We start from the raw sequence: 72,089 nt of genomic DNA, 5'->3' as shown, positions 1-72,089 counted from the left end.
TTATCTGGTCAATTTAGGAAAAGAGAAAGTTCCAAAGGGAATTTCTGCCCCAAACAGAAGCAGAATTAGTGTTTGGACATTTCTCACCTATATACATTGGGACAACTGAAAAAAAAATGTTTTCTGGAGATACAGCCAAGGGTGAGGCTGTGTATCTTGGCTAAGTCAGATAAATGTGGGTAGGCAGAAGTCATGCACTTCCATAAGACCATGAAAGAAGAACTCTGAAGGCACATCAAAATCACTGCATCTGTATTACCTGGCACCAGTTCACAAGGCTGCATTCCTCGGGGCATGGTGACCTTAAAGTTCCCTGCATTACCTGTTGGAACTCCAGTGGAGGCACGTGTGGAGCTCAAAGGAGGTACCAAGTGTTGGTATCTTATACCTGGGATCTCCACTATGGTGCAGTGAGCGCAGGCTGTTCAACTTAGAATTTAAAAGGTACTTCCCAAGGACTCAGCAGGACAAAACCACCACAGAGATGCCTTGAGCAGCACCCAACATATGTACACCCAGTGTATATAGAGAGGGTGTGAATTAGGAGATGGCACAGTAGGATGCTATTGTTTGAATGTGAGTGAATTTCTAAAGTTTATACGGAGAAATCTTCATGCCTGAGGCTTCATTTTACATAGGCCCTGGAAAGTGCATAGGAAGGTATTAATCTCAATGCTATGACACAATGTCTGACAAAATTACCTTAAGTAGAGGCTAAAGAGATGGCTTACCTTATAAGAGCACTCCTTTTTCCCCCCAGAGGACCCAAGTTCAGTTCTCAGCACCTATATGTTGGCTCAGAACCATCTTCAACTCTAGTTCCAGGAGATCCAATATATTCTGAATTCCACAGGCACCACGCACTCATATGATGTACATACATACATGTAAGAAAATACTTATAGACATTAAAAAGTAACAAAACAAGTATTTTTAAAAGTAACTTTAAAAACTGAGCAGAGTCCGTGATATAGTAGTGTTCTAGCTAGTTTTATATAAATTTGGCATAGGATAAAATCATCAGAGAGCTGGGAGCTTCCATTAAGAAAATGCCTCCGAATGGTTGAATCTTTCTCAGAAGGGAAAACAAAGTAGATACAGGAGGTTGATGAAAGGAGAGAACTGGGAAGAGGATGTGGAAGGGTTGGGACCTGGGGGCCGGGGGTAGGGTGGGATCATACCTAAGGAGAGCAAGGAAGAGAGAAAGGAGATCAGTGGTGGAAGGGGAGCAATCTCTAGAACTTGTCAGTGACCTGGGATGGGGCAGGCCCCAGAGGGCTATGGGGACAACTCTAGCTAAGACTCCTAGCAGTGGCAGATATGGAGCCCGAAGTACCCACTTCTTATAGGGAGACAGTACACCCAGTGGAGGGATAAGGACAAGAACCACCCACAAAGCCTTCAATCACAAATGTTTCCTGCCTACACGAAGATATGCAGGGACAAAAATAGAGAAGAAACTGAGGGAATCGCTAACCAATAACTTTCCCAAATTGAGACCCATCTCATGGGCAAGAACCAATCCCTGACACTATTAATGCTACTCTGTTATGCTTGCAGATGGGAACCTGGCATAACTGTCCTCTGAGAAGCTCTACCCAGCAGCTGACAGAAATAGATTTAGCAACTCACAGATTAACCTTAGACAGAGCTCATGAAGATTGGGAGAAAGATTGAAGGAAATGAAGAGGAAAGGAACTTCACAAAAAGACCAACAGACTCAACGAACCTGTACCCTTGGGGGCTCTCAGAGACGGAATCACCAACCAAAGAGCAAGTACTGGCTCGATCAAGTCCACTTGCACATTTGTAGCAGATGAGCAGCTTGATCTACACAGGGTCCTCAACAACTGGAAAGGGAGCGCTCCCTGAATCTCTGGCCTGCCTGTCTATGGATCCTCCTCTAAATGGACAACATTATCTGGTCTCAGTGGAAAAGAATGCAACTAGTCCCATAGTGACTAAACGTATGGAGGAGGGGAGGACCCAGAAACGGGACTTCTCCTTCCCAAAAGAGAAGGGGAAGGTGGAGTGTGAAAGGACTTGTGTAAGGGGATACTGGGAGCAGAGGGTGTTCCAATATTGTGATATAAAGTGAAAAAGTAAATGAAGAAGTGAAAAATAGAAAAAAGCCTCCATAGGAATGTAGGCAGCCATGTATAGTAATTCTTTAATTAGTGATTGATAGGGGAAGGCACAGCCCACTGTTAGTGATGCTATCCCTAGGCTGGTGGACCTGGGTTCTACAAGAAAGTAGCCTGGGGAAGCCATGGGTAGCAAGCCATTAAACAACACCCCTCCATGACATCTTCATCAGCTCCTGCCTCCAGGTTCTTGCCGTCTTTTGAGGTTTTGTCCCTTTGATTACCTTTGATGGAGAGCAGTGATATGGAAGAGTAAATCAAATAAACCTTTACCCTCCCAAATTTACTTTGGCTCTGGTGTTCTCTCGCAGCAATCATAATTAACACAAGTACCAATGGTGGGTAGGAAATGGTGACAGGAATGTGAGGAGCTGGTCACACTGCATCTTCAGTCAAGAAGCAGAGTGAAGTCTGGGCTGCCACTCAGCTTGTTTTCTCCTCCTTGTTCAGTCCAAGAACACAGGCCCTTGAATGATACTGGTCATAGGTAAAATGCATACCATGCAATCACTCAAGGACATGTGTTTCCATGGTGATTCTCAGTCCAGTAATGCTGACAACACGTACCTATTTGTTCATAAGGGTTCAATGGTCATTAATGGGAGCATTTTTGTTCTCTTCATGTAGACCACAGCAGGAAGACATTTATCTATAAAAACAGCCCTCTTGAATGACCAAATCTTATGGTCTTGCATGGCGTACTCCTTATCTTTCTATAGCTTGTAAATTACCCAATCCAAGGTATTTTGTTATAGCAATCTTAAGAATACTCAGACATCTGTGTATTTAGCTGATAAGGAAAATGATAAGACAACAGAAAACACAGTTGGATGTGATTAGAAAAGCAAATGTTTGTGTAATTCCTTCTGATGCGCATATTGGCTATGAGGAATGATTTTCCAGATACTTTCTGTCAAGACAAGTGTCCTTTCCCTGTGTTCTGGAAATGCTCCATCCAAGGTTTGCAGCTAGTACTGGTGAGATGGCTCAGTGGTAACAATATGTAGCATATTACCACTTTTATTACCTTTAATTTTTTTTCTATTAGAACTGCCGTTTGAACAAATAGGCTTTGAAAGGCTAGAGAGTACATCCAGGCGAGAATGACAGGTTTGAGGGCTCGTTTCCAGCTAGAGACTACTTATACAGCACGGGTTGCTATTCTGTCCAGAGAACCTTGGTGAAAGAGTCAAGGAGGTTTTGTTTGTTTGCTTGTTTCTGTTTTTGTTTTTTGTTTTATTTTGTTTTGCTTTCGCAGTCTTAAACATTTTTATGTATAATTGGCCTAAGTTCTCAGCTAATGCCTGATGGGTAAAAATGAATTGCTGGTTCCTTTATGAAAATGGTGGAGCCTCTGAAAGAAAAGAAATGTTGTGAAGCTCTAGGGTCAGATAGATATTGCCTGAGATAGGGGTTCCTGGAGAACCGAACACTGCAGCTAACTTGGTAACCACCATCAACTAGGAATAACTCCAAATACCTCTGGAAACAAGTCAAGGAGGAAATATAGTGAGTGATGCTTTCCAACAGGATTTCGTTTGAATCAAGGGAGGAGAAGGAATTGTCATTCTAAAATGTGTGCTCCTGCTTCACCAGCCTGTGCCTTCTGCGTAGTAACTGCTCAGTCAATATTGGGGGCTTTCCTGATTAACCTAATTCCTTGGGTTTAAAGATCACTGCTTTAATGTAGCATACTGTCAGTCTATGGGAATCTAGTTGCTGAAGGCAAGAACCTTGCCCTCTATTATACAAAAAGCCATTGTTAGATATGCCTGTGAACTTCTGACTTCCAGCTCCTTGGCTGAATCCACTAATCCAGAATTGTTTCCTTTCTACTATTTCACAAAAGAACTCATATGCAGTAAGTGGCTGATGTGGATGGCAGCATGAATTAAGCAGAGTGTCCACTGGAAGCGTCACGTGGCTCGCCCTTGAGAACGGAGAACCAGATGCGGGATCACGGGATCACTCCAGGGCAGCCCGCACTAACACTTGGCCATTCATGCATGCTGTCACTGGTCCCACAACCTGTACATTTTCATTGCTCTTCTGCAGGCAGCATAAACAGGCTTCTGTTTCACTGGTCAGTTCCCAGGAAAAAATAGCATATTGTTCATAATGCAATGTTTGTTCCAGTAAATGTTTAGAGTCCTTCTCTTTCTCCCACCCTGTTGCTTTCTTGCGTGCCAGTGACTCACAGTAAGAATGTCTTACTATCAAGTCATCCTGTGAATCTTGGTTGAACACCAAGATTTAAGTGCAATGAAAATAAAATAGTTAAGTCTTTTGGATTGTATAACCCAATCATTTTACAACAAAATAAGAAAAATCTTAGGAATATAATTTAATCCTTTGTTAGAGAAATAGGAAATGCATTTTACATTTTAACAGCTTTAAATCAATATTTCTGGTTTTGCAAAATCTTCAAGTCTTATAAATTAATGTTGAATTATAATACATTCTTTTCATCTTTATTGAAAGATTCAGGATGGAGGGGTTCAAGAGGGACCCAGAGATAGATTGACACTTATATTCATTTTTTACTACATTCATTTTGAATTGCAAAATTCAATATATGCTAGAATATTTAGCACTTTCAAGAACTGCAGTTGTTAAGATCAATTTCATTCTCTTATCAGTATGACATTTGATTATTTCTCTGGAGATTGACTTATTGGTTACTCATTATGGCTAACCTTCCATAAGAGGCATACAAGTTCAAGGTCCATGCTGTTGAACTCAAAAGGGTATATCTGTCATTCTTACTTCTAAAACTAGGTAGAAAATTCCCATTTCTTCCCAATCTTTGTTCACAATCAACTGCATGCTGTGTTGTATTCTTACCCAGTAGTTTTGAGAAGGGTCCTTTTATATAACACACACACACACACACACACACACACACACACAGAGTAATATATATATATATACATATATATATTAATTTAAAACAACAGTAAAATACAAAAGGCAAACACTAAAATAAAGTTGTTTTCACTTTTTCTATAGTTTGTGATAAGAGTTTTAGTTACTCTGTAGTCATTAATAATATTCATAGAACATGTTTAAAATAAACTGGATACATGGTCATTAAACCAACCTGTAGATATATGAGACTACTTTGAATTCTCTTTGCAATTCCTTGTACCTTAGTAGTCTAAGTCTGAGGTTGATTCTGAATCATTAACGATATGTTTCCCTAAAAGGTATTAATTTGGAAAACTTCTTGTAAGCTGGGAGATGGTTTGGTGGGTTAAAAGCTCACTAAATGTATGATAAGTGTATGGAGTTCAAATCTTCAGATGACACATGATAATGGGCATGGCTGCATGTGTCTGCAATCCCAGTGCTCCTAAAATGAGAGTCACAGACAGGAGAATTCCCAGAAGCTTGTGGACTGGTTAGCCTGATGTGTGCAACAGCCACCACCCACAGGGCAAAAAAATTGATTCTGTCAGAGTGGAAAGTGAATGTCGACACCCAAGGTTTCCTTCTTATCTACACAAATTCCATGGCGTCTGCTTGCCTGCCCTTTCACACACATCAACACACACACACACACACACACACACACACACACACACACACACACACGGAAAGAAAACTCATTTGATTCAAAATACAGAATGATGGTGGCCATGGCTGGAAACAAAGGGACCATGAAGAGTTTCTTATAGTGACCTAGGCCATCAGTGACTGAAAAAAGGAAGTGACCAATTGCTTGGCAATAAAGGAATTCATTTTTATTTAGAAGTCACAATACACACAAAAAATATTTATTATAGACCTAAAACTTCAAAAAGAAACTGTAACAATAAAGGGCTCCAGAAAAGAAAACATTGTGAATCCTCATTTAAGATCATGTGATGCCAGTGTAGGCAATGAAAAAAAAAGTCAGACAGAGACAGGTACGAGTGGCAGAACATTTCTCTGAAGAGTGATGAAAATTAATGAAAATTAATTACAGTAATGGGCACATAGTTTTGTAAATAAACTAAAATCATTGATTACCGTATTTTTTTTTTTTTTTTTGCTGTTGTTTGTTTTGTTTTGTTTTGGCTTGGGTATTTGATTTTTCTTTTTTTTCTTTTTTTTTATTATTAACTTGAGTATTTCTTATTTACATTTTGAGTGTTATTCCCTTTCCTGGTTTCCGGGCAAACATCCCCCTAATCCCTCCCCATCCCCTTCTTTATAAGTGTTCCCCTCCCCATCCTCCCCCCATTGCCTCCCTCCCCCCAACAATCTAGTTCACTGGGTGATTACCGTAGTTTTATTTAGTTATTTCACTTATTTCTGTATTTATTAGAAACAGAGCGATGCTTTGTAACCAGACTGACCTTCAACTCACTATTTAGTACAGACTGGTCTGGAACGGGTGATTCCTTTGCCTCAACTAACCAAGTGCTGGGGTTCCAGGTGCCCTCCCCATGCTTGACTATGAATTGAACACTTTAAATTGGTAAGTTAAAATAGTCTTCTGTGGACCAGCAGTGTCAACCTTCTGTATTACCAGCAATGTAACCCAGACCCACAAGATCTCTCAGACATTGAATCCCCAACTAGGCAGCATATACAAGCTGGTTCAAGGCCTCTCAACACCTATATAGCAGAGGACTGCCTGGTCTGTTCTCAGTGGGTCTTAGTACCTTGAGAGACTTGAGGCCCCAAGGAGTGGGGAGGCATGGGGTGGGGCATCCTCTTGGAGACTGAGGAAAGGGTAGAGAACCTTTTGGCTTGGCTTACTTCTAGACACTTGGCAGGAATTTGGCCAGGACAAAAGAAGTAAGCTCCAGGCAGGAATCTGACTTTGGACCAGGACTCAGGAAATAGGCCCAGATTAAGAATGTTTACATTTGAGTTAATGCAAAGCTCAGAGCAGGCTCAGTGGAGGCATGTGTGGCAGTTCTTTTGTCTTGGTCATCCTGAGAAAGGTGTTTATAGGATTTTGTTTATTGCCTTGCTTGTTCCTTGATCCAGGACTGGTATTTTTTTGCATGTACTTAAAGTGTTTTAAAAGCAGACCAGAAAATAATAAACCCACTTCAGCCTCAGATCTGGCTGGGATCATGCTATAGTATTGTCTAACAGTCTTTTTCTTTTTAATCCTCACTCCTGCTGTGGAGAACCTGTTGACTGACTGAACTGCCTTGGTCAGGAGAGGAGGAATGGACTGAGGAACTGTGGGAGGGTAGACCAGGAGGTGGGCAATGACTGGACTGTAATAAATAAACAAACAAACAAATAAGACAAAATAACTTCTGTTTTAAAAACAGTTTTAGAGGCAAATTGATAAGTCTTGATGCTTATTTCAATAACAATAAGGAGAGAGAAGAAGAGAGAGAAGAAAACTCACTAGTTGGTAGATCTATGAGGAAGAACACAGAAAAGGGAACAATTTCACTGAGGATGACAGGCTCAGTCTGAGATATGGGAAATTGGAGTAGAGGCACAGGAATGCACGGGGCTGGGAGTTGTGGTATGAGAGTAATTACAGTTCCCTGGGCAGGTATGGCATGACAATAGTATTTGGATTTTCTGCAGAGAAAGGAGAATTGGCCTAAGGCAATGGTTTCTGCAGCCTTCACATTACCCGAACCAATTTGACATTCCTATACCCCACCCCCAGAAAAAAACAGGTGCAATGATTAGTTTTAATTGTCAACTGATACAATCTGGAATCCTTTTGGAAGGGTATCTTGATGACAATTGTCTAGGTAAAGTTGAAGAGTGGGCCATTTATCTTGATTAATGAGATCTCACTTTGGGTGGTGTCATTCCCTAGGTAAGGGACCCTGGGTTGTATAAGAGAGAAATTGGGCTGCACACTAATACATGTGCCTTAAGTCATTGCTCTCTGCTCTTTAATGTGGATGTAATGTGACTAGTTGTTGCAAGTTCCTGCTTTCTTAACATCCCTGTGATGATGAACGGAGACTTGTGAAAGAGAAAAAAAAAGTCCTTTTGCCTTTATACTGCTGGGCATTTTTTTCCCTGAGATTCATTTTCTGTTGTGTTATTAATACAATACCCTTCAACAACAAAAAAAGATTACTAATAGACATAAAGACACTAAAGACTTTATAATAGGAAACAAAAGCTTGATTTTTTTCTTTCCTTAATAGTAACTGTTACTTAGAAATAAAAAGTTTAACACAAGCGATTGTAGAAATCGCTCAAAGTCTAAGAGCGCTTGCTACTCTTTCAAATGACCTTAGTCTGGTTCCCACTATACATACTGGGCTGTTACAACTGCCTATAAGAGTGTCAGGGTATGTAATAACCTTTTCATACTCAATGGACACCTGTACACACCTGGTATGTGCTCACAGAAACATGCATATACACATAGATAAAACACACAGCTGGGCATGGTGATCTTGCCCTCAGAATACACAGGTAGGCTGATCTCTGTGGATTCCAGGCAATCCTAGTCTACACAACAAGTTTCAGGCGAGACAGAGCTACACAGCAAGAACCAATAACTAAATATCTTAAAAAAATAAAATTTAACATATATATCACTACGATTTAAAATCTAATTTTATTAAAATCCTAAACAAATTAGTCCTCATATATGTAAACATGTATGCTTGTAAATTACATATTTTTGTCACACAGAAATGGGATTTTTTTCAATGCAAGATGGCCTCTTAGTTGTCTATATTTTTAAGAAATAGTCTGCCAGACCTGCTGGTGCCCAGGTGGTCGAGGCAGGGGATTTGTAAAAAATCAGAGGCATTGTGGAATACAGTATGAGTTTGAGGATCGTCTTAGAAACTGAGTAAGACTCTGCTTTAAAAAAAATTAAAGAGAAACGAAAGTAAAAGTAATACTGTAACAGAGCTCAGTAACAGTACCCTTGCCTAGCTAGCACACATGGGAGACACCCTGGATTCAGTAATTCGTAAAATATGAGTAGCCTATTTCCTACAAACAGCAGGGTGTATTATCTTAAGACCTTCCATCCTCGATAATTGGATTGTTTTTATTACTGTAGTTTATTGTTGAGACTGACTTAGCTGATGTTTATAACTGGCCACTTAGAATGCCCTATTCTTCAACATGACCTCTGTGGAAGGGCTCCCTTGGCAGCCAAGTGCTGTTTCAAAGTAATGTACCGACAAGATAAGAATAATCAACTTAAATATTTATTTGAACTCTCCTCAAAATAATTCCTTATGAGACTCAAAGCTGAAAAACAAAATGTCCTGAACAAGTGCAGACACACTTTGCTTTCACAACTGAACTGATCAGAGGGCATAGTGCATGGGTCATGACCGCTGTGTCCAGGGCATAGCAGACTGTGTATCTGCAGCTTTGATGTGGATTTATGCTTCCAGATGAAGTTTTATCTTTGCTACCAGATATTTATAGACACATATGTGAATACAAGTACATCTATGTCATATATATGTAAGTCAAGAATATCTATAAAATCTACATCTGCACTTCATTGCTTAACATAATAACCACAACTATTTATCACTTAGAATGAAGAGTTGATTGTGGCTTTTGTTTGATAATTGCCAGTAGAGAAGATATTGAAACTGTTGTAAAAATATGTTAGTAGTTAAATTGCTTGTCTAACACATATGTCTAACACATGCGCCATCCCCAGCACAACAGAAACTAGGCGTGGTGGCAGATGCTTGAATTCTGAGCATTCACTTGAGAAGTGGAGGCAGGATAATCATAAACTCAAGATTATCTTTGATTATATATTGGGATTGAGGCCAGTATAAGCAACATTAGACAGTGTCTCTTTCTTCCATATACCAGATAATTTAGTTTAGAATCCACAGTTTTTGCATATAGTATTACAGGAATTCTTCATGTAGAAATTAGCTATTATAAATCACATGACAGATTACCATTCAAACTATTTGGAGAAAAAATTCACGAAATGACTATGTAGATATTTATATTTAATTTATATTTAAATTCCATCAGCCTTTTCAGTGGACTCATTAGCATGCCTGGCAAGTGGGAACAGAGTGTAGACTGCTGTAGTCTCACTGGTGTTGGAAAGGAAACGGTAAATGGGGCACCAGATGCCCTTACAATGTGCAACTATTAGAGTCAGCCTTTGCTTTCACATAGGAACTACCTGCTCTGCCATGCATTTTCTGCTCTGTGATGCATGTACTTCCTGGTCCTTGCATTCTCATTCACCACGAGAAGCTCGGTAGACAGCAGTTCCAAGTAACTATCTAACCTTCCAGTGAAGCTGTTCCTTCTGCTTCTGGTTTTCTCTATTGTTTGTGCTGGAAGGCGCATATTTTTACTTCCCACATTCTTCCTTTCCTTGTTTTTCATAGAATGATTTAAAATATACTCCTTTTCTGACCTTTCATGCTGGCTGTTCTTCACAAAAACTGTTGTTTATGACCAATATCAAGAAATAAGTAGCTAGGGCTGGAGAGATGGCTCAATGGTTAAGAGCACTGACTGCTTTTCCAGAGGTCCTGAGTTCAAATCCCAGTAACCACATGGTGGTTCACAACCATCTGTAATGAGATCTGATGCCCTCTTCTGGTGTGTCTGAAGACAGTTACAGTGTATTTATATATAATAAATACATCTTTAAAAATAAAAAGGAAAGAAAGAGATAAGTAGCTAAATACATTCTAGTCAAAGGTAGGGTCTGGGGGAAAGGAATATCCAGGATTTTACAGGATCATTGCTATTTTTTGACACTGAGATTCTTTGTACATGATACCAATCTGTAACTATGTTTCAACACTAAAAATTTTGGGCATTTTTGTAGCTTAACAGATTGTAGAACTAAGGGAAATCCTCACATGAATTTCTGTAAATTTTACAAAATGAATTACAAAAATATAAATGGTATCTCCACCACTTGCAAAGCTCTGCTGTATGCTTTGTGGGATAAGGAAGGGCCTAGGTGGCTATGTCAAGTTCAAAGAAGTACAGTGGAGAGCAAATGATTGTCGAGATATATATATATATTTCCCTAAGTTGAAACATTCTCTCTCTGGAGCAAGAACGAGGGAGGCTTGGAAGACTCACGAAGCTCATGAAAATTACAAGACCTGGAAAATGAATGAACTTAAATAGATTAGAAAGTTTCAAGGTTCACAAGTCTTCCCCTAAGCTTATATAATCAGGAACAACAACTCCAAGAGAGGGAAGGCAAGGAACACTGGTTTCCAGGCAACCATTATATAGGGCAGGAGCCTTGAACATAGGTCTCCAGGCAATTGTTACAACAGCTAGGGTAAGAGAACCCCAGCAATTCTTTAGGGGACAGATTATAAAACAACAGTGCTACATCTGGCCTGTGAGAGACAGAGGCTTGTGGTAAAACTTAAGTTTAACACATCTCGTGAGAATGTCCTAGCATAGATGTGTGAGCCTCCTTGTTGAAAATAATTTGTTATGGAGCAAGAGAAAACTTAAAAGTCCTGACAGCAGAACATTGAAGAAATTGTGGACTGCTATACAGATCTTCCTATCCTTTTCATATATGAAAAGGTCATTTATAGTATTTTTAAAATAGAGAATTAACATACCTTTGAAATAGTTTTAGTCTGAAAAATATTTTTCCTCAAACAAAAATTATCAACTTATTGTGTATTATTTATTTTAAATCAACTAAGGGACTAAAGAAATAATGGATTTTGTAATCTTTTGTATTAAAGCATAATAAAAATATTATTCCTTTGTAATAGTCTTATTTTCTTATCGGAATATGTATCTGGAATATCTAGTGTGCCCATTACTTTATATCTGAGATTACAAAATATCTGACAAGAAGCAACTCAAAGGAGGAAGGTCTTATTTCAGTTTAGAGTTCAAGGGTACATTCCATCATGTACGGGGGGAAGTATGACAGCAGGAGTCTGAGGTGGCCAATATGTTACATCCACGTCAGGAGGCAGAGAATGGAACATGCAGGTACTTAGCTCTCCCCCTCTTTTTCAGAACACCAATTAAGGTAATGGCACTACCCACATGCAGGATGGCTAACCATGTATAGAAACTCCCTCACGGACATGGCAGAAATGTGTCTCTTCTGCAATTCCAGATCTTGTCCTTTTGACAGTATTATTCATCATATCCAGTGGTTACCTTAAATGCAAACCAGGCCAGAGACACAACAAATTATCAATTCCTATCTTGAGGGGTAATATGAAAAATAGTAGCATACAAACACTTGAGTATTATCAAATTTAAAAATTTCAAATCGTCTTTGCTTATCCAGCTAGCTGACCTTCACACTTTTTCATATGCTACTTTAAAAATGACTAATAAATAAAATCGGGGTTGTGGAGATGGAACTCAGTACTAGAAAACCCGCCTAGCGTTGTTCAATCTCTCATGCAGAAAGGAAATGAAAGGGGGAAGGGAAGTAAAGGAAGGGTGAGAGGATGGGAGAGGGAGGGACTAGGACATTATCCTTTAGTATTCCCTGCTTAGGTAAGATCTCTTCATTTGGCAAAGTACTTCTCCTAATTTTCCAGGAGTTTCTTGGGACCTGTGGTAGTTAATATTGAATGTCAGTTTGCAGACTCTATGACTACTAACAAGACAAACATCTGCAATCTGTGGGATTATCTAGACAAGATTAGCCTCTAAGCCAGCTGTGGGCACTATCTTAATTCAGTTAGACCTTGAGCAATAAAGTAAGGAATTACCTTGATTAGATAGGCCCCTGGGTGTATCTGTGAGGAATTAACTTAGATTAGTCTCTGGACATATGTGCAGACATTATAAAGATTAAGCTACTTGGCCTATGTGTGGAGCTTATCTAGATATAGTCTCTGAGTATAGATACATGTGAGGATAGATCTAGATAGTTTAGCCTGGAGGCATGTGTTGGGATGACCTAGATTGTATTAGCTTCGGAACACACCTGCAGGGATTATTTTGGTTAGGTTAATTTAAGACCTAAAATGTGGGCAGCACCTTCCAACAAAATTCCAGGTATAAGGAGACCTGAGAGCAAGTCATTATTACCTCTTGTCAGTGAGTTCTGCTACAGGTGCTGGGGCTGCCACCTGTTTCTGATGTCAGAACCAGCGTCTTCAGGTTTCCAACCTTGACTAACGAACAGTGGCTTTTCAGGAATCCTTCAGGCCTTTGGCAGCAGATCGAGAATGCTGGGAAATTCTTCTTCACGGACTGAGCAGCCGTCAGGTTGGCAGCACCTTCATTGCAAGACAACCTTTGATTGGACTACCTATGCCCTGTGATGCAGACTGATCTAACAAACTTCCTTTCTATTAGACAGGTTTAGTATACTGATTCTGTTCCTCTAGAGAATGATACAAGGCCTGTAACTTGTGAACAATTCACATTTATTGTCATTTTTCTAAGAGATATTTCTTTATAGTAAATCATTTTTGAGGGGTTGGGGAGATGGCTCAGTAAGTAAAGTGCTTACTATACAAGCACAGGGAATTGATCCCCTGAACCTGTGACAATATGTGCCTATGAACCCAGCTCTGGGGCAAAGCAAATGGAGTTGGATTCTGGGGACTCACTAGCTAGCCATTCTAGCAGAAATAGTGAGCTGGGGCTTCAAGAGAGATCCTTCAAGAGAGATAGGGGAAGATATCCTCCCCTCCTCCAAGAGTAATCAGCCTGCCTCCTCTTGATAATGTGTTGATCCTTCTGGATCAGGGCCCCTGCTTTTCCTTCCTGACTCTGGACAGAAGTCAAAAGAAGCCTTCTTCTATCTGATGCCTTAAAGTTCCACAGGAATGTTACTCTGTCCTTCCTGAGGAAGGCCTTCCTCCCTACAAAGTGTGCCCCTTAGATACTCAGAGCCAAGAGTTTGGAAACGGGAAGCATGAATTTTCCTTGCAGGAGGCTGGAGTAATGAGAAGGCAGCAACTCGGGTGTGTATTTCTTGGTTTCTGGGGTGTGATTTATCTCTTGTGTAAATGCAGAGACAGTGCACATTGTATAACATGTGGTGACTTTTAGTGAGCATTATGTCTGCGGGATGGTACTCTGTCATTTGAGATTGCAGCTAGATCCTTCATTCTATTTGTAAGAGGCTACCAAGCAATGCCATTGCATCTGTGACTTTTGGATAAGTCAGTGTAATGTAAGACTCATGGAACTCCACTGTAAGGTAGGTTACCTGTCAGCACACCAAGTCTTTTGACAGCAATCTTAGGTCTGGTTTAGCTCCTACCTTCTAAGTAGGAAAGGGAAATCTATGCTTAGAATACATATTGACTGTGGCCAAAATGAATCACTGTTCCTTCCTACGTGAAAGGGACACATATTTAACTGGCCATTCTCAAATGACAGTGCCTTTAGGGGAGCCTGGCGTTCATTACTGCAACTGAAAGGCTGGCTAATGATCATTTTTGACCAATGCATCAGGTCACTTTTGTTGAATGGATGTTGTGCTGCTATCCAGACAATGTCTCTGCTACCATGGCAATTCTGTTTATGTGTTAGTTGTACCACATAGAGAAGGCTGATAAGAATAGATGTTTGAGGTATCTGCCAAGGCAATACCAACATTTCCGCCATTATGTCTCACGATCATTGCTTTTTTTCTAGTTTTCCACAATCCATTCTACCAGTATTTTGGTAATGCTCCTTGGTTTCTCTCAGAGTGATAAAATACCATATCACAGGAATGCACACCACACTCAAAAACGTTTGCATCTCCTGCGTTATGTTCCATATCTACAATAAAGCAAATTCGAGCACCAAGGCAGTGTGAGTAGGGAAGTCTAATGTGAGGCACACTCATCTAGTAAATCACTCACCTGATTTGAGGGTTATGTATGGCTTAGAAATAGGCTGTGAGGGCTGTGCTTTAGCAAGAAGCCTGTGGCAGCTCTTCAGATCTAATAGGGTCATAGGAATAGAGTAGTTTGAGAGTCTAAGCTGCAAATACTCAAATGCCCCAGCTTCAAGTCTCAGAGCCTCTCTTTGGATGCTTACATCAGCATATGGGAGTTGGTCAGGCTGAAGCTTTCTTACTCATTCATTTCAGTTCTTAGCTAGATTTTCTGTTCCATATGCCTTCTACCTATAGGGAATAATAGCCAGGAAATCCTCTGACTTTCCCATTTTCCGTGAATAAGGAATTAATAGTCCGATGTCTAACATTCTCTTTTCTAACAAATTATTGGTCTTGAGCAATAGTTACCAGAACCCTGAGAGTCCTTATATTTATTATTTCCTTCTCCATGTATACATTTAAGTGTCAGTGCCTCTCTTTCCATTAGCATTCCTTCTCAGTGAAGGTTTACATTACCGTAAGTTGAAAGACCTTGCCGCTACTGCCCAGCACCAGTTATCCATGCATCACCTATCGTGGACAGTGCCATTTTTATTGCGAGGCAGCTGGGCACCACATGGTGTTTTGGATTCTGCTTCCTAGGACCAATCCTGGAATTGACAAGAAGAATGAGAGAAGTAATTGCTGTGTGGGTGCTGTAATGCCACCTGCTTTACGTGTGACCAGGGCATGTGCTACTCGAACTCTCTAGACCATTACCTGTTGGCAGCTCAAATACTATGTCTCGGCAAGTTCAGAAAGAGCCATTTTATCTAGAGTTGTGGGATGTTTTCAGAGACACCCTGCATTGAATGACTTTTCCATGCAGAAATGGTGAAGGCGTGGACATATGTCAAAGTTGTACTGGCTCCCAATGAGTATAGATCGTGCTTTTGTTGTAATTATGTCTCCAGTCAATGTTTTTTCTGTCAGTTCCCGCTAAGTGTTATTTAGAAGAGTACCACCATATGAAACAGCTATACCACTTCTACATGTATGTCCAGAATATCCTCTGCTCCACCATCACAGAGATAGGCATAACCATACATACTCACTGATGCACTATTGACAATAGCCAGGAACTAGAGCCATCCTACATTTCCATCAATGGAGGGATGGGTAATCAAAATGTGGCAAATATATGCTGTAGGATTTTATAAAATTATAGAAATAAAATTCATACAAAAGAATGAAATCCTGACATTTTTAGGAAAATGAATGGAGCTGGAGAGCATATTAAGTGAAGGAAGCCAGAGACAGAAAGACAAATATTGTGTGCTTTCTATGTGGATCCTACAGTTTAATTTTATATATTTGCATGAATGTATGTATGTATGTATATATGTATATATATATATATATGTATGTATGTGAGGTATGTATCATGGAAACAGGAAGGGGTCATTGAAGGAGGAAAGAGAACTTTAGGCAGATGAGATAGATGAAAGTAAAGAACTTAGAGGTAATAAAATACATGACTTAAAAGCAGAAGGGAAGCTACTGGAGGAGGAGAAGACCAGCATGAGGAGAGCACAGGAGGGGATATAGGTTCCACAAAAGCAGCCTGTATGAAATATTATAAGGAAACTCATTGCTGTGTATGCTAACAAGACAAAACTAACTAACTAAATACATAAATACATAAAAAGAAAAACATTTGTAGGCAAGTCTACTCCCTAGTGCTACTTAGCTCAGACACACGTATTAAAGTGGATAGAAAGTTCCCTGGCAAAAATTTATGCAAACCAACAGATTGGGAAAAGATCTTTACCAATCCTACAACAGATAGAGGCCTTATATCCAAAATATACAAAGAACTCAAGAAGTTAGACCGCAGGGAAACAAATAACCCTATTAAAAAATGGGGTTCAGAGCTAAACAAAGAATTCACAGCTGAGGAATGCCGAATGGCTGAGAAACACCTAAAGAAATGTTCAACATCTTTAGTCATAAGGGAAATGCAAATCAAAACAACCCTGAGATTTCACCTCACACCAGTGCGATTGGCTAAGATCAAAAACTCAGGTGACAGCAGATGCTGGCGAGGATGTGGAGAAAGAGGAACACTCCTCCATTGTTGGTGGGATTGCAGACTGGTAAAACCATTCTGGAAATCAGTCTGGAGGTTCCTCAGAAAATTGGACATTGAACTGCCTGAGGATCCAGCTATACCTCTCTTGGGCATATACCCAAAAGATGCCTCAACATATAAAAGAGACACGTGCTCCACTATGTTCATCGCAGCCTTATTTATAATAGCCAGAAAATGGAAAGAACCCAGATGCCCTTCAACAGAGGAATGGATACAGAAAATGTGGTACATCTACACAATGGAATATTACTCAGCTATCAAAAACAACGAGTTTATGAAATTCGTAGGCAAATGGTTGGAACTGGAAAATATCATCCTGAGTGAGCTAACCCAATCACAGAAAGACATACATGGTATGCACTCATTGATAAGTGGCTATTAGCCCAAATGCTTGAATTACCCTAGATCCCTAGAACAAACGAAACTCAAGACGGATGATCAAAATGTGAATGCTTCACTCCTTCTTTAAATGAGGAAAAAGAATACCCTTGGCAGGGAAGGGAGAGGCAAAGATTAAAACAGAGACTGAAGGAACACCCATTCAGAGCCTGCCCCACATGTGGCCCATACATATACAGCCACCCAATTAGACAAGATGGATGAAGCAAAGAAGTGCAGACCGACAGGAGCCGGATGTAGATCGCTCCTGAGAGACACAGCCAGAATACAGCAAATACAGAGGCGAATGCCAGCAGCAAACCACTGAACTGAGAATAGGTCCCCTATTGAAGGAATCAGAGAAAGAACTGGAAGAGCTTGAAGGGGCTCGAGACCCCAAAAGTACAACAATGCCAAGCAACCAGAGCTTCCAGAGACTAAGCCACTACCTAAAGACTATACATGGACTGACCCTGGACTCTGACCCCATAGGTAGCAATGAATATCCTAGTAAGAGCACCAGTGGAAGGGGAAGCCCTGGGTCCTGCTAAGACTGAACCCCCAGTGAACTAGTCTATGGGGGGAGGGCGGTAATGGGGGGAGGGTTGGGAGGGGAACACCCATAAGGAAGGGGAGGGAGGAGGGGGATGTTTGCCCGGAAACCGGGAAAGGGAATAACACTCGAAATGTATATAAGAAATACTCAAGTTAATAAAAAAAAATTTATGCAAAACGAATTAGATTTAAGCAAAAGATAGATTGGCCCTCAGTGCGGCTATATGTGTTTGGGAGTCTTAGGGAAGCTTAGACTTTGGAAGCCACATTTCCCTTAAGCATTTCTTTAAGATGCAGTGTGGGGGTTGGGTTGATACTTTATCTGTCTGAACAGTTCTTTATTAAAATATCAAAATTAATATAAACTATCATTATAGACACAGCCGAGCATCAAGTTTCTCTGTTGTTCTTGTTAAAATCTCATTACTTGGCTCTGACTTGATTTATGAGCCATGCGTGATGATTATTGTGTGAACTTGACTTGGCCATAATACTAAGATGCTTGGTCAAACGCTAGTCTAGAGACTGAAAATAAACTATTTTTAAAATGGGACTCGTGAGATTAAAACATTCTGTTGTTGGTAAAAATGCTTGTGTTTTAATCATGAGGACCTGGGTTTGATCCCCAGGAACCACATAAAAAATGAATATAGTAGTTTCTGTGTGCCTCTAGAGCACATGGAGGGGACAGAAAGAAGGATACCCTTTCGGGGCCAGAAAGAAGGATCTCTGTGCCTTTCTAAACAACCTGATGGAGTAGCCCAGACCTGAAAGAACTTCTCAAAACAAAACAAGACAAATGGCTCCCGAGAAACAACACCTGATATTGTCCTATGGCCTACACACACACACACACACACACACACACACACACACACACACACACACACCCTTGGTCCACCTTCACAGGAAAACAGAAGCAATATTTTAAATGTCTGTATTTAATGTTGTATGAGCTCACATACCTAAATATTAGGCCAACATGTAAGAAACAAATTTCCCTAAAGACCGGAAAAAGTGAATTTTTCCTCAAGATATATTTTGAAAGAGAATGTTGAATCTTTTCTAAAAGACTCTGAGTATAATATTTATATTCAATCAGTATCAAAATTAGATTGATCAAAAAATGTAAAACTAGAAACAAATCTAGTGATAATTCTTTTTATTTACATTTTCTGTCATTCATGGGCTAAAATATTAGATAAGAACAGAAATTTTATCAGTGATTAAAGCTATGTATTGAATATATTGGCTATTGGAACAAATGTAGCCCTAATTCTGCAATGGTTGATTTTTAATAACAGATTGTACATGACCAAAATCATAATTTATAAATTAGAATATAAAGCTGAAAAACTTCAAATCTGTAGCTTAGGAAGCAAATGAGTGGGAAATGCAGAATTAGGAATATGTTAAGAGATTCTAACACACTATCAAACTGAGGAGAAAAGCAGGCAAATGGGCCAGGAGGGTCTGTGAGGAGAGATTCTGTCACCCGGACATAGGAATAGCAGGTGTGAGAAGCAAAGAAACCCAACCAGTGCAGGTACAGACAAGAACTGAGCTAGGCAAGGTTAGGAAACTTGATGAACAAAGGAAAATGAACTAATTACATAGAGGTGAGGGCAGGGCGGGTCAGCTTCAACTGATCAACAATGTCAAGCCAAACCCTGCTTGCTTTTTAAATTTATTTTCTTTCTTCTTTTTCCTTCCCTCCCTCCCTCCCTCTCTCCCTCCCTCCTCCTGCCCTCCCCCCTCCCTCTTCCTCCTCTCTTCCTTCCCTCCCTTGTTCTCCCTCCCTTCCTTTTATCTGTCTTCCTCTTTCATCTTTCCCTTCTCCCCTTTCTCTATTATCCCTTCTCCTTTCTCTTTCTTTCCTTCCTGTCAGACAGGATTTCAGTCTGTGTTCAGGGTGGCCCAAAACTCACTAAGAAGCTAAGGCTAGCAATTCTCTTTGACTCAGTCTCTCAAATGATAGGACTTCAGGCATCTGACCAGTGAACACTTCTTCTATCTTCTGTTTTATTTTCATCTGTGTGTGTGTGTTTGGTGTGTGTGTGTGTGTGTGTGTGTGTGTGTGTGTGTGTGTGTGTGTGTGTGTGTTTGTGTTTGGTTTGTGTGTGTTTGGTGTGTGTCTGTCTCTGGTTCCTGGCACGTGAGGGAGAGTGCCCACGGAGGCAGCTGGAATTCCAGGCAGTTATGAGCTAAGTCCTCTGAAAGAGCAGCAAGTGCTGTTAGATGTTGGGAAATCTTTCCGTTTTCCCGACATCTGATGTCTTAAGAGAAACAGTAGATATCAAACACCATGTTTCTTTTAGAAAAAAATAATCTACCAGGTACCCTTCTACTGCAAATGTAGTTAAAATACCAAGAGATGTTAAAAAAATGATTCCAGGTAAAGAGAAAGAAGAACATCAAGAATGAAAGAATAAATTAAGGGTGGCTGCATAGGCCTGAGCCTGATGCCCAGCTCCTTGGAAAAGGAAACAGAGATGGAGGGAAGGGAAGAAACTGGCTTGTATTGTTGCAGTGCAGAAAGTATAAAAATGCACAATAACAGAACACAATTTCAGATAATTTTTAACAAATACAGCTAAACTGTATCAGTGTTTTTGACTGTGGATAAACGTAGGTTCATAGACAGTCTAGTAATTATCAATTCTTTGATGTCCAAATAAGCTCTGAAGGTACTAAAATAGAAAGGAGGCTTGTATCCACCAAGCTATAGAGGAAACATTAAACAGAAATAAAAAGTCTTAAGTCTAAAAAAAAAAGTAATTCAAGAGAGCAAAAGGATGTAGTTGAGTGGAAGGTCAAAGAGAGGCTTGAAATGCAAAGTAGAAGTCAGGAAGGACTGGAAAGCTGGTGTGCCTCCTGTGGCATGGCCTGACAATGTAACTATAAAGTGGGATTTGAGGAACAAACATTGATGTGTATTAAAAGGGGGCATTTCTATTGATTAAAAATGACCAGCCACATGATATAGCATTCATATTGGAATGACCCTAATAACATAAATCTAACGTACATAAATCAGAATATTTTAAAAGTAAAAATGGGGCAAATCCACAAAATCAGATCCTTTAATTCACTTCTCTTGGAAATTGATAAAACTCATAGACCTTAAGTCTCACTGAAGATGTGGAAATCTCATTTCATGAACCCCCAAAGAGGGGCTGGTGAGAGGACAGGTAAAGGCACTTGCCATAAACCCTGACCACCTGTGTTCAGTACCTAGCATCCACACAGTTGAAGGAGAAACCAAATCCCACAGGGTTTCTTCCCCCAGTGTCCTAAAGCCATTGTCTGGTGCTTTTGCATTATGTCTGCAAATCACAACTCTGGGCAGCATCGAGGAAGTCTTCTGTCCTGCTTTTGAACCTGAAATCCTCCCACAGATCTCCAATCAACATCTTGAGCATTATCTCAGTTCCTCTGCCATTTGCTAACAATGGCTGACACATCTGTCATCATCTCAATGTGTGTTTTCAGGTTTCCCCAACTGTCCCTTTCTGCCCTTTCCTTCAAGATGCAAACTGCACTGCACTGCATAGGGAAACATTAAGCAGAAATAAAAACCTTAAATCTAAAAAAAAGTAAGTCGAGAGGCTGAGTGGGCAGGCCGTATGTCATCGTGCCAAGTAAGCACCTTGACTTCTTTTCTGCCTTGTACTTTCCCACCATAAACTGTCTTTTATGGTTCTATGGCAAGACCATTTCTCATTTAAAAATACACATTTTTGGGCACAGGATAGAGCAGAGCGAGTAGAGTGCTTGCCTAGCATGCTTAAAGGAATAACCAGATTCCATTTCCAGACTTCATAAACCAGGCACAGTGGCTCCCGCTTGAAATCTCAGCAGGAAAATTAGGAGTTGAAGGTCATCACTGTATAAATAAAACCACATCTCAAAAATTAAATAAGTGAATGAATAAACAAACAAACAGTTCTCTGTATTAAGTCTTCGGTTTATGTTGGACAACATGATATACAGTTGAATGTGTGTGTGTGTGTGTGTGTGTGTGTGTGTTTTCTCTGCAAACTTCTGCTTTCAACAAATGATTTAAATTGATGATTCTTTGTAGTATAGAGATAAAAACCATACATTTGTTTGTATAAAACCTGGGTGGTCCTTTTAGACTCCTGCTTGAATTTTGGGGAAGATTCAAATATGCAATCCAAACAGTGATTTTCTAGAGTGAAGGGAAAGGGAAATACTTAAAGACTGAAAGGGATGGAGGGAAGGAGAGAGAGAAGGAGAGGGAAAGGGAGAGGGAGAGGGAGAGAGAGAGGAAGAAGAGAAGAGAAGAGAAGAGAAGAGAAGAGAAGAGAAGAGAAGAGAAGAGAAGAGAAGAGAAGAGAAGAGAAGAGGATACTATACTTTTGCTTCAATGCCTTCTAAAAGAGAAAAGTCTGTTTTAAAGAAAACATTTCTATGATTATGATTTGGGGAGCCTCTTTGCTTTAACATTTCCATTTGAGAAAGTCAATGTGCTCAGACTTAGGTTAAGAAAGATGGGGTCCTCTGAGGTCATACAAAGTGAGATGTTTCTACTTAGAAAAGCTGGGCTTCACTGACAGGCTTATTCCTCAGCTGTGGAACCAAGAGAAGAAGTACAGGCAAGCTGGCTCATTCCCAGCAGAGTCTTTGTCATGAATTCTGGTTTTTGTATTCCTTAGAGATGTCTCCCTTGTTGATGGTGGCTTTTAGTATATGTCTCAACACAGAAAAACTACTATAGTCACTGATAAGCAAAAGCATCCACATTAAAGGAAAGAGAAAGGTAGCATCAAACTGCTTTTGCCAGATATCTGTCTGCAGGAGAGTACCCACCTCTAATACCCACATAAAAGCAGGTATTTCTGTATTAGGAAAACCCATGGCTTCTGCTTCCTAGCATCATGTACCAAATGTACTCTTTTCCTTTTCCTGAGTCTTTCTTACTTTCTTGCTTCTCCCATTTTCCCTTCTTGCCCCAACTGCATATAGGTCTGCAGAACTGAATCCAGGCCCTTGGTGTCTTTCAGAGTTTTCATGCAAATCTGACCTGCTCTAGGAGCTTTGGGAGCAGAGCTTAGAATCATGTCCTTGTTCTCTCCTTTGCTGAAATCACAAGGCCAGTCTCCCTCCCAGTGGGTTGCCCTTCTCCAGGTAGACAACCACATAGGCTGGACACAGAGGCCAGTAACTTAACACCAGCATGGGTTCAGCAAAACTTTGCAGCAAAGGCCACCCCTTGAACAGAGTAAGAAACTTGTGTTTGCAGCTCCCTGTCTGTTTTCTTCTGAAATTGACAGTCAGCATTGCCATCTGCAACATCTATAAGAACTGTAAACTCAAAGTATAAAAATATGGACCTCCCAAATAATCTCATGTTTTTTATATTTACATTTTATATCATTTTATATCTTTACATTTATATATTAACTTTTATTAGGTCATGTTCACAGTTACCTCAGGAAACATGTGATCCTAAGCCACACGGGAGACACCTAGTACACCCAAGCTCTATTCCAGCCGCTCCAGACATTACTGCTGCTATGGGCCATCTAGTCATCATTCCACTGCTCTGTTCCTTGGTGCTGCACCCTAAAATAGCAGTGCTGCCAGGCTCCAGAACTTTCTCTGTATCCATCTGTCCACCCCTAAATCTTTAGTGCATTCTGGGTCCTCCTCATCAAGAGTTCTGGTAACCACAGTGTTTTATATATGTAGCCTTGTTTGTATGTACATAATGAACTCAGGACGTGAGCCACATCTACACTCATAGCTCAAGTGGGTTTCATTCACACCTCATGTACAGAGCCCGGGAGGAATTGTGTAGAATGTGTCTTATAATTCTGTGCACAAGGTAAAGGTTATATTCACCTAACCATCAGAGTAGTCTCCAAGAGAAGGGCCTATTGCTTGTCATCATAGTTCTTCTTGTCTCTGAATGTATAGGCCACCACAAAACAGCCATTAAATCAGAATTGTTCCCATATGAGTACTGAACAGAGAAAAAGAGCGCACCCCACCAGAACAGTGAGAATTATGGCAAGGGTACATAAGCAATCCATTCTATCAGTAAGAACAAACAGCAAAAGCACGGCGGCTCCCCTCTCCACCTCAGATGCTGTAATTTGATTGACAGGTTGCTACACATAACATAGCATTTTATTTAGATTTGCTTGTATGTTTTGAGAAGAAACATCAGAAGTAATCGAGGGATCAGAATGTGATTCCTCCAGGGAGGAGGAGGCATCTGCTGGGTGGCTTTTGAAAATATTTCCCCCTAGAGTTGTTTTTGTCTTAGCATTGCTTTTGGATTCCATAAACTGATTTGAAATCTCAGACAATCCATATGTCTCTAGTCTTCACATGTTTTCAACACATTGTGATTGAAATTTTTCCCACAGTGTCGACAATGTCATCCTAATGGTCTCTGTTAACATGATTGCTTTATCCAGAACTATCCCAGCCCATGGAGTATACCTGTTTCCATTTGTAGAAGTGATTCTTCCCTTAATAAACTCTGTTTCTACCACTTCCACTTGCCTCTGGAACAATTCCTTGTTCTAGGACACAAGAACCTGGAAATTCAGTGGGGTACCCTCCGACCCAGCTCTACATCCGTAACACTAGTCTAAATATTTGTGAAAGGAGTCCTCATTCAGCCCTGAATTCCTGTGAGAACCACGTAATACATATGAGCAGGAGCTTCTGGTACAGACCTGGGAGCAGGAGCTGCTGGTGTGGATGTTTTTGAATCTACTTAGAATAATGTTCTTAGCATTTCCTGCTTTTGTGTTGGCATAGCAATGGGCTCATAAGAAATTCACTTATTGGAAATTACTAGCGCTCATCCTTTGTCTATTACAATGGATTTATAGTGATGTGTGGCTGTGTTATTAGCATCATCCAGCCTGCTTACTTTGCCCAGGACCGTTAGGTCATGTACACTGTTGGATTGGCTGTAGACAGCATCTTTCAGAGGCAATAGCACTGAAACAATGGTCTCCCAGCATTGTAGACCTTTTCTGGCAGGAAATTTTCACCAGCAGTGACTGACAAACTTCTGATTGGTTTTCTCTGAGGCTTTATCTGCAGCAGATGTTTTACCTCCAACTCTTTAACAGTGTGACAAGGACTGGAAAGATGGCTTAGTCAATAAAGTGCTCGTTGTGCAAATATGACTGCCTCAGTTTGGATCCACGCACCTATATACAGTAGCCAGGCATGATGGTGCACGCCTGCAATCCTGTACTAGGGAGCTAGAAACAGGAGAATCCTTGAAAAGTGGGGAGAAAGTCTTGCTGAACTGGTGAGCTCCAGGTTCAGTGAGGGATTCTATCTCAAAAAATAGAGTAGAGAATGATTGAGGAAAATACCCAAGATTCACCTCTGGCTACATACACATATACACTCACATATATATATATATACATACACAAATACATACATACAAATTTAATGTCATAATTTAAAAATAAATTCTGTAATCACATTATAGTAGAACATTCACATTCCCTATCAGATTTTGGTTTATCACACTAGACTTTGTTTAATTTCATGATCCATATGCTGAACTCATTGTGTATAACACAAGCCAGACCTCCACTTCTGGTTTCATTAAGGATTTTTCTGTCATTGTTTTCTTTTCCACACTTTCAACACATAATGTTATCCTTACATCTTTTCGAGTGGTCATTCAACTCTATAGTCTTGTATAAGATGAATTTTACACTAAACTACCCTATATTTTTGTTAACAATTTTATCTTCTATGCATGAATATAAATATTTCTTACTCACTGATCCTCCCAGATTTACCTAAACTCCCCACCAATTTGTTCGTAACATTATAACACATAATAGAATAAAAAAGGAATGGGGAAAGGGAGAGGGGGAGGAAGGGAGGGATGTAAGGCCTGATCTACGTGGGTTCTGCTTTTCCTTGTTTCATTAAACTAGCCCATGGACTATTTTTTTACTTTTTCTCAGTGTGCTCCTGTGCAGAGGATTCCCGTATTACAGGAGAAGGCACATAACAGCTATGGGGGGGCTGGCAAAGTCCCTCTTACCTGTGCCCTGTTACATGAGGTTGGATGTGAAGTATTGCATGAATAACAGCTTGTTCCTCTGGTCCGCCAATGAGTATCTGAGGCTCATTAGACCTCTGTTCTTATTTAACCAAAAGTCTCTCCATGGGCAATACAAAACTGGTAATTTACTACTTGGGAATAAATTGCAGTATTGAATTTGAGTTTTTGTGCTCTGTGTGTGTGTGTGTGTGTGTGTGTGTGTGTGTGTGTGTGTATGAATAAACTTAGCTAATAGGGTATTTCCCATTGCCCTTTAAACTGATTGCTTTTCAATGTTGTCAATTACTGAAAGTTTCCAGTGTTTCCTACCTTGCTGTGAATTTGGGTCATTTATTTTCTATTTCCTAAACTTTCTTATTGTAGAAAACATTAGCTCTGGGGGCTGAAAAGTGATGGCTCCTCCTCCTCCTGCTCCTCCTGCTGCTGCTGCTGCTGCTGCTCCTCCTCCTCCTCCTCCTTCTCTTCTTCATCCTCTTCCTTCTTCTGGACAGGATCTCTTGTGTCTCAAGCTGATCTCAGAACATAGGTGAGAAGAACCCTGAACTTTTAATCCTCCTTTTTTCATATTTCAAATGCTAGGATTATAGATGTGGGCCACCATACCATGTTTATACAATGCTGGGGATCCAACCCAAGGCTCTCTATACATGCTAGGAAGCCCTCTACCAACGGAACCATATCCGTAGCCTTGGGAGGGTGACTCCCAATGAATTACATAGGTAATACCTGCTGTTATAGTTTTAATTTGAATGTCCTCCTCTCCGGGCCATATTAAGATGATAAGGTCCCAGCTCCAGTAATGTTACAAAGGTCCAGAACCCTTAGTACGTCAGATCTGCCTCATGGAAAGATGTCATTGGGAATGCCATTAAGTCATGTCAGCCACAGGTTCTGGGCTGACCTCTCTGCTTCCTGGTCCATGACTTTTGAAAAATAGCCACTGTTTGCTTCTGCTGCCCTTGAGTTGAGCCTTTCTAACCCTACTTTTCTACCATTGTGGACTGAGTCCTTTAAACTGTGAACCCTCCCTCTGCCTTTATTTTTCTATACAGTGACAGGTAGGTAGCAAACACCTATGCTTAGCTAAGGATGCACCCTGTGATCTCACTATCTTCTAGCTTATTCTCTTAATAGAACCTTGGGGCTGGCTCCCTAGCTAACAGAGAAAGCTCATAGATCTGCAGTCATTAAAAGAGATTAAGTATCATTCCTTGTCTCCATTCAGAGGGATTTTCTGGCTCCAGGCCCCATTGCAGCTTCCAAAGCAGCTTTTGAGTGGTAACAACAGCCAATGAACAAGTTTTAATGTTTAAATGGTCATCACCTTTCCCAGTGTGATGGAGATTAGCTTGAGTTTTAACAGAGAGAATTGATGTGTGTGTGCGCGCGCGCGCGCGTGCGCGCGTGTGTGTGTGTGTGTGTGTGTGTGCGTGTGTGTTAGGGAGGGAGGGGGGAGAGAGAGAGAGAGAGAGAGAATTTCATCATTCCCTAGAGATCAAAACATTGCTTTACAGTAAAATGGAAGAGCATTTAAGGAAGAATTCTTCAGCCATAATGGCCCACAAGTATTTAAACCAGAAAACTGCTTAATGATGGAGGACATAGCATAAAAAAGAAAGTACCTTCATTATTATTAAAAAGGTAAATGGACTACACAGAGTTAGTAGAAAGAAACTTTCTTTTCTAGAACAGGAAAGAGGCAATCAAGCTTTTGTTCTAGAGAAGAACAAAGGGACCTGGCTTTCAGTTGTAATTCTCTAGAGCTCAGCAAAGGGATGGGGCTGCAGCCACTTTCTGATGGTCACTTTTACCACTGCACGTCTACCAAGTGACTCAAAGTTACATTTTATGACTTAAACCTAAATTTCAAATATTGGAAAACCAATACATTTTATTTCATAATGGCCCAGATTCAATTTTATGTATTATTCGTGGTCAACCTAAACCTGATTTTCAAGCATGTGCCTCAGGGGCTTAGAGACTGCGTGGAATAAGCATGGGCATTCTTTTTTTTTATTTTTTTCAGTTTTGTTATATATATACAGGTGGACACGGTGTTCTGCCCTTTCAATGTGGTTTGTGTACCCAGTGAAACTCAATTGAAAAAAATTATTTTTTGCTTTGTAAGTTGTTGTCAGTTGGAGATAGCTTCTTTTTTGGAATGGGACCTTCCACCTATTTTCCTCTCATAATCACAGAACCCCATCTGGTTTAGCCTGTTCAATCCTTGTGCTGTTACAGATGCTTCCTTGGTGTCCTGCTACCCTCTGGCTCTTACAATCTTTCCACCTCCTTTTCTGCTTAGCTCCCTGAGTACTGGGGGGGAGGGTTCTAATGAAGACATCTCATTCAGGACTGACTGTTCCACGGTCATTGCACATTATTCAGCTGTGGACCTCAGTCTACTGCAGGAGAAAGCATCTCTGATGGTGGCTGAGCAAGATACCGATTCATGGGTATAGTAGAATTTCATTAGGTGTCATTTGCAGCTACGTTCCTTTAGAAGAATAATAGTATTTGATTTTCTCCTAGGTCCATGGCCTATCTGGTCTTTGGTTCTTAGTCAATAGAGCAATGTCAGAAATGGGTCACATCTCATGGAGTGGACTTTAAATCTACTTAAATGGTGGTTGGTTACTCTTACAACAATTGTGCCAATATTGTACCAAGCATAAGATGCAGACAGGTCATCACCACTGTAGAGTAAAGGGCTTGTGCTGGATTTTTGTTTATCTTTCTCCTCTGGTAGTATAAAGAGTACTTTTTTCTTTCATGTTTATTAACTTGGGTATTTCTTATTTACATTTCCATTGTTACTACCTTTCCCGGTTTCCGGGCCAACATCCCCCTAACCCCTCCCCCCCTTCTCTATGGGTGTTGCCCTCCCCATCCTCCCCCCATTACCGCCCTCCCCCACAAAATCCCAATCACTGGGGGTTCAGTCTTGGCAGGATCAAGGGCTTCCCCTTCCACTGGTGCTCTTACTAGGCCATTCATTGCTACCTATGAGGTCAGAGTCCAGGGTCAGTCCATGTATAGTCTTTGGGTAGTGGCTTAGTCCCTGGAAGCTCTGGTTGCTTGGCATTGTTGTTCATATGAGGTCTCAAGTCCCTTCAAACTCTTTCAGTCCTTTCTCTGATTCCTTCAACGGGCGTCCCGTTCTCAGTTCAATGGATTGCTGCTGGCATTCACCTATGTATTGCTGTATTCTGGGTGTGTCTCTCAGGAGAGATCTACATCCGGTTCCTGTCAGCCTGCACTTCTTTGCTTCATCCATCTTATCTAGTTTGGTGGCTGTATATGTATGGGCCACATGTGGGGCAGGCTGTGAATGGGTGTTCCTTCTGCCTCTGTTCTAAACATTGCCTCCCTATTCCCTGCCAAGGGTATGCTTGTTCCCCTTTTAAAGAAGGAGTGAAGCATTCGCATTTTGGTCATCCTTCTCGAGTTTCATGTGTTCTGTGCATCTTGGGTAATTCGAACATTTGGGCTAATAGCCACTTATCAATGAGAGAATACCATGTGTGTTTTACTGTGATTGGGTTACCTCACTCAGGATGATATTTTCCAGTTCTATCCATTTGCCTATGAATTTCATAAAGTCATTTTTTTGAGAGCTGAGTAATATTCCATTGTGTAGATGTACCACATTTTCTGTATCCATTCCTCTGTTGAATGGCATCTGGATTCTTTCCAGCTTCTGGCTATTATAAATAAGGCTGCTATAAACATAGTGGAGCATGTGTCTTTGTTTTATGTTGAGACATCTTTTGGGTATATGCCCAAGAGAGGTATAGCTGGGTCCTCAGGAAGTTCAATTTCCAATTTTCTGAGGATCCTCCAGACTGATTTCCAGAATGGTTGTACCAGTCTGCAATCCCACCAACAATGGAGGAGTGTTCCTCTTTCTCCGCATCCTCGCCAGCAACAAGCATGGGCATTCTTATGGGAACACATTTCATTTGCAAGTGAACATAAAGGAAAACTAAAACTTCCAGAAATGTGGTGGGAAACAGCTCTTAGGTGGTATGATCATGTGTTTAGAATTGTTTTCATCCAACTCAGTAATGATGCACGTTTCAAATTTTGGTTCTCTAATAATCCTTAGTGTTGCTGTTATAATGCATGCCTGCCTAAACACTACAATGCTACGTGTATGAGATGTCTGTTAGTCCTGTGCACAGTAAACACCTTCCTCTCAGACCCTCTTATGGAACTCAGCTTTGAACTTTTGTGAATGCCAAGCATGAAGAAGACCAGCTGGTGTGGGCTGCTTATGTGTATAGGTTTGTTTAATTTGTAAAGAAAACAATGTAGCCATCACAGGAAGCAGAGTAGATGGTCATCTGGAAGGGACAAGTTGGTGAGTCCTTGCTTCTATTCATCTTCCTTACTCAGTCTCTACATATCAAGTTCCTTTATTGATGAATTTTTTCAGATCTAGCCATACACAACCATTTTCCATTTACTTACACCCTATTACTATATTTAAAATGGATATAAGCAAAGTAGATGTCACTTATCTAAGCAATATTTCATGTAAAAATTAATTCAAGTTTCTTATAACAAAATTAAAATTCTAAAACTATTGTAATGACACAAGAGATGTGGCTCCATCAGTAAAGTGCTTGATATTCAAGAATGAGGACTTGAATTTAGTCCCTACGAATTCATAAATATCAAGATATTTGGTACACACATGTAGTCCAGCACCTGGGAGACAGAGACAGGAGCATCCCTGCATCTTTCTGGCGGTCCAGTCTAACTAAATCAGGTAGCTCCAGGTTTAATTGGAGCTCCTGTCTCAAGAACTAAGAGCTCTAATGGCAAGGCTCACACACAAAGAGAGAGAGAAAATTTTAGCCAAGAAACATGATTAACAGATTTGCTTATATTTTAAAATACCTTTATAAATAATTGTGTATATCTGTGTGATAGTAAATCTTCCTTGTCAGCTTGTTTGTATTTGAGATCAGCTAGGAAACATATCTCTGGAAGTGTCTGTGAGGGAAGACCAGCTCTGAATGTGGGCAGTACCATCCAATAGGTTTAGGTCCTTTGCTGAATGAGCAAGACACGGGGACCCAACTGGCAGCACTCATCTCTTTGTGCTTCCGGACAGCAGATGCAGTACGACAACTGCCTTGCCCTCCTGCCATCATCATGACTCCCCAGCAAAATGGATTGATACTGTGAACCAAAATAAATCTTCTCTGAAAATGGTCTTTGCTAGGTATCTGGTTTCATTAACAAGACGGACAACCAAAACAGCATGTGAATGTCATACACACATGTTCGGCAAATGCAGTGCTCAATTCACAATGTTGATTTCCATACAGCCTGGAAAAGATGTTTTCTGCAGATACCAATATTAAATATGTGGCAAGGAGAGAGATGTTCTACAAGACTTCTTAGTGTCATGAGGGATCTTCATGCTGTGCAAGCAAGACATTCCCTGACCCTTTCCCTCTGTCACTGCTACTCAGTACCCTGGCCTCTTATGGGCAGAGCATCTGTTCAGCTGCTTTGGGATGATTTAGTCCTATAATTGCAAGTAGGTGCTTCTCCACGTTCTCACCTCCCTCTGAGTTAATCCCCTCTTCCATTCACTGCAGGTTGCTGCTCACAGCTTGTGTCCTCCTGACTCCACCTTGCCCTGGCTTCCCAGACTTCTCTTGAGGGAATCATTGGGAGACTCTTTCCCCTGTTTCTTTGAAACCTCTCTTGATCTGCTCATTACTTTCTGGCCTTGCAGATAACCAACAAGTTATTTTTTGATACCTGCTTTCAGACTGAAACAGTGTGAGGTTTTTGTGTGACTCTTTCTAGGGGGCATTTTTATTTTTAAAGGAAGCAGACTATTAATGAAAAAGAACAGGCCATGTCTGGCTGAGGTGGAAAAGAGATGTAGCAATTAAGAGAATTCTTTTCTTACAGGGAATCTGTGTGACTCCCACAGAAACAGGGAACACATCTTTGTTTAAGCTCCAGGGAGTGTTTCCAATGTGTTCCAAACTGAACCTCTTCAAGATTTTCAAAAATACCAATTATTAAAACAATATTTGTGGCTTCTATAGAGTAAGCATTTTTGAACGTGTTCCCGAAAGATTATGGGATACTGGACCATAATGGGGCAGTGTTGAAAGGCCAGTTGAAGATGTCTTTAAAAAGAACTAACTTTAGCTTATTAAGTGATCCTGCCCAAGGTATCTCCTGCCAGGACAATTACTTGTACTTGCATCCTCTAAAAACCAAATAAACCTTTCTTAAAAGGTGCCTGGTATTTGGTGCATTAATGGAAAGAGGCCTAAGGCAGCTACTGAAGGCAAATTTAGAAACAAATATAGAAATTTCATCTCCATTGCCAGCACCCATCTAGGCAATTACAACTGTGAAATCTTTGTATCATTGGGCCCTATTCTTTCTTTGTTATTTAGATCAAGGATGCTCTGTTTTTCCGACTCAACACCCAGGTTTTCTCCTTACTGTTTGTTGTAGCTTGAATGAAAATGACCCCTGTGGGCTCATATGTTCACATCTTTAGTCTCCAATTGATACATTTTTTGGGAAGGATTAACAAGTATGTCTTTGTAAGAGGAGATATATTGCTGGCAGTAGACCTTGAAGTTTCAAAAGCCCATGCCAGGCCCAGTCTCTCTCCATCTCTTTCGGGCTCCAGGGGAATCAGAATATAAAGGTCTCAGCTACTGCTCCAGCTTGATGGCTGCCTACCACCACGCTACCTGCCATGATAATCATGGTCCAAGCCTCTGAAACTGTGAGCCTGCCCCCAGTTAAATACTATTGTTTTGTGAGAGTTGCCTTGGTCACGGTCTCTTCACAGCTATAGAACAGTAAATAAGACACTGTTCATGACTTAGTCCATATTTTCGGTCACTGTTGAACTGCACAGGCTTCACCAACATGACACATCTGGATGGGGAATATTTTCTGATTTGTATTGTCATTGGTATTATCCTTCTAAACTGTGGTTTGGGGCTTGGGCTGGGGCTTTGGTGGAAGCTTGCTTGCCCAGCAAGCAGGCAGTTTAAGGTTCCATGCCCAGTTTTACGTAAACTGGGCATGAGGGCAGAAGCAGTTGGATTTGAGGTTCAGATCATCCTTGGCAATACAATGAATTTGAGGTCAGCCTGGGTACATGAGACCTCGTCTTAAAAAAAAAAAGCATAAGAAAAGAAAAGATATCATTTTAAATATGAAAGAACCCTGTTGTTCTCTATGTCCTCTTCTCTTGCTTTTTTTCTCTGTGGAACCTGAGTCCCCTCTGGCCTATTCACCCTCATCCTGAGGAGCCTGGACTGACATTTCCTTCAGGCCACATCTGTAGCAATGAATTCTTCTAACTTTTGTTTGTTTTAAAATGTCTTTATTTCATTTTAATTTTAGAAGAATTTCTACTGGTTATAGAATTCTGGTTTGAAATGTTATTTTTTCTTTCAGCATTTTCATCTATCCTCCCAATGTCCTAAGGCTTACATTGTTCCTGAGGAAAGATAAAATCATTTTTACACGTTTTTTTCCTTTCTACTAATGTTTATTTTCACTGATTTTAAGGGATTTTCTTTGTTAACAAGGTTTCTCAGCAATCAGACCCTGGCAGCTCTACAATTGTGTTTGTTGTGTGTGTGTTAAATAAGAATTTATGCTATACATTTTGGTGCTTGCTGGTAAATTTGGAAAGTTCAAGAATATTTTCCAAATGTTATTTCTGCCCAAATGCTGTGTTGATATAGGTAGGAACACTTGGGTCTACTTCAATACCTCGTCGCCTGATTCTCATGTGTTTTTTTCCAGTGTCTAGCTGTCTGAAAACTGCATCTACCGATAACTCGAGTTCAGGCTTTTCAGTTTTAGCACCTTGAGTCTGAGTTTAAATATTTTTACTGTTTCCAATTTTCCGATGACCTTCCCTGTTTCCTCCTTGTTTTATTTCTTCTCCAGTCAACTTGTTTCCCAGTCTGTTGTCACAAAAACACTCGGTTTTGTTACTTCTTTGTATTTCTAGTCCTTGGAACTAGAATGTCGGTGGATTGGCCAGTCTGGGAAGAGTCAGGATTCAGATTTGAGTTTCTGGGTTGAATGCAGTGATGTTTGCTTTTCAGGCTGGGTGTGGATCTTGGAACTTGTGATGCTTCTGCTTTTGTTTCTGTTTTCTAAGTGCTCCAATCCCAGACAAGGACCACCCTGACTGGCTGCGGTTTCATTTCAGTGAGTGCTGACTTTGTTCTTCTGGGCCATTCATTCATTTACTAACAACTTTATGTTTTGAACATTTTGTCATCTTTAAAACATTAAGGCCGAGACCTATGTACCTCAAGCTTGTCTTGAACTTGTTAAGTAGGAGAGGAAGACCTTGAATTCTTGATCCTCCTGTCTTCAGCTCCTAAATATGAGGTTACAGGAGTATAGAACTACACCTGGTTTCCATTGAGTGGTTTTTAAAGCACATGGATATGGACCTAACTGTATAGTAAATTTTGAATGGCTTTTCTTCTAAGCTAATGCTTAGAGATCTCTGAAGAATGACTAGAGGTTCCAGGAAGCTCTCTGTGACCTACTTGCTGTGTGGCAGAAAAGTTTCAGGGCCCATTCTGTAGACATGGCTTCTTGATTCTGTCATGTTTTCTTGTGGTAGCCTCACCGACGTCCCTAACTGCTAATCTGAAAGATGTTGATTTCTTGCATCAGAACCTAGTTGTATCCTTTTTAGGAAGCACCTAAGGAAAGGAGCTGGACCCACAGCATTTATGTGACCTCTCTCATTCTTTCAAGGAGCACAGTGACTCCTGGTCTGAGTTTTCTTTTCAATACTCTTATGCGTGTTACTACCAGGTGTACCTCACACCAGTCGATCTGTTCGCGTAGAAGTAGGAGGTGCTCTTGATGGAGTTCAGGCAGTAGGTGACTTTCTAGAGTGCTATTTGTCTTGAGAGGCCGGACGCACCCCGAAAGGAGGCATTTTTCCACTCTTGACTTCATCAAGTATTCTGTGTAGCTTTACATGCTTTTTGCCTTTTTAGTTGATTAGCTTAATTGAGGAGTTATTACATGCAGTGTTAAAATGAAGAAATGAAATAAACATTAAATTAATTTTAAGAGTAACTTCACAAATCACAAATCCACTGCCTGTAATAGTTTCGACGACAGTTCATTTGTGTTATTCAATAATCATGAGAAGAATCATGAGAATTGAGACTACTCCTTTATTCCCAAGTCACAATTTAGATTGTCCCAGAAAGCTATGGGAAACTAACAACCATGGAGAATAACTCTAGAAAACATATGGGCACAGAAGCTTTTAGTCGATTAAATCATTCCCTCCCTCCTTTCCTTCTTTCTTTTTTTTTTCCAAACCCAGGGCCTTGCGCTTGCTAGGAAAGCGCTCTACCACTGAGCCAAATCCCCAACCCCTCCTTCTTTCTTTTAAAGCTGGATTTTCTGTATCCCAGGTTGGTATCAAACTTTCCATGTAGCAGATGGTGACATTGAACTTCTATTGCTCCTGCTTCCACCTCCAGAAAGTTGAGATTCCAAGCATGGGTCACAAGACTGAGCTTCTATGGCGCTCATTTGGAGCCCAGGGCTTCTTGCATTCTAGGCAAGTGCTCTAGGGGATGAATCATCCTCAGCATGGACCCCCTTCCTCTTTTAGGTTACATTGCAGTTGTTGTTCTCTGTAGAACCTGAAACTGACCTTGGTCCTACAAGCAGAGATAATGATGAGAGTTCAGTCGTCAAACAAATACTGAAGATGAAAGGTTAGATCGGTGCTCACAGCCAAAGTGCACATAGTACTGAATCCCAAGTTCACTACATCTGGACACAGACACTCAAAGTAGAAAGCACTCTTCACGTTCCCCTCTAACATCCATGTGATTTCCTGTAGCTATGAGGCTAGAAGTTGTAATGCTGGGGAGATAACAAAGTTGCAAAGCTATTTCCCATGTAAGCATGAAAACCCAAGTTCAATCACCAACATCTGCATTAAAAATATTGGGCATGGGGATACCTATGTGTAAGCCCAGTGCTGAGCAGGCAGAGACGAGGCTTGCTATTTAACCAATGTAGCGTAATGGATGAGCTCCAGGCCAATAAGAGACTCTATCTCGAAAAGACAAGAAAGATATCTCCTAAGGAATAATTCTTGAAATTGATCCTAAGTCTCAACATACACGCGCACACACAGGCATTCAGCCCCCCTCCCACCCCACATACATATGAACATACACCAACCACTGTGACATACAGAACAGGAGTTCACATCATACTTCTTGGATCTCTCTTCTCTGCACTTACATTCTAGAGACTCCCTGGCTCCAAAACAGTCTGTGCCAAATGTCCTAGATATCCACCATCTGAATCCCTACCCTTCTGACATCAGGCTACACCATTGATCAAAGATGAATTCAACCCCAACCAGTCTTTGCATATCATTGAGCTTGTACATGGCTTCCCTTTCTTCAAATTAGTATCTTTATTCCACTTGGGTACCAATAATATTTTCTGCTTGAGAAAACTGGGATAGAACATGGCAGAGGGGGAGATGACTCTGTTGCTAGAGTACTTACAACCCAAATGTAAAGACCTGACTTTCTGGAATCCATATAAAAAACAGGCACAATGGCTCACACCTCTGTAATCCTCATTCAAGAGAGGCCCATGAGCAGTCAGCCAAGTTTAATCAGAAGTTCCAGGAGAGTGAGAGACCTTATTTTAAGAGACAAGGTGGAGAGTACCTAAGGAGCAGCATCCTAAACTGACCTCTGACCTGGACACACACACACACACACACACACACACACACACACACACACACACACACACACAGAGGCACAGACATACACATATACATTTAAAATTATATAAAAACACCCATACATTTCTTTCGCTAAGTACAAGAACCTGAGTCAGTCAAAGTTTTGTATCCAAAATGAGCTACAAGTTGCTTTTCCATTGCACTGCAGAAGACTGCTGAGGTTGTCACCAGCCTCCTGTTTCCAGAATCCTCAGTAGCCACCTCTACTAGATTGATGTCCACTATTCATTCTCATCAAATCTTCTATCGGTCATTTGTCTAGACAGTCACTCATTTACTGAGACATCAAACAGGTGTCGTGCTTTCATTATGTCTTAATTTGTTGAGCTCCCTCAGCTATGCCGGAGTTCTGTCTCTGAAGGGTCTTACCACAACTTGCAATGTCTGGGTTAGAGCCTTCTTGCCCATGGTGCTGCTCCGCTGTCACTGCACACTTTCCCTCTCATCTTCTAAGGCCTCTCTCATGATAGCAAGCTGTTTATTCCAGTCACACACAATCACGGGACAAGTGTGTCTGCCAGCATTTCCACAGGGTGATGTTCATGAATTATTTCACTCAAGGCTTCTGCCTTACCTTTAGTTCATGGTCCCAGCCTGTCTAAAGTCATACTTGTAGCAAGTCCTTCCCTGGAGAGTCCTTTTGTCTGCTCAGCAGCTGAGGTGTGCTAACAGGTGACCATGTGACTTCTCGGCAAGGAAACACCTCACTATTAAAAAGTAGCTTGGGATAGATAGAGACTGACTCAATGCTAGCGAATTTCTCACCGAGTGGCATGCTGATAAGGCTGGGATCTGGGAGTTGGTGCAGTTTTTAGTACCCTATGAGTAGTTGACAAGTTTATCTCTGTCTGAGACACAGCATGAGAAGTTCATTTAAGTATGTTCCTATCTCTTTCTCCAAGTGTTCATAAGAAGAATATCACTTTAAGCCTGTTAAAGATCATTCCATGGCAACAGCCTAGACAAAAATCAAATGGCAGCAGCCTCTGTGTGTTGACTGTACCCACCAACAAACATCCAATGCCAATTCTTGTTCTCTCTCTGTCTGTCTCTGCCTCTCTCTCTGTCTCTCTCTCTGTCTCTCTCTCTGTCTGTCTCTGTCTCTGTCTCTCTCTCTCTCTCTCTCTCTTCCCTTTTCTTTTAAAGAAAAATCTTTAATATACTCTCAAAAGACATTTGATGTAATTAAGACTTAGAAGGGCTGCTGGGGGTGGGAGGTATTTTTCACCAAAATAATCTGGGAAATAAGTGTGAGTGAAAGAGGAGTGATGGGCCTGGAGGGAATTGCCATGTGGAATGATGATATTTGGGTCTTTGCCTAGAACACAACTTGTAAAGTCACCTTTAAAATTGTATCAGTAAATTTCTAGACATAGCGAGTTTCTAAGAATGGCTGAACAGTTGCATAGTTCTGGTTCCAAGTTAGAAGTTCTTTCTGAAGGGTGTACCTTCATGGCAGTTTGAGAATCCCCTTATTCTCAAACAGACTGTTAGTCAGCATGAGTGTCTCTGGACACAGGAAGGCTTGGCCTGCAGAAGCTGGCTGTAGGATGCTGTCAGGGGCTTCTGCAGTTCTGTGTGGATCTTGACACTTTGTTTACTTGCCTGTTCCCATAGGAGTTTCCCAGATGTGTCAGTCAATTTTGCATTATCACTATCTAAAAACTTCAAATAATCAACAATGGAGAGAGTAGGCTTATTTTTAGCTCACTTTTGAAGGGTCTAGATCTATAGGCCATACTTCATGGTGGAACAGAACATAAATTTGTATTCCTCGGCTCATTGCCAGGAGGCACAGACAGTCAGAAGGCCCGGCTCCCGTATCTTACAGGCTTTACCCCTCAAGCAGCACTACTGTGGGGTATCAACATTTCTCACTTAGACTCAGGCAGACCTCAGGGGCTGTGGCATTCTAGATAGAGACTTCAGCAACAGAAAGGTGGTTTTCACATCTGACTCAGAGCAGGAGAATTCTTAGCCACTCCATGAACCTCTCTGTTCAAGGACATACATTTTTTGACAAACAGAATATAAAAACATATGATGGAAATAATAAAAGAAAATATGTAAGCCACAGAAAAATGAACAAAAAATTAGCTTCATAAAATAAGGCACTTTAAAGTGACTGAGTATTAATTTTAGACAAGTGTAGCAATATTCTAAAGACTTACCTCTGCAAAGGATCTGCACACAGAAATTCACAGTTAAGTGTACCAGACTTTATTTGCTTACTGGAGTAATAATATTAAAATTCATTACTTATGTATAAATTTTTATCATTTCCACATGAATATGTTTGCCTTTACTGTGTTTAAGCAATTTCAGTTTTCTAGGAACTTGTGTTTCAGTATATTTTCTTTTCATATTTTTTACTGTGCCGTCATTCCACAGTCTTTTCAGTAGACTTCCTGGCAAGAGTTCTTCAGTTGTAGAGTCTGCACTTTTGAATTGTTCTTCTTTTCTTATTTTAGTGTCTACCATCCTCAGTTGAACTCTGAATAGGACAGATGACAATAAGCAATATGATTTGTCACTGAATTTGTAGTGACATCACAGTTATTGCCTGACACATAGATAACTGTGCTGCCATATATAATTAATGTGTGTCTCATAGATTGCAGATATTATTAATTACAAGATTAAAATAGAGTCTGGAACATATCTCATTTAATAAGTAGAGTGCTTTTCCAGCATATGGAAATCTCTGAGTTTGATCATCAGTATCACAGAAACCAGGTGTAGGGGTACATGCCTGTTATTACTTAGAAGATAGTGTTTGAAATATTCCCTAATAGAAAGAGAAGGTGACAAGAAATAAGGAGCTTGAAGAGATTGTGAGGAGCCTTAGGCAGATGAGACATCATTTATTTACCCTTGCAGAAGACCAAAAGACACATTTGTAGACCACCACAAAACCTGCATACCTGTAGACACACAAACTACATGTGCGGTCTGGAGAAGGCAAAGACCTCTGGCCTCAAGGACACATTTACACAGAACCTACACAAAAGTTTCATTCTGCCAAAAATAGCTGTAAAATAACAGGTTGTATCACTGTTTACTCTTGGATTCCTCGGACATTCTCTGTCAGCCAGTTTGTGCTGACTGAAGCTCCCACCCTAAGTCCAAAGTCAACCATGTTTTACCTAACTCATACCAGAAATTCGAATTAGGACCATGTTGACTAAACTTAAGCTGGCCCTGATAGCCTTCTCCTCTCAAGAGACAGTCATTCAGGATCTAAGTTCAAAGGCATTTTCTGCTACATGAAATTCATGTGAATTCAAGCCCAGTTTAACTATATTAAAGCCCGTCTTAAAAAATGATGACGCAAAATAAAGGTTAACTGGTAATTGCTTATCTTGAAATATCTATAAGCAATAATTATGCTTATAAATGTTATGAAGTTCATATAATTTGTTACAGTTTGTATGCTGTGTGTATGTATATGTTGACAGAGCTTATTTACTAGACATCATCTAAGATGTTGGCAGACAGAAAGAAATAAATTGACTCTGACAGGGATTTGGAAAAATAGAAAAACTGAAAATCTGTGCTGACTGGATGCCTCAAATAGCAGAGCAGTCTGGAGGGCGCTAGATCACAGTGTGCAGTCTTTAAAGCCTCCCCCAGCAGCAAGGCCTGCTCCAGTCTAAGCTGGGTATATTTATTATAAAACACCATTGCTCTTCTGGAAAAAAATGGAAACTTTTACAATCAGCATGAAAGCAGAAATAAGCCAAATAATCATTGTAATGGTAAAAATAGCTGGAAAAGCAATGTTCGATTTAGTATGAAATCCAAGTCAGGGTGCTTTTTGGCCCAGTCTGCTAATGCTTTCTGTGACCGTAAAGTCTGGCAACAGCACGGCAACACAATACTGGTGAGAAATGCTGGTGTGAGAGGAGGTGTTTAGCAGACATGACTGACACATGCAAAGTGGGGGTGCTGGCTTCCTGGCAGTTGAAACATCTGAGTTATTCTGGATCAACACTGCAGTCTGTAGAGGAGCTTAATATTCTTGGGCCCTGGAATCCTCCTCTGGCACAAGTGCTGCTTGGGTCCCAGTTGGTTCCCAGCGTAGTTCTCTCAGCATCAGTGTTCCAGACTCCAGCTCTGCTCTAGAAAGACCTTGATTAGAAGACGATGCAGCTCTCAGCAAAACAAAACAGAGCAAGTACCCTGCATGTGTCCACACACAACTGTTCAATTCAAAGCACATACATTCTGACTGTCAACATAAAGTATATGTGTGTGTGTGTATGTATGTGTGTGTGTGTGTGTGTGTGTGTGTGTGTGTGTGTTTTCCTTGCTAGAAGGTCATCATCACTTCTTTGAGCCTGACAGCATTAAGAATACACACATCACAGGAATGGTGACTATGCTGTCTCAGGTTGGCTCCATGAGTAGACTCTACAGGCGTGAGTTCCTGACTTCAGATCTCCAGCATCACACCAACATAAGACGCTGAAGCAAGATAGCACACGCCTGCACACTCATTACCTGAGGAGACAGAGAGGACTATCTCCAAGGTTTGGTGGCCAGCCAGCTTAAGGAAAACTACCAGGTTCAGTGAAGAAACTGTCTCAAAAAATAAGGTTGAGAGTGATAGAAGACATTCATACCTGAGGCTGAATTGTGGCCTCCTCATGCATGTCCATTCACACACATACATGCACATATTAACACACCACACACACACACACACACACACACAGACAGACACACACAGTCATACACACACAGGCACACACAGATACACACACACACACACACACACACACACACACACACACACACAACTCAATCAAACCCAGCTGTGGTTCAGAGGTTGAGGGATGAGAGACCAACTTGATGTTTTGAAAATATTTTCTAATCCAAAAGTGTACTCTCTATTCAATTGTTCTCATTTTCCTTCAGTCCCCTTTCATGGAGCCATGAGGAGTGTGAGTGCTTTCAGAGCTCAGAGCCTCTTTGTTGATTGACAGTTTTCTTTGTCCAGTCTTCTGTCACATTCTCTCTTCATCCTGATGGCAAGTGATCAGGATTTAGATTGGATTATCACTGTGACAGATCTTGAATTTTTTTTTTTACTTTTCTTTTTCAGAGTTGAATTATCCTGACTTTACTAGTTTTGTTTCAGAAATAATTTGAAGGTTTTGTTTGTTCGTTTTGTGTGGTAGAATATTTTATTCTAAAATACTGTAAAATAAAATAAAAATTTAAAAGTGTCTGGTGAATAGGTGTTACTTAGTGGCTTCTATGTGCTTATTTCCCCCCCAGGATCCAGGTTAGGTGCGGTTAACTCTGGAGCTTCACAGCGGTCCCTTGCCTTCTTTTGGTGCACAAGAACTTGCTCTGATACCTTCACTTGTGTCTTGAAAACCCAACAGCAATTTGAGTTGTGATTTTCGGTTCTTACATAGCTAGAACAGCGTACGGCTAAAGCAGTGGAAAATCTGAGTTTCCAGTTTCCTGTACATTGTCATGCACTGTGTGACATTGAGCAGAAAAAGCACATGAGCAGCATTAAGGACAGAAGTATGTGTGTCTAATGGTATGCATAAGCCCTAAGTGGAGAGAACATCTGGGGCTGTTATGTAATTCAGTGCACCTTCCCAGCAGGGGAGTGACCATGGTAGTTGCTGTCCTTGCTTTCTCTCACCCCCAGGGACTTGAGAGCAGGTTTTACTGGTTCATGTCTATTTTCTGTCAATGATTTACTCTCTCTCTCTCTCTCTCTCTCTCTCTCTCTCTCTCTCTGTCTCTCTCTCTGTCTCTCTCTCTGTCTCTCTCTGTCTCTCTCTGTCTCTCTCTCTGTCTCTCTCTCTCTGTCTCTCTGTCTCTCTCTCTGTCTCTGTCTCTCTCTGTCTCTCTGTCTCTCTCTCTGTCTCTCTCTCTCTGTCTCTCTCTCTGTGTGTCTCTATCTCTCTCTGTCTCTGTCTCTCTCTGTCTCTCTGTCTCTCTGTCTCTCTCTCTCTGTCTCTCTCTCTGTGTGTCTCTATCTCTCTCTGTCTCTGTCTCTCTCTGTCTCTCTGTCTCTCTGTCTCTCTCCCTCTCTCCTTCTTTCTCCTCTCCCCTCTCTCTTCTCTCCTTTACCTCCTACACACGCACGCGTGCATGTGTGTGATAGTGTGATATATAAGTGTACAGGTATACATGATATGCATGCATGTATGTGGAGCCCAGAATTCAATGACCATGTCTTCCCTCTGTTACTCTCACCTTATCTTTGAAGGTCTTTCACTGAACCTGGAGCTCTTCAGTGTAGAGCCATCTTCCCTTCTCTAGAGTTGCATCTCTTGGCTGTGCTTCCTTTATCTCACAACTGCCTCTCAGAAGGCAGCTCAAGAATTAGAAGGATGGCCTTAGGGCAGAGGGCCTGCCACTTCCTGGTGAATCACGTCAAGCTGGATCTTCCCACCTAAGCTTGTAAGCTTTTGAGCTGAGACTAGGAAGAAACTACCACAGTAGAACCAATTCCTACCCAGGAAAAGCAGCAAGTTAAGCTGAGATGACTGATCCAAATTCCCACTGTGTCTGTTGGGGCTCAGTGCGACTGGGAAGAGAAACTCTAGGCTGAAATCACTGTGGTAGGAAGAATGCAAACAGCTTGCCCTCTGAGAGAACATGTGTTGTTATAATTGCAGACACATTTCTTCAGCGACACCATGCCAAATTCTATTTTTACACTTTGTAGACAATTAGCAGTTGTTCCCGCCCCAAATATCCACAGCCAAATGTGCCGAGGATTTGTCTTCTCTGAACTGTGGGCTAGGCACACTGTTTCAGATGTCCTGGTTCCAGTCTGTCTTCAGCTTTCTGGGCTGCATCAGACAGAGACAGTGTGAAGGCAGCTGACTGCCAGACAGTGAGAAAGCCCTTCTAGCCTGGCCCCTGCTCTTGGTGCCAGAGAGAGCTGTATGAATCAGTGGGAAGAAGTATTAAGTTGCTTGCAAGAAAATATGTGAGAAAATATTGGCCAAGAGGAGGGGGCAATCAGTGTAGGGTCAAGGCTATGGGAGGAGGAACACACTGACTTCTTAAGTGTTAACCTAACTTTTCTATTTAGAAAACTAAGTCATTTAATGTGTGGCAGCTACTTACATGATACCACAGACACAGCCTGTTATATTCACTAGTGGTCTTTGGGATTAATGAATTCCCTTCTTCTGTGGAGACTAAATTTTTCTTTTTGCAAGTCATCTACCATATTTCTGCTTCTTCCAGATCATTTTAGAAAAGTCCCTAAAATAATTGAGGCTTGTCTGGCTTCTTCTGTTTGCTTCCTTTCCTGCCTATTTTAGCTCTTATGGGATGCTTCCCTCCTTGCCTTTTGTCCTCTTTTTTTCTCTTCTGTTTTTCTTTCTTCTTTCTTTTGAAAGGGGCTCATATAGTCCCATCTAGTCCTGGACTCACTACCTGGTCAAAGAAGACTGAATTCTTCATTTGCCTGCCTCCCCTAAGGCTGGGACAGGCAGATAGGCATCACCACACCCAGCTGAAAAAGTGTTAGGGATAAAACCTAGGGCTGAGGACATGCTAGGCAGGCACCCTGCCAATTGAACCATCCTGCCTGCAATGCAGGACACTTGGGATTACAGTGTTTTGTAATAAGAACTTTTTTCTTGTGTCTGTCTGACTAATACCTTTCAGCTCTTAAATCTTACTCATCTTGATGCACTTTTAGTTATCCCAGTACCTACATTTTCTGGGTTTGTAAGAAATGTTTTTCTTCCATGGCATGACAGGGTACGATAGTATGACGGAGACTGGCACGTTGCCCTCTTCCCTTGAGAGCTTTACACTCATATATTACATCTCATAGCTTGTCCTTTTTTAAAAGAGTTTTCTCAATCTCAGTGATGGTACCATCTTTAATGCTATGTTCCTAAATTATAGCACTTGTAACTCGTTCACTTTTTTCATCGGGATGCGTTTCTACCACTCTCTCCTATTACTACTCTGCCTGGGACTTTCACTATGGGGTAAGTGTGGGTGGTAAGAGCAGTCAGGTTTGTCTTTTTCCTAACCTCAGTGGGAGGAAATCTAGCTTTTACTCTTAAGGATGGTGATAGCTGTGGTTTTTATACAACAAAAAATATTTTTATAGACGCACATCTTCTATTGAATAAGCATCCTTTTGTTGGTAAATTTTTCTTATAGTGCCCAGATGTTGAAGTTTGTCAAACAGTGTTGCAGAATCTAAGACAACCAAGGAGTTTTGCTGCTCTTATGTTTGTTGAAAAAGAGAATTACATGGTAACCCCCAGCTGAGCAGCATATGTCCCTACATTTGATTTAGTAGAAATTTACATGATCCTCTAAATATCCTTTTGTCTTCCTTCTTAGACAGAATCTTTCCCACGTCACAAGAATAGAAAACTAATATTTCCTATATGAATATACAGTAAAAGGTTTTTGACTAGCCACCTTTGTTTTCATCAGAGCAATCGAGGAGCCTTTGTCCTAAGTCAAGACCACAGAACACAGAAGCAAAGTGAAATATTCAAAACAACTGACATAGGAGGCAGTCATGGATTATTCCAACAGTTGAAGTAATTTCTGAGCAGCAGCGCTAGAACAGCTTTCTCACCCTTCCTAAGTGTCAGTTTTTATTTTATTCAGTCATATTTATCCATAAAATAGTATATGAAAGAAAAAATGAATTAGTAGCTTAATACACTATCATGTCTCACCTGGCAATTGATCTTACACACACACACACACACACACACACACACACACACATGGCGTATAAGGACTATCAAGATAGCTTAGTGGATAAAGTACTCATTTTATAAGAATGAAAACTAGCATTTGTTGCCCAGCACCCACAAAAAAGACCGGATATGGAGATAAATAGCTAAGATCACAACTCTGGGGAGGTGGAGAGAGGGGAATCCCTGGGCTTACACAGCCTAGCCTAATGCATAAGAACCAGGTATCTCTGAGAGACCTTATCTCAAAAAACAAGGTATGTGGTGAAGGAATGGCACCATGGGTTAACCTTTAGACTCTGGACTCCACGTGTTCTCTCTCTCTCTCTCTCTCTCTCTCTCTCTCTCTCTCTCTCTCTCTCTCTCTCTCTGCGTGTGTGTGTGTGTGTGTCTTTATGTACACATGCAAACACACAGTGCACCCATACAAATATACAAGCAAAAAAAAGTAATGGAAAGGAGAAATGCTGGAATGCTTTCAGTTATTATCATTATTTTCAGTGACAAGAGAGGAAAACGAATTTGAGAACAGTGTTAATCCTAATCCTCGCACTCCCTGTGATTCATTGTGGATGCCACACCAAAATGGCAAAAGCTCCTGAGCGACTGCCACACTGTTCTGAAAGGAGCTCCCTTTATCTGCCGTGGCAGAGAAAATTCTAAGCACAAGAGGGTCTGAGAGTAAATGCAGATGAACCTGTGCCAAGCAACACCCAGACCAACCGTCCTAGAACCTCCCTTCCCTGACCTATCTATGGCCAGACTTCTCAACACCAATTTGTTCTCCAGAGCGATCTCCTATTGAAAGACCCCCAGAGAGGACCTTTCCCTCAGGAGGAGTCCCAAGCACCCAATGACCGAGCCGAGTCCACTCGGATGCAATCAGCAAGAGGGTTTATTGGAAAACACAGGTACCTGCGGGCACACAGTCTCTTCGGAGGACTTGCGCGCCCAGCAGCTCCAGCATGGGGCTTTTATAGGGATTGGGGAAGCAGAAGCGGGCGTACAGAAGCAGATGCATAGTTACGGGGATTGGTGGATTCAAACGAGGCACATAGACATGTTCACATATGATTGGCTATTTCACATGATGAGGTAATAAGGTATAGCTACACACATTGGCAGGTTTGGGGCGTCCTGGATGTCGGGGGCTGGGGGCTTATCTCTTCCTGCCAGGTGGCCTGTGAGTCAGATCCGGTACTCCTGGTCTGTTCTGCATTCCTTTCCTTATCTTTATGGCTTGCCAGTCCTGCCTAGACAGTGTTTCCTGTGCTCCTTTATCTTTATGGCCTGCTAGTCCTGGCTGTAGGGCTTAGCCCTCGGTCTGTGGCCTTTTGGGGTTTATTCTTTTAATTTTGTATCTGGGGCCTTTTGGGGTTTATTCTTTTAATTTTGTATCTCCAAACCTAGAATTCGTATAATTCTCCTTTCATTCCCTTCTCCTTCTACTAAATAATTCTAATCTTAGAATTTTGATATCAAGTCTTGTATTTGGCCTCCCCATTTGTCCTAACTGACTGGTACTGTTGTCTCAGTCACACAGGGTCCAAAAACTAAAACCAAGAAAATTATTAATAATGGCCCAGCTGTAGCAGAGAGTAAGGTAGTCATCCAGGGAGACCGAGTGAACCAAGACTCAAACCAACCTCGTTAAGCGTCTCTATCTTTTTGTAGGAGTCAAGCCTATTAACTACTTTCTTTAACATACATGGACCTATAATCAGAAGCAGAAGCAAAATTAAGAAGGGTCCCATAAGGGAAAATACCAGAGTAGTCATCCAAGGAGATCTACTAAACCAGCTCTCGAACCATCCCTGATACGCTTCTCTGTCTTTTGTCTAACCTTTCTCTAAGTTTATTCATGGAGTATTTAGTTACTCCTGAATGGTCTACATAGAAGCAACATTCTTTCAGTGTAGCACACAGGTTCCTTCTTTCAGGAATATCAGGTCTAATCTTCTCCTATTCTGAAGGACTACCTCTGAGAGGGAGGTTAGGTATTCTTGGAGGTCAGCTAAAAAGTCTTTCACTCTTTTTATATCTGAGTCAATGGCAGTTCTGAATTCTCTATAAGCCTTGCATTTCAGGGCAATAGCAGATGTCCTTGTGCTGCCCTTGCAGCACCTAGATAGCCTTAGCCCTAAGTAATTCTCAACTCCTTTTTTTTTTTTGTCTTACTAAGTCTTTAGCATCAGGATTCTAATCTGGACACTATCTGAATCTATACACCAAGGTCATGACTGTCTTTCAGAACTTCTAAACTCATACAGGTTGTGATCCCTGAGGCACAGTCCCAAGAAGTGTTAGGAGTACTAACATATGCAATGTTACATCATTTGCAATAGAAATCAAGCCTATTTCCACACCTATCCCGATGGAACGAGGGCAAACATGAAATTCTTGTTTCTAAAGCACACTCCTCAAGTGAGCATTATAGCAACCTCCTAGTCAGTTTCTGATGTATCCACTTATCTGATGTGTAAGTCTAGGGAGCTTTTTGAAGATCTGAATGTCCCTCTAGGTCTCAGCTCTCAGCCCCAACAGCTAGTATGTGGCTGGTGAGGGCTGAGAATTGACGGCTGTCAGGGTGGTCAGTAGCACCAGGTACAGTCCTTTCCAGCGATGCTCGAGTGTCTGGGCTCAATGTAGCTGCTTCCGACCTGGAACTGATGAGATGTCTCAGGGGTCTCCGGGGCATAGGCTGCTGTCAGCTGTGAGCAGATTTCTTTCTGTATCACCTGTAGGTCTTTTAGCCTGGCACACAAATCATTATTACTATGGCACTATGACATGTTGGTTCAGTAACATCATCTAATAGAGTCAGGGGAACTGAGACCCCATAAAAGATCTCAAAGGGGGTAAGGCTGAATCTGGAAGGGGTATTTCTTGCTCTGAAGAGAGCAAGAAGGAAGGAGTGCCACCCAGTCTGTGCCAGTCTCCATGGTCAATTTGGTCAGGGTCTCTTTTAGAGTTCTATTTATTTACTCTACCTGTCCTGAACTTTGAGGTCTGTAAATACAATGTAATTTCCAATCGACCTCTAAATACTTGGCCACACCCTGGCTTACCTTGGCAACGAAAGTAGGGCCGTTGTCTGACCAGATTACCTTGGGCATTCCAGACCTGGGGAAGATTTCTTCCAGTATCTTCTTGATGATTGCAGAGGCCATCTCTCGTTTGGTGAGGAAAGCTTCTATCTATTCCTGAAAAAGTATCTACAAGCACTAGGAGATACTTGTGATTATATTTTTCTGGTTTTATCTCAGTGAAGTTCACTTCGACTTTTCACTAAACTCTCTAGGTCTCTTTGCCCTGTTTGCTTGCTAAGCATTCACTTATTGACATACCTTATACTTTCTACTGTCTCTCTGGCTAAAATCTTAAAGTCTGTTACATACACTTACCTACTTGGACAAATTTTTTTATCTCCTAAATGAGTCCATTTCTGTATTTGGCAAAGTGAGTCTTTTCTTTGTTCTCTGGGGAGTATAGCTTTCCCCTCAAGTGCGTCATTGTCTTTTTTTTTTTTCGTTTAAGCAATTTGGGCCTTTTCTTCTGTTTTACATTCTAAGTGAGACCATCCCTTAGTCCGATCCTAGTTCTCAGTGGCTGTCTCTTGCAGGCCTGCAACCAGGATAGGCTCCTGCATAGCCATTTCCCGAGCCACTTTATCTGCTTTGTTACTGCCCCAATGCCACTGAATCTCTTCCCTCCTGATATCCTGAGCAATGAATAGTACTCACAGTTGTTGGCTTCACCAGGGCATCCAAGAGATGGCAAAGGCATCTGCGGCACTGATGTACTGGGGGGTTGAGGTTCAGCCATCCTAGATGACATTGTTTTGTCCACCATGGCAGCACCCACTTGTCTCTGACCTTCATTCATGAAGAGAACTGTTCCCGTCTGTGGACAAGGTCCTCGGCTTTCAGCAGGGGTCAATCAGCCAGTCACAGAGGTCTTTCCTCCACCCATGGGCTTCTGTCAGTGCTTGACACTCATGTTGCAGTGGCTCCAGATCCGGATTGGGCTGCAAGGTGACCAGATTGTCCCCAACTGGTAGAGAATCTAGTCCATGGCAGCTGACCAGTGGTCCCATCTTTTGGGACACTCTATTCAAAGGCAAAACATCAGCCACTCTATCACAGTTTAAGTCCTGGATTGGGTGATAATTGTTAGTGCCCGGCTGGCAGGAGTGATATGTTCCAAGTAGAACAGCGCTAAGCCATTCATCTCCCAGCATCAGGTACTGGTGCACTGAGACAGATCTTAAGCTCCACATACACAGTCTGCAGATATGCATACACATGGCCTCACCCAGCCATTTTAGCCCACGCAAGCCAATTTGGAGAGCAATTTTCTCATGAGCAAGGGATAGGGGCAGTCAGGGATGACTATGAACTAGTGGGTTACCCGGCCCACGCCAAGGTCCACTGTGAGGAGCTGTCCGAGGAGCTGTCCTCACAGAGATGTGAGGAGCTGTCCGAGGAGCTGTCCTCACATATGTGAGGAGCTGTCCTCACAAACTCCATTACAAGATGGCACCGGCATCCGGCAGAACGCACCTAGTGAAAAGGGCAATACGCAGGCGCCTGGTAACGTCCCTACTCAAAGGGACACGTACGTTTTGGTACGTCATCTGGCATAATTGGCAGCGACCAGTCAGAGAGTGACACGTCCTAGGCGAGGATAGTTTCCTATATAAGGGACGGTTATTCCTCACTCTCCGTCTCCGCATTGTAAGCTTATGCTCTCCCTCTCAAGACGCATTAAAGCTTTTCTGTAGTAGGATCCTGTGTGTGCCGCGTCGTTCCTGCTGGCGAGACGAAGCGCGGGACATCTGGTGCCAAAAACCCGGGAAAGACCTCACCATCGTCAGCACCTTCGGAGATCCCTTGGCGACAAGGAGGATTCAGAACTGCAGGTAGATACGTTCGGAGAGGCAGCCCTCTCTTGGACTTTGGTCTGGGGTTGTCACCGCCTTGGGAAGGATTTGTTGAGGCTATAGTATTTGTCCTGGGAGCCACACTATTCTTTATGTTCTGTTTTCACCGTTTTCGCTGTTAAAAGGACGATCACAGCAGCTGAAGGCGCGTCTCAGTCTCTCGTATATAAGTGAGCTTCGCGCAGCTCCCTTTTACCTTCGATTTTGACTGTTGAGGAACAAGGACGCGATAAGGCCGACGTAGATAAGCGGCACCGTCCGGGGAGGCGCGTGTAAGACTCCCGTACATAAGAGAGCAGCGTGTCCGTCTCTACCCTTTCACCTCACGCCTTGTCAGACGGACGTAGATAAGCCGCCGGCGTTCCTGGCCCATCATGGGATCCTCACAGTCTGTGGTCACGGCCTTGGAAACAGTGTTAAAGCAGAGGGACATCAAAATTGGAGGAGGAACACTTAAAAACTTTGTGAAGGAGGTGGAGAGGGTGGCGCCTTGGTTTGCCTGTTCAGGCTCGTTTACGATTGCCTCATGGAACAAACTTGGAAAAGACCTTGACAGAAAATTGGCGGAAGATGATCTGCGCCTAGGGACCAAAGCTATATGGAAGCTGGTTAAGAATTGTTTAAAGGATGAAACGTGTAAGGCAGCAGTAGTAGAAGGACAGGCCACTCTCGAGGTAGTCCGGGAAAGTCTGTCAGAAACCGAACGTAGTGAGAGGTTGGGCGCGCGCAAGAAAAAAGACGTCCTAAGAAAGAAAAGGTGCCCTCCCGGTAAGTCCAAAGACAAGGGAGCGTTGAAATTTTCAGATTCCAGCACTTCCTCCTCTACACATAAACCAGGAGGGGGAGCCAGCCTATACCCTGTGAAAGAGCTAGAAGCGCTGAACCTCGACAGTTCTGAAAGCTCTGAAAATAAAACCTTAGACTCAGAGGAGGAGGCTGAGCTAGATGAGGAAGCAGCTAAATATGAGGAGGAAAGATATTACCCAGATGAATGTAGGGGAAGTAATAGAAGCCTTCTAGCGCGGCTGCCACCAACGGCGCCTCCTCCATATGAGACACGCTCACGCGCCTTCTCACTAGTCCCCGAGAGGGTGAGAAGAAAGCTGAGTATGACATTTCCTATCTTTGAGACTCCGGAGGGAGGACGGGTCCATGCCCCTGTTGAATATAATCAGATTAAGGAATTAGCGGAATCAGTTAGAAAGTATGGAGTCACGGCCAACTTTACTCTAACACAACTCGACAGGTTGGCCATGAAAGCATTGACACCAGCTGATTGGCAGATGATTGCTAAGGCAGCCCTTGCCAGCATGGGCCAATACATGGAATGGAAAGCGCTCTGGTATGAGGCAGCCCAAACACAGGCCAGAGCAAATGCTACGGCCTTAATACCTGAGCAACAAGAATGGACTTTCGAACTCTTAACAGGACAGGGCCGCTTTGCAGCTGACCAGTCTGCTTACCACTGGGGCGCCTATGCTCAGGTCTCCAGCACAGCTATTAGAGCCTGGAAAGTAGAAGATGCCATAAAACAGGCCCAATTGCAACGCATTGATTGGTCTCTACCTTTTTCACTCTGTGTACTAGATACCAAGGATTTACCCACTGCCGTTTTATGGCAACAAGGTCCACTGTTATGGATCCATCCACATGCTTCCCCTGTGAAGATTATTGATTGGTATCCAGCCGCAGTAGCACATCTGGCTATTAAGGGTCTAAAAGCTGCCATCTGTCATTTTGGGACTCCACCCCAATCCTTGATTATCCCATATACACCCTACCAGGTCCAAACTCTAGCCGCTACCTCTGATGATTGGGCAGTGCTGCTCACATCCTTTACAGGGAAGATAGATAATCATTATCCTAAACACCCCCTATTGTGTTTCGCAAGATCACAACCTATTGTTTTCCCTCGCATCACATCCCACAAACCATTAAAGGAGGGGATAACGGTGTATACGGATGGGTCAAAAACAGGGGTGGGAGCATATGTGGTAAACTCCCAAGTATTCTCACGACAATATTTTGAAACCTCACCCCAAGTGGTAGAATGCCTAGTGGTCATGGAGGTCATTGAAAAATTCCAGGTTCCTCTAAATATTGTTTCAGATTCCTCCTATGTGGTTAATGCTGTTAGTATTCTTGAAACCGCCGGTATAATTAAAACCACTAGTAAGGTGGCAGATATTTTCCGAAAAATCCAAATTATCCTATTAAATAGAAGATTCCCTGTATACATTACTCATATACGGGCCCATTCTGGACTCCCTGGCCCAATGAGTTCAGAGAATGATTTGGCTGACAAAGCCACAAAAATGATAGCTGTGGCCCTGGCCTCTCCTTTAGAGGCCGCTAAAGCCTTTCATGGCAATTTCCATGTCACCTCAGAAACTTTATGCCACCGCTTCTCTATAACTAGAAAAGAGGCACGTGATATAATCACCCAATGCCAACAGTGCTGCCAGTTCCTCCCAGTTCCTCACATCGGGGTCAACCCAAGAGGAATACAGCCATTGCAAATCTGGCAAATGGATGTTACTCATAATTCTACTTTTGGAAAATTTCAGTATGTGCATGTATCTATAGACACATGTTCTGGCATTCTACATGCCACCCCACTTACAGGAGAAAAAACAACACATGTCATTCAGCACTGCCTTGAAGCATGGAGTGCTTGGGGAAAGCCAAGATGTGTAAAAACTGACAATGGCCCTGCCTATACATCTCAAAAATTCCGTCAGTTTTGTGCTCAGATGCAAGTTACCCATCTGACGGGCCTGCCCTACAACCCTCAAGGACAGGGAATCATAGAGCGTGCTCATCGGACGCTCAAATCATATTTAATAAAACAAAGAAGGGGAATTATGATAGAACTCCCCCCAACACCCCGAGTGGCCACTGCTCTGGCCCTTTTTACCTTAAATTTTTTAAATCTTGATGAAGCTGGACAAACAGCGGCTGAGCGACATTGCTCAGAGCCCAAGAGGACAAAAGAATTAGTCAAATGGAAGGATGTATTAACAAATGAATGGAAAGGCCCGGATCCTGTTTTAATAAGATCCAGGGGAGCTGTCTGTGTTTTTCCACAGGACAATGAAAATCCCATATGGATCCCAGGACGACTTACTAGGAGCATCACAGCAAGTGATCAAGAAGGGACTGGGACTCCTGCACCTCCTCACTCTTCTTCCATGGATGCCAGCAACGGTGCAGGGCGAGCTACGATGGGGAATAATGTCAATCTTTCCACTCCCGATGCCGGTGATGTACCACTAACAGGGATTTAGGGTTGGCCTATTTACCTAAGGATCCACAGGTTGAACGACTAAAAGAAAATAGGACTATTCCCCTTAAGGGCAGCCTTTGTTTTGGCATATTCAACAAAACATCTTTTGATCTCCCTTGCATTATGTTATATAATCAATCTTCTGCTTGGTTAAGGGAGGCCACATGGGGAACTGGTGAGGAGGACATTGTGGCTAACGCCACAGTTCTCTATGGTGGTGGCCTTACATTGGGTTAATGGTAGCTGCACTGATCTTACGCCCATAGCGATGCTACTTGGAGGAAAGGGCGAAAAGGGACGGTTGTCATTTTCCTGGACGGGGAACATCAAACCTGCTGCCTCTGTCTGGACAGCTACTCATATAAAATATCGCAGTAGTTACCCGCATGCCTCGCTTTATCCCGATCCCTGTTGATGCCCCGGGGACCATGACCTTATTTAGAGGAAAAAGAGATTTTGGTACTTCTGCAATTATTGCTGGCATTATTGCTACGACAGCAGTCGCTCCCTCGGTTACTGCCTCGGCATTGGCCTTGTCAAATTCAGTACAGACAACCCAAACTATCAACGATTTATCGGCCACCATCTCTGTGGCTCGGGACAGACAGGCCTCAGCCAATACTCAGATATAGGGAGACCTTATGCTTGTCAACCAACGTATAGATCTGGTCCGAGAGCAATTAGATATTCTATGGCAACTGGCCCAGCTTGGCTGTGAGCAAAAACTCCCAGGCCTTTGTGTCACCTCCATATAATATGACAAATTTACCCGAGCTGCTAATCTGTCTAAGAGTCTTTCACAGCATCTGTTACAGAATTGGACCTCGGAGTTTGAACAGACACTTCGGGAGCTGAGAGCGACCATCATTCAAATAAATTCTACCCGACTGGACCTGTCTTTGACGGAGGGATTGTCGTCCTGGATCACCTCAGCAGTCTCTTATTTCAAGGAATGGGTGGGAGTGGGACTTTTTGGAGTGATCCTCTGCTGTGGATTAGTGTTACTCCTCTGGTTGCTTTGCAAATTGAGATCTCAAACAAGAAAGGACAAAGTAGTGATCGCCCAGGTGCTTGTAGCCCTTGAACAAGGAGCGTCAGCCGATATCTGGTTGACCATGCTCAAGCAACAGGTCGCCGGCTGGACAGCTCTTGCACTCCTAGAACCTCGGTTCATTGCACAGGATTAGAGTGTCCGGCTTGAGCACCCCATGAGGGGTGACAAGCTTAGCATCGCACAGGGAAGTTCTACCAAATATGCTCCCTGGAAGGCATGTCATATTACATGAGGGTTTCTGCCCCAGTTTTCCCTCCCTCGAAAAATGGCAGTGCGACGGGTCGGGAGTGCCCTGGGTCCCAACAACAGCCTAAGGGTATCTCTCTTGTACAGGTTCGCCAACTTCGTACGAGGATATGACCTCTGTCTTCACCCTCCTATATCTGGGTGTCCTGTTTGCTTAAAAAAAAAAAAACAGAAAGGGGGGAGATGTGAGGAGCTGTCCGAGGAGCTGTCCTCACAGAGATGTGAGGAGCTGTCCGAGGAGCTGTCCTCACATATGTGAGGAGCTGTCCTCACAAACTCCATTACAAGATGGCACCGGCATCCGGCAGAACGCACCTAGTAAAAAGGGCAATACGCAGGCGCCTGGTAACGTCCCTACTCAAAGGGACACGTACGTTTTGGTACGTCATCTGGCATAATTGGCAGCGACCAGTCAGAGAGTGACACGTCCTAGGCGAGGATAGTTTCCTATATAAGGGACGGTTATTCCTCACTCTCCGTCTCCGCATTGTAAGCTTATGCTCTCCCTCTCAAGACGCATTAAAGCTTTTCTGTAGTAGGATCCTGTGTGTGCCGCGTCGTTCCTGCTGGCGAGACGAAGCGCGGGACAGTCCACTGTTCTTCGGGCAGTCCATAAGTATTGTTTGTTGCCAGTAGCCCCCTGTACCCAAGGTCTTTGGATACTGGCCCACTGGAGCATAGGAGCACAGAGCATTGGGTCCCTGTATCCATAAAACAACTGGGCAGGCTTCCCTCCTATCTCTGCACATAGCCAGCACTCCAGGACTGAGAGGCTCTCCAGTGTCCCCTCTTGTTCTTTCTGGGGCAGTTCCTGACCCAGTGTCTTTTTTTTTCTTTGCATTAGGCACACTGATCTTTAGCCAGGAATTCTCTTCTGTTGCCAGGTACTGTCTTCCTAGGTTCCCTAACTACTGTGGCCAGTATATGTTCCTCTCTTGTCTTTTATCTCTCTTTAGCTCTCTAGCTTCCTCTTCTTTTAGTCTCTTTTCTTTCCTAGCTTCCTGCTCTTTTTACCTTCTTTTCTCTTTCTCTTTGTTTAACCTTACTTTCTCTGTAACTTATACTAACTCTCAGCAACTTAGCTTAACCCTTCAAATTTCTGTAACTTTCTCTTCATACCCTTTCCTTATCTTAGCCAGATTGGTGGGGCATTTTCCAGCCCCTAGGAGACCCACCCTTGGAGCCTGGGGGCAGACCCGAAGCACTCCCTACCTTCAGGCGTATTGAAGTCAGTCGGGAATGAGGGCCTTCCACCCATGTCTGGAACATTCTTTCTGGCCTCTAGTAGGATTCTGTCTTTCCTCAGTGGTAAAGAAGACCTGTAACAGTTACTAACAAGCATCTCAAGTGGGATGGTGAGAAAACAAGAGAATCTTGAGAATAGAGGTCCACTGAAGAGGGCAAACAGCATTTAGTAACAAAAGGATGGAAAGACGTTAGAACCTGGGTGCTAGATACTAAGCAGCTGACAAAAGAATTGTAACCAGTTCACCTGGGGCTTTCAGGACTTTAGTAGCAGCCCTTTACCAAACTGTCTCAGTGGGCTATAGGCCCATGGAAAAGAAAACATTAATCCTGACTGGCAAAACAAAGTTCTTCACAGTTGTAGATTCTTTTTGAAACTATTTTAGGGGCTTCTCTGCCCCCCAACCTGGGGCATCTCTCCTTGGGGAGGAGGCTCAAGAGAGAAAGCTAAAACTCCTGGCAGAAAACAATTTCTCTCAAGCAAATTATTTTCAACTTTTAACTTAAGCACCAACAGGACCAAGTAAAACTCTTTGAGGAACAAAGCAAACAGTTTCATGATTTCAAACACAGTCGTCAGTCCAAGATTTTAAACACAGTCGTCAGTCCAAATTCAAACATGAAACAAAAGTCAAAAAGACACTAACAGACACCAACACATCCAGAAAACCACAGTCAGATCACAAAGAAGACAAACAATTCCAACAGTCAAACAAGTAACAAACAGACGCGCCGCGCGGCTTCGGTACCAAACTGAAACCAAGAATTCAGACGGAGTCAGTGAGGGTCTTGGATCCTCTACTCCAATAAAATTCAGACGGAGTCATCAAGGGTTCGGATCCCTCCGAAAACGGACGGAGGTGCCACGGATCCGGATCTCCCTCTCCTCCAACCACCCTTGGAACGTCTTCCAGGGCTGCGGGGGAGAAGTCTGAGCTCGTCAGCTCCTTCTCTGGCCCGCCCAGATAGTCCCCAGATCTGAGCCTATTGATCGATCGTTCACAGGACAAGACACAACAGACAAGACAAACGCCGGCTGGCTTACCTCCCGGTGGGTGGTCGGTGGTCTCTGGGCAGAGGGTCTCCAAACCCCGGGCGAGCCCCCATAATGAAAGACCCCCAGAGAGGACCTTTCCCTCAGGAGGAGTCCCAAGCGCCCAATGACCGAGCCGAGTCCACTCGGATGCAATCAGCAAGAGGGTTTATTGGAAAACACAGGTACCTGCGGGCACACAGTCTCTTCGGAGGACTTGCGCGCCCAGCAGCTCCAGCATGGGGCTTTTATAGGGATTGGGGAAGCAGAAGCGGGCGTACAGAAGCAGATGCATAGTTACGGGGATTGGTGGATTCAAACGAGGCACATAGACATGTTCACATATGATTGGCTATTTCACATGATGAGGTAATAAGGTATAGCTACACACATTGGCAGGTTTGGGGCGTCCTGGATGTCGGGGGCTGGGGGCTTATCTCTTCCTGCCAGGTGGCCTGTGAGTCAGATCCGGTACTCCTGGTCTGTTCTGCATTCCTTTCCTTATCTTTATGGCTTGCCAGTCCTGCCTAGACAGTGTTTCCTGTGCTCCTTTATCTTTATGGCCTGCTAGTCCTGGCTGTAGGGCTTAGCCCTCGGTCTGTGGCCTTTTGGGGTTTATTCTTTTAATTTTGTATCTGGGGCCTTTTGGGGTTTATTCTTTTAATTTTGTATCTCCAAACCTAGAATTCGTATAATTCTCCTTTCACTATCATCCTTCACTCTGAAGGAGCTTCTTCTTGCCCTGGTCCTGGGTGGACACTCATTTAAACAGTCTTGCAAGCAACACAGTGATGAAGCTTTCTGGCTTTGCTCTTGTACCATGTTCTTTCTGGTCCAATCCCAGCCAACTTCTTCGTCTCCTGCTGCTCCGAAGATGCTTGTGCCTCTAACATTTTGTCTCTGTAGATATCTAGTCCTCCTTAGGAACATATGTGTCATGCTTTGAACTCGCCATTTTATCCTTATTATAAACAACTTAACTAGCATTTCCTTGAGCTTTTCTTTAAGATTATCTCACAGTATTTCCACCTCCTATCACAAAATTAACTGTTTATTGGGGGAAATGCTGTGTGAGAAATTTCAGGAAAAAATTTCTAAAGCTTACATGCACCATGATTTTAAGAATTTACATTGTCATGGGGAGTTAAAAAGACTTGCCAGAAAATGGATTGAATAAACCACTCTCTCCCGATAAACAATATGCCTAGAAAGCATCCCTGCTCCTCTTCTCCTAACAATATCTACTAAACTCTTCCCAGAGGTCTGTTCTCTGATTTGTCTTTGACCCATTAGAGGCAATTGGAACTCAGACACTTCTGAGGAAGTGTGTTCTCTCCCTTCACTGATCTTGACCTGACTTTCTGACTCTTCTCCCAACCTTCTCATTTCTTTCCAAACCAGTCTCCCCACAGGTGCTCATAAATACCTTGCAAAGTATTGTGCTTTCAGGTTTTATAAAATGCATCTTTTAAAACCAAAATCTGCTCATTCAAAAATCACAATTTCGTTTGGTGTGACTGACTGAAATCCCGTGTCTTTCACGATTGGTTCAGTATTTCCCATCGGTGGAAAGCTGTCCTGGTTAGACTGGAGACCATACTGGTCCTTTTGTGAGCTCTGCTAAGTTATGTCCATGTACTTTCTGCAGTGATTTTACCTAACACTGCCTTTTGTTTTAGCCTCATTCTGAGTCCCTCAACATCACTCAATGGCTTTACATTACAGAAATGTCTAGGTTTCCCTCACCCCCAACTATATAGAATAGTTTAATGCTTAAAATCCATAATAAATGTAAAAAGAAAAACCTTAGTGTCTATTTGATTGACTTGTTACATTGCTTTATAAATAATTTTAAAGATTAATCGCTCTTATAATTTAGCCATTATGCATTCCTATTCAGATTGCTTTTCTTTGAATCCTGTTGCTATCCTATCTTTAGTTCATGCTAACGGAAAAGAGTCCTCCAGGAGCTCCATTAAGAAATTCCTGAACAGACTAAGAATCTTAGTTTTGTATGAAACTGTCACTCACTGTGATGTTATGTGAGAACAAGCAGCACGCCTTCTGAAACTGGAGAATGAAGCACAACTGTTCAACAGGTTCCTGCACTAGTCTTACATCTGTGATCCACAGTGTCTCATGGTGGCAATCACGAGTGTATGCATCACACATGGAAGGCCATCAGTAAGCCTGTTGGCACTTGAAGCTCCCTGAGATGTTCCACTGTCAAACACTTTAAAAAGTAGTAAATGGGGCACAATAGGTCACACTCATCTTTGGATTATAATTTTTTCTTTTCTTTTTTCTAAAACGGTCAATCGTAACATGTGTCTTAACTATTTTAGAATGCATATTACTTCTATACAGAAGATCAGTTGGGGTTCCACTCCAAGTACTATCGTAAACTGCACTGGTTATACATAGACACAAGGATGATTTACATCTGGATTAAAATATTTAAAAAGAGGGCAGGGAGGTAAGAAGGGATGGGTGGACAGGTGGAGGAACACCCTTATAGAAGAAGGGGATAACATTTGAAATGTAAATAAAATATTAATAAAAAGGATGTATCAAAAATAATGTAGATTATAACAATATTAATACCATGTTATTTAGTGGTTGCATACAGCTTTAATCCCAACACTTGGGAGGCAGAGGCAGGCAGATCCCTGAATTCAAGGCCAGCCTTCTCTACAGAGCAAGTTCCAGGATAGTCAGAGCTACAAAGAAAAACCTTAAAAAAATAAAGTAAAATAAAATAAACGATTCATTAACATCTAAATGTAGAGATATTTTGTAGTCTCATAATCTATGTGACATGATAAAATGTAAAAATAAAATATGTTCAGTTCAGAAAAAATGGTCTGTGATCTGAAAGTTCAGTATGGCGGTATACACCTGTAATCCTAGCATTTGAAAGGTAGAGGCTGAAGGGGCAAGTGGCCAACATTAGCCCTAGCTCCATAGCCAGTCTGAGGCCAGCCTAGACTACAAGGAGACTTTGTCTCAAAAAACAAACAAATAACAATAGCAACAGCAAATGCCAAACAGAACAACCAATGTAACAAGTAAAACATTTGGTCTATTTTTCAAATGGAGGCAACTTTAGAACTAAGTGTCTTCTTGAATTATGAAGGAAACCATACATTCAGAAAGCTTACAAAAAGGGAGCTGAGAAAGCATGTCATTGACACAAGATTTTCACAGACTTCAACATGGTGAGGCTAAAGCAAAACATTGAAGATTGAAGAGAAGTACTGAAAGATTGTGATATAAAATATTGGGATTTGAAACAGGGCTTTAAGTCTCCAGGTTGGCCTAACAGTGTTAACTCACTCTGTAGTTAATACTAACCTTGAACTCTTAATTTTCCTACCTCCACTTCTCAAGGGCCGTGATTTCAGAATATACTGCTCTATCCAGTTTATGTGGTATTGAAGAATCCTTCCTGTGGATCTATGCATTCTAGACATTCTAGAGCCAGTGCTCTAGCCTGGCGTTTACAATCTTATTGGAACTCTATAGTCTATCCTAGGACACATTCACAAAGGCCTCTGGGAAGACCTTCCTACTTGCTCAATTCTGGGCACTGAATTCCTAGTAAAGTGCTCAGCTATTCATTTTCTGCTCGTGTGGCAGTAGACAGTTTTATCTGTAAAACACAAATGATAGCCACTTTGTTTACATGAGCTTATTGTGAGAACTAAATGAGTTCATGTCAAACACTTTTTAAAAGTCCCTAAGCACAATGGACATGAAGGCACTGAATGTAGGGATTTTAATGGTTATAAAACATTGTGTCGGTAGTTACAGAAACAATGTAGTATGATCGTTCCATGTTTGCTCTGTAAATCAAGGCACCTGTGTGGGAACTTTATCAGAAGTCATGGAAACAGAAAACATTTAATTCTTCACAACCAAGTTCTTTAAACAAAGTACTGGACAGAAGTTAAATCAATGGAGGAGTTAGAAAAAGGATTGCAGGAGCTGAAGGGATTTGCAACCCCATAGGAAGAACAATAATATCAACCAGAATCCCCAGAGTTCCCAGGGACTAAACCACCAACCAAAGAGTACACATGGAGCGATCCATGACTCCAGCCACATATGTAGCAGAGGATGGGATTGTCTGGCATCAGTAGGAGGAGAAGCCCTTGGTCCTGTGAAGGCTCATTTCCCCCGTGTAGTGGAATGCCAGGGTGGTGAGGTGGGAGTGAGTGGGTGGGAGGGAGAGCATCTTCATAGAAGCCCGGGGATGGGGTGGGAAAAGGGGGAACCAAGAAATGGGATAACATTTGAAATGTAAATACATAAAATACCCAATTAAAAAAAGTGAAATCGAACCAGTAGTCAACATGGATGAAGGAAGTATTCAGTCATAGTGCTCCATGTCGTTGTTGCTTCTGTTTACCCCACCCAGAGGCATCACCAAACTCTAGTACCTCCTTTTTAAGGTAGAGTCAGAGAGATTTTCAACATGTCACATGTGAGATGTTGACAAATGGTTCTGGATGCTGGTCAGGAGAATGGGTGGTCCAATATTAGATGAGTATTTACATTTATTTCAATAACCCTGCTAAAATATGATGTGCTGATTTTCAGTCAGTGTCATAGAGGACTTCTTGATGACAATACTGTGACACTGTGTAATCTCCTAGCCAAGGCTGGGCTGCAGGACTTGCTCTTAGAGAAAGGGTGTAGTAGGAAAAAGGACAACAACCATTTTAGTACCTGTATTTCATGGGGATTCCTGCTCAAAGTCTCTCATGGTTTTATTTTATTTCTGTTTAGAAAAATTCTTTATAATCATTCATTAACATCATACTGAAATGAGGAAATGGCTGTGATGAAAACAGTGCTTTCTGTACCAGCATGAAGATGTGAATTCAGATCCACAACACCATGTAAAAAACCAGGTGTGGGATATGACTATAATCCAAGTCTGGCATGATAGAGTTAAAAATATCCTTGTGTTTGCTGGCAGTCCAGCCTAATTTGTGAACCCCAGATTCAGTTAGAGATTTAAACTGTTAGACTCGATCTCAAAAACATTAAGGGGGACAGCAATTGAGAAAGATATGTGATGTTGTCTTCTGAGTTCTATCAGGTATTTCTTGAAAACGGGGTGCTATAAAATGCATTGTTGATACTAATTTACGAGTTGTGAATACCACATAGTTGTTAGTAGTCTGACGTTCCAGCCTAAAGTCCTTTAACAGAATTGTTAACAGAATTCTAACAATTGTTAGAAGGTCTTTGGAAACTAGGAACCTTTAGGCTCAATGTGTGCACACATGGCCTTGAGGGAAATGAACATGTAAGCTAGAACTCCCCAGGTGTCTGGATGAGCCATAGATGTAAAAACTGCAAACATTTTTATGTTTTTGAATAAGCTTTAAACATTCTTTGGTGTGCAGCCAGAATCTGAGTTATTCTTGTATCCTCTTCATGAGGGAGCCCTCGCATCCTTGTTGACTTCTCTGTGACTGAGGGTCTGGAAGAACTGATGCTCTAATGAACTCTGCTGAGATCCCTGGAGTCCTCCTTTCATTCTCCTCTTGTCAGTAATTCTTGCAAAAGCCACTCTCACTTACAAGCAGTGATTGGTCAGTGTCAGTGACAGGAACACTCAGCTAACTTATGCCCTTTCAATAGTAAGGTCGGAAGAGAAGCAGCTAGCTACTCTGGCAGTTGAGGAACATAAGATGTTCATTTCTGAAGCAGAGACACAAAGACTAAGTATAACTCAGTCTTTCTCCACAGCCTGGTGAGGGGCTCTGTGCTAATAGGCATACAGTAGACAGCCAATGATTCTAAAACAACATGCTTACAAGTCCCAAAATGTATTATGAAAAACGAATCCTGTAGAGTGTACACACAAATACAACATGCTATTATAAACAGACCCAAACACAGTGTTTCTCAAAACAGTTATTAGACTTTTTTTTACTTTGAAATTAGTACTCTGAGGAAGATCTGCATTAAATTTCCCAAAGAAAATTAACTTGATGTAAATTTCCTTGTTTTAAAAAATTATCTCCCCCCAACCCGTGTGTGTGTGTGAGTGTGTGTGTATGTGTGTATACGTGTGCATGTGAGTGTGTGCTCTCACACACACATGCATGCACGCAGGTTACACATGTGCTACACATGAACAGACTCTGGAAGCCAGAAGAGGTTGTCAGATATCCAGGACATGGGTTTTAGAAATCAAACCCACGTCCTATGCAGGAGCAGCAGGAATGAAATCTTTAGGCTCCTTCTTGGTGATTCTGTGAGTTGTTATTTTCTAGTAACTGAAAAGTAAAAGTTGAGATCCCAGTCTGGTTTTACCTTCAGCCTAGGGAGTAACCACCAGCATCATCAGAAGCACAGTGTTAATCCAGGGAACAGAAAAGGCAGTTCACAAACAAATCCATGGGATGAACAGTACGCTTAGTGGAGATTAAGGAAAGTCCTTGAGAGTGAGAGCCTTTTCTGTCACCTGGTCACTTGCACCTATGCATGAAGGCTTTTGTGGACCTCTTGGGCAGATTTTGTGAATTACACATATTAAAGTAAAGAGATATTTGATATAAGACACACATTTCCCAAGACCTACAATAGCATCTGGGTTACTAACTATGTGGCTGGTTTTGTAGAAGCATTTTTGTAGCTTCAGTTAAGGGCCTGCAGCTTACCACCACTGCTACTTCTACTTCCCAGCTGTCTCCAAGCCTCCCCTAAACACCCAAAGAACAGACACTAGAGCTACTCTCTCCCTAGCTTCACTCATTGCTAATGCTGGGATATGGCTTTAAGCAGAACTAGAATGTTGTCATCCCTAAAATAAATCTCAGGAATGGCATAACTAGAAATACATATGTGGCCCTGTTGACAAGGTCATCAGAGGAAGGCAGGAATTTCAGCCTCTGCCTATCATTGGCCCGTAGATAAGGCAGGACCAACTGCTAGGTAGCCACACCTGGTTAGAACAGTAGAATACCATGGCAACCAGTGAGCAATCTCTACTCACTGGAAGATGAGTAATCTTCCTTTCTTGTATTGTGGCCCCATATATAAGGCATCTGGAGAAATTTTTTACAGAAAAAAAGATCAGATTCTTAGCCCTGTTCTCAAACATAGATTTAAATAAGTCTTTCATGGGAAACAGAGATGGGAAAATTCCTGGGGCTCTCTGACCAGCCAGCAAGTTTCAACCTAGAAAGAGACTTTGTGTAAAAAGGGAACGTTGGACGGCATCCAAGAAATGACACCTGAGGTTGCTTTCTGGCCTTTGCATGCATGTTCACAGGTCTGCACATAAATATATGCATGCACACACACACACACACACACACACACACACACACACACACACACACACACACACACCAGTTGTAAAATATAATCTCTTGGGACTAGCTGGAAGCTTGAGAGAGGAGATGATACAGGAATCTATGAGGGTGATCCTAGCTGAGATTCCTACCAAAAAGGGATATAAAGATTGAAATGGCCACTTCCAGAGGAGGGGGGGATATCAATCATTAGCAAAACCTTCAACCCCAAATTTGTCTTGCCTATAAGATGTGCAGGGATAGAGATGGAGCAGAGAATGAGGGAGCAGCCAACCAATGACTGCCCCAACTCAAGACCTGTCCTATGGGAGAGAGCCAGGCCAACACTATTAATGATACTTTGTTATGCTTATAGGCAGGAACCTAGTGTAACTGTCCTCTGAGAGGCTCTACCCAGCAGCTGATTGGAACAGATGCAGAGACCCACAGCCTAACATTGGATGGAGCTCATGGAGTTTTGTGGAAAGGTGAGAGATAGAATTCAGCAAGCTGGAGGGCTCAAGAATGCAATAAGAAGACATACAAAATCAAGTAATTTGGGACCATGTGTGCTCACACAGACTGATCCACCAACCAAAGAGCCTGCAAGGGTTGGACCTAAACCCTTCACACATTTATGGGAAATGTGCATCTTGGACTTCATTTAGGTCCTGTAACTAGTGGAGTTAGGGCTGTCTCAGTCTGTTCTCTGCCATGGGATCCTCTTCCCCCACCTGGACTACTTGTATGGGCCTCAGTGGGAAAGGAAATGCCTAGTCCTGCTAGGAATAGATGCCCCAGGGTAGGATGGCCTTCAAAGAGGGTTCCCCTTCTCTGAGGACAAGGAGAAAATGGGAGGATGGATTTGTAAGGATAGGACTGGGAAGAAAGGAGAGAGAAAGGGCTGTGATTGGAATATAAAGTGAATAATAAAAATAACAATATAGAAAATAAAAGGGTCTAATAGAAGAGTGTTGTTAATATACATAATCTAAACCTGTACATCAAGAGCAAAAGAGATGGGAGGAGCATGAAATGTTCGCCGCTCAATCAGGTTTCTCCAAATGAAATCTAAAGGATTCTGAGAACTCAAGCCCTGCCCAAGCCTGTATCTTTTGCTTTACTTACCTTAGGAATGACGGTGGGTATAAAACAGTGTTTAATCCAGTTTATTTAAAAAAAAAAACAGAAGAATGTGTAATTCATTTCTTTTACTAATTAAAAATTGCTTAAAATGCATTAGTTGGTAGATAGCCACATCAATAGATAAGATATCCTTTTTAATAATGCCAGTACTCACCAGGCCTCTCTTAAGCCCTCATTATCTGATAGTGTGTCTTTCTCCCTAGTCACCAGCTTTGGGCAAAAGTGTCTGGGAGCTCAGGTACGTAGAAAGCCTCTCGTTCCCTTGCTTCTATGAGAATAGTGTATGTGTCTATGGAATTACTAATTAAATCAGATCTCAGTGTGTGAATTCAAAAATTTAATTAGGAGAGTTGACTGTTAAAGTAAATTATTTCTCCAAATCATATATTCCATAATATTTATCCCACTCAGCTGCCATTCTAAGAATTTTAATCATAATCTCTTTTTCAAAATAAGACTCTTTCTCAAGCCTTTTCTTTTTCAGCCAACTATTTAAATGAAGTATTTGGCAAGCAAGAATAAACCCCAAACCCTGCTTAGCAAATAATAACAGCCAAACCGTCTCTATCCATAGTTAGGGCTTTTCAACCCTTGCTAATCCTATTAATGTTTATATTTGGTGTGTGTGTGTGTGTGTGTGTGTGTGTGTGTGTGTGTGTGTGTGTGTGTGTGTGTGCGCGCGCGCGCGCACGCGCGCGCCTGTGTGTGTTTACCCATGCATACTCATGTAGGTATCTTCCTGTGTATGAGTATGTGTGTTTTCAAATATAGAGGTCTGAAGATACAACTGTCCCTTTAAATAAATATCAAATCAGAGTGTGAACAAACTTGAAAATGTTTGAAAATGGGTTTACATATTTCAACTTTCAAATTTTCTTTCCCTTCACACTTCATCATCTATTGTGTGATATTTTAGAGTGCTTCCAGAGATCGTGAGATTGCTTAGTAGGCAAAGGCACTTTCTGACAAACCTGAGGAGAAGGAGAGAACAAACTCTAATAAGTTGTCTTTAAGCCTATATACAACTACACGCATGTGTGTACAAACACAGACAGATATAGAGACACACACATACACACACAGAGAGGCGGGGAGAGGAGGAAGAGGAGGAGGAGGAGAAGGAAGAGGAGGAGGAGGAGAAAAAGCAAAGGGAGAGGGAGGGGAAGAAAATGTAAGCAATTTAAAAAATTCTTAGAAGATTTCCCCATAAATGTTAGACAGGAGATGACATATCATTGACTTGTTGCCTTGAGTATATGTATAAGCGTCTACAGATTTTAATTCACACTGAAACATCACAATAAGAGTGTTGACAGTAGGCTATCTTCTCTGACTTATAACTATAGTCTTTTCCCTCTAGATGACTTTATCTCAGAAATAACGCAGTATGAATAAAGATGCTGGATTGCTCACACTGTGTTGTCTTGTCCTTGTTTTGACCCGTGTCTTATGAGGTAATAACAATGATGTGAACATTCTGATCATAACCTGATCCCCTCTCCCTCTGCAATACACACGGCCTTTCCTGAAGAGTGGTCTAGTGAAAAGGCCCTTCCCCTGCTCTTTTAAAGGTTTGTGCTATGGTGATAGAACCATAGGACTGCAGGGAAGGAAGTAAACTTCACAGTGCTCATTAGACAAAATACAGTACAGTCAGGAGACCTGCCATGGCCCATAAAAAATATATGCATGGAAGGCTTCATCCAGCTTCTCTCAGGTCTAGGGAGTTTCAGAGAACAGAGGAAGTGCTCCTTCTATTACAAAGTAACTTCTAAGCAAGTGGATGTGACAGAGGTGTTCACAAGAAGAGAAAGAGGGGGTTCCTGGCAAAAGGCTCCCCCTGCACAGTGAAGAGAGGAAGGGATCTGGATCTGATGAAGGAGGCAGGTGTATTCAGTAATGGCCATGGCTTCTAGTCTGGCAACCCAGACTTCTGCATTAAAGACAAATTTGCGTGTTCTTTCCTTCTTCTCAAAGCTTTGTCAGAGCTGTCTTCACTCTAGAGTTCATAGTCTACTAAACCTGCATTTCTCCATGGATCAAAAGTAACAACAAGTTATTGGTTTGTGTTGAAGTCACTGATTTTGAACAAGATGTATATTAAATTATTTTGAGTTTTCATCATTCTGTTGGTTGAATCATTAAACTATTTAGAAATACAAAGGAGTAGTAGCCCAATGAGTATTAACTTTTATTCTCAAGATCTAATCTAATAATGATAATATAATAATAATAATAATAATGATAATAATAATAATAATTTTTATTTCCTTATGACTTTGACAGCATTAACCATTTCCTCCATGTCCTGTTCTGACGGTGTATCACTCCTTAAACAGTCCAACCAGTGACTCTCACTTTATTGTGTATCATGACACTGAGTCTCAGATATGCTGACAGGTATTGCCAAGATGATCTTTCCTTTCCATTAGGCATCACCTCGGGTCTTTTGGTAGGATCCAAACAGTGACCAGACTAGCTGGAAGGGTAAAGGATTTGGTTCGTATGCCTAGAGACTTAACAGGCGGAGGCAGCGGTAAACCAAGATTTGGTTGTGTTCCCTTTTTGTATTTCTGGAGCGTGATTCTGGAATCACTCAGGAAAAGTTAATGCATTTAAAAAGGAGATCATAACTCCAGTGCCAAGGATGAATTTGCCAGTCCTCTGAGAGTTCAGCTCAGAGGTCTCCCAGTAGCACTTTTGCATTAAAAAATAAGTTTGTGGACATTTTTCTCAAAACATCTTTAAACCTGTCTTTACTCTTGAGTTAACAGTCTACTAAACCCGCATCTCTCCATGGATCACAGTGTCACAGTGACAACAGGCTAGCCTGGCTGCGGGTTGGGCAGGGGAGCAGGAGTTGTGTCTGGATGGAAAAGCATCAAGGAATCTTTGTCCTTCTCCAAATAGTCAGACCTAGAGCAAAAAAAAAAAAAAAAAACACACACACACACACATGTGTAAAAAAGGGAAAGCCCCAGTCAAGGGAGGCAAGCCTGAGGTTTGTTTTAATTTTCATTATAATACACCACTGCAATAAGCTAAGCCTGTGCTTAAACCACGCAGAGATAGACAAGCTCTGTATTTCAAACAAGCATCTCACCTGTCACCAACAAACAGCAAGAACAACCTTGCTGTTTTAAGAAACAACAAATAAGTTCTGACTTCCACTCTTTGTTTTTCAGTACCTACCTTATTATTCCATTTCACTGTGAGAAATGATTTAGGAGAGTTCTGCATGAGAACAGGTATTCCCATAGAAGAAAGCGTCATCGGATGCATGCACTATCAATCCATGATGTCAACTGGGATAACCTCAGATGCCAAAACTCAGGACTAAAATAGTAATGTACAAAAATGTAATAATGTAATTAATAGAGAGACTCTAGAACTAAGTTCAATGTTAGAGACTCGAGTTGATTCATGAATGAATAAAAAAGACACTTCCTCAGACTGTGTTACATTGGTGCCTTTCTGTGATGCATGGGCTCAGAGTTTTTCATGAGATTTAGAGCAGAAAATAAGTGAGTGAAGTAAATTCTTCAATAAGATATTTACATAACAGTAAACATGCTTCCCACTCAATCCTTCAGACCACTCTGATCAGTCTGAACACTATAAGCATTTTTATATTATTCAGGCAAAGCTAATTTCTCATTTCCATACTACAATATATAATTTAAAATACAATCACATGCAGGAAATGTTATTTTTTTCTGTGTGGTGTGCTGAGAATTTAACCCGGTATTTCCTACATTCTAGGTAAAGTGTAGCTATGTAGCTACATCTTTATAGATTATAGAAAAAAAGTAAAATTAATTTATAGAATAGGACATGAGGTAGTATTACACAAACTTTCCCTTGGTTGTTTATATAATTAATTTATAATTATAAAATGTAATTTAAAGTATTCATCCTCGGGGTTGGGGATTTAGCTCAGTGGTAGAGCGCTTGCCTAGCAAGTGCAAGGCCCTGGGTTTGGTCCCCAGCTCCGAAAAAAAGAAAAAAAATAAAATAAAATATTCATCCTCATGTAGCATTCTATGAATTTTCGTGCATCATACACACACATAAATATACATATATACATGTTATATGTATGTTATAACTTTAAATTATAACCACCCTTAGTATGCAGATGAAAATATTTCAGTATTTTTTAAATAAGTGCTTGCATTTGTTCTTTTTGTTTTTATTAACTTGAGTATTTCTTATATACATTTCGAGTGTTATTCCCTTTCCCGGTATCCGGGCAAACATCCCCCTCCCCCCTCCCCTTCCTTATGGGTGTTCCCCTCCCAACCCTCCCCCCATTGCCGCCCTCCCCCCACCAGTCTAGATCACTGGGGGTTTTGATACAAAGTAAATTGTTTGCTTGTGATTTTGAGGGTGGAGCCCTGGACCTTGAGTAGGCTAAGCAAGAGCTCTGATCCTGGGTTATACCTTCTGCTCTGAAGTAAACAATATATATAAACACACACATACATGTATGTATATATACATATATAGGTATGTGCATGTCAGCAATGTACTAAGTACACAACTTGAAAAAGCTATTGACAAAAGTAAGAGTGAACTTTGCTTAGGAACCAGGTGCATGAGGTTGGTATGAAGAGCCACCTTTCAGGTGGAATTTCATCCCTTCAGATTTTATAGACCGTTTCAGAAGTGTAAGGTGAGGTTTCCCATAGTCATCTCCCAAGGACTTATTCTATGTAGGGAACTCTGTCACCTCTCTTCTGTTTTTGTGAGTCCGTTTGTTTATAGTGGGTACAGGTCCATGACAAAACTCTGTAATGCAGTGAACAGGGAAGGAACAAAGCACAGAGTTAACACAAGCTGTTGTTCAAGGCAATTTGGGTTGGGGAGAAAGACACCGGCAGATGGGCAGGTAAGGCAGATGGGCAGGTAAGGCAGATGGGCAGGTAAGGCAGATGGGCAGGTAAACCTAATCAAAGGAATTTGTGTTTATCAAAAGCAATAAGAACATGAGATTAAAAATACCAGACAAGACAAAAATAAATAATAGTGTCAAATCAAATTAAGAATAGGATTTTGTTTGTTTCTTTGTTTGTTTTTTAAGAAAGGGTTTCTGTGTGTAAGGGCCCTGGCTAACCTAGAACTCACTTTGTAGAGCGGGTTGGATTCAACTCACAGTGATTTACCTACCCCTATTTCCCAAGTACTTGGACTAAAAGCATGTGTTACTATGCCCTGATCTAGAAAAACAGAATTTTAAAGTGTTCTACAACTTACGTTTTGGTTCAATAAAGTAGCAAATTTGTTATTACTAAATTTTAATAAAAGTTAAAATTATTCAACTAACTTGTACCAAAAAATAAAAAAAGAATAAGTCATGGAATGTTTTAAAATTGTTAACTATTAATTAAAGCATTAAAAAATGGAAAATGAAAGCTGAACAGGTAAGCCAAAATTATGAAAAGATGTATTAGTAAATAGAAATATATAAGCTAAATCTTTTCTCAAGTTAAAGAGCAAAAATTATTTTCTAAGAGTTGTTTTGCTTTTGCTTTTTGTCTACCCTCTCTTGTCTAAATGATGAAGGAGCAGAGGAGTTGGAAATGGATCAACAGTAACACCAGATGGCAGGAGGAGGTATTCGTGCAGCCAAAGCTAGCTTTAGTTTCATAACAAGTGCAAGGCCAGTATGAATGACTCAGCAAGACCAGGTAGAGGACCTGAGCTTGGTTGCCAGCACTCTCATGGCAGCTTATAACCATCTATAACTCCAGTTCCAGGGTGTAGTACCAAACATACATACACACACACACACACACACACACACACACACACACACACACACACATGCAGGCAATATAATAAAAATGCATAATATAATTAGTAAGCAAGCATTACTTAAAAGGTCATACAGAAAAGGAACACATGTTACTTACTGTATCTGAGAATTGTAGAATATACATGCTTCTTGAACATATGAGAACAAACACTAATTGAATCCTGAATCCATAAATTAATCCTTACAAAATTTCAATATGGAATAATATAGGGTATATTCTAGAAACACATGATTTAATTGAGTTGGAAATAAATTACAAAAAATCTGGCAACCATTCTAAATGAGTGAAATCAGGAAACATATCAAAGATGTGAGATATCAAAGGTACAACAGATATCAATGATCAATGAGCTAGGAGATGTCTGATTCATAGCGAATATCAAGAAGTAAAGTGATGTCTTTCTGATATGATAAATAAA

Source organism: Rattus norvegicus, chromosome 17 (assembly GCF_036323735.1).
Source record: "Rattus norvegicus strain BN/NHsdMcwi chromosome 17, GRCr8, whole genome shotgun sequence".
In the NCBI taxonomy this organism is placed as follows: domain Eukaryota; kingdom Metazoa; phylum Chordata; class Mammalia; order Rodentia; family Muridae; genus Rattus; species Rattus norvegicus.
Note: the sequence above shows the minus strand (reverse complement) of the source record.